At 49.5% G+C, this 70416-nt stretch overlaps 4 protein-coding genes across 5 annotated transcripts; all 4 read right to left on the minus strand.

Annotated features, from left to right (window-relative positions):
• Positions 1-428: 428 nt before the first annotated feature.
• On the minus strand, positions 429-18589 carry krt222 (keratin 222). Its single transcript, XM_055656703.1, has 6 exons — positions 18203-18589; positions 16031-16153; positions 5844-6064; positions 4514-4590; positions 3142-3250; positions 429-773 (listed from the first exon to the last, which is right to left on the minus strand). The coding sequence occupies exons 1-6, from the start codon at positions 18587-18589 to the stop codon at positions 560-562; spliced, it is 1131 nt and encodes a 376-aa protein (XP_055512678.1). The 3' UTR covers positions 429-559.
• Positions 11997-12566, minus strand: LOC129710075 (keratin, type I cytoskeletal 20-like). Its single transcript, XM_055656778.1, has one exon. It carries the CDS (start codon positions 12549-12551, stop codon positions 12012-12014), a length of 540 nt encoding a protein of 179 aa, XP_055512753.1. The 5' UTR covers positions 12552-12566; the 3' UTR covers positions 11997-12011.
• A 505-nt stretch (positions 18590-19094) lies between the features above and the next one.
• Positions 19095-32070, minus strand: LOC129710073 (keratin, type I cytoskeletal 19-like). The gene is made up of 8 exons (XM_055656777.1): positions 31544-32070; positions 27958-28040; positions 26444-26600; positions 25379-25540; positions 24826-24951; positions 24520-24740; positions 22183-22220; positions 19095-19318 (listed from the first exon to the last, which is right to left on the minus strand). The coding sequence occupies exons 1-8, from the start codon at positions 31994-31996 to the stop codon at positions 19215-19217; spliced, it is 1344 nt and encodes a 447-aa protein (XP_055512752.1). The 5' UTR covers positions 31997-32070; the 3' UTR covers positions 19095-19214.
• Positions 32071-59239: 27169 nt separating this feature from the next.
• LOC129710076 (keratin, type I cytoskeletal 47 kDa-like) lies at positions 59240-68788 on the minus strand. 2 transcript variants are annotated; one of them, XM_055656779.1, is made up of 8 exons: positions 68282-68788; positions 67959-68041; positions 66499-66655; positions 65230-65391; positions 63677-63802; positions 63375-63589; positions 61721-61800; positions 59240-59447 (listed from the first exon to the last, which is right to left on the minus strand). In XM_055656779.1, exons 1-8 carry the CDS (start codon positions 68741-68743, stop codon positions 59347-59349), a joined length of 1386 nt encoding a protein of 461 aa, XP_055512754.1. In that variant the 5' UTR covers positions 68744-68788; the 3' UTR covers positions 59240-59346. The 2 variants fall into 2 exon arrangements, with proteins under 2 accessions (XP_055512754.1, XP_055512755.1); XM_055656780.1 differs by lacking the exon at positions 59240-59447 and adding an exon at positions 60407-60616.
• Positions 68789-70416: the final 1628 nt, after the last annotated feature.

Below are 70416 nucleotides of genomic sequence, written 5' to 3' on the forward strand. Positions count from 1 at the left end.
TTCTCCACAGATGCTGCCTGACCCGCTGAGTTACTCCAGCACTCTGTGTCTATTCTTTCTTGGTTTAGTCTTGATTATATTCAGTGTTGGTCACGATGACAGGGATTGAATGGTCTGCAGCTAATTTACGCTTTGCATAATCACATTGAGTCTGGTTATAAGTTGCATTGTATCATTCCTGCTCCTTGCTCCTCGGCTGCAGACTGTCACCAGCTTACAGCGTGGGTGGCAGACCCGGGCAGCGACCTTCAGCGGGGGAGCCAGCTTGACCCACGGTCGCTAGAGAGCGGGGCCGCTGGGCGCGCGTGTGTGTGTGTGTGTGGCGCTGCGGACCAACAGCGGGGCCGTTAAAGGGCACCAAGCCCGCCCTCTGCCCTGGCACTGCCAAGACCAGCCCCCTTCCCCAATTAACCTGCCCACTGGCTGTGTTTTCATGCACCTTTGGTTATGGATAAATGCGATACATATAGAGAGAGCCTGCGGCCTGCATTTGGCAGCGGGACATCAACGCCAGGCGGGGCGGAGCGGAGCGGAGGGGAGCTCGGGTGGCCAGCTGGTGTTAGGACTTGAGAGACGGGATGCTGCTGGACTTCCTCATCACCAGCCGGAGCTCGATGTCGGGGAGGCCGGCCCGCTGGCCGTTGCAGCTGCCCTCGTCCGTCGCTGCCAGGTGCAGGTCGAAGCGCAGCGATGCCGACTTCTTGCGGAGGTGCGGGTTGTCTTTGAAGAAGGAACACTCCCACTCCTTGATCACCTCGTCCACTCTCTCCGTCCTGAAACCACCACACGCATCGTCAGCAGAGACGTACAGTACATTACACTCGCAGAGTCACACAGTGTAGAAACAGCCCAACTTGCCCGCACCAACCAACATAGAAACATAGAAATCAGGTGCAGGAGTAGGCCATTCGGCCCTTCGAGCCTGCACCGCCATTCAATATGATCATGGCTGATCATCCAACTCAGTATCCCATACCTGCCTTCTCTCCATACCCCTTGATCCCCTTAGCCACAAGGGCCACATCTAACTCCCTCTTAAATATAGCCAATGAACTGGCCTCAACTACCCTCTGTGGCAGAGAGTTCCAGAGATTCACCACTCTCTGTGTGAAAAAAGTTCTTCTCATCTCGGTTTTAAAGGATTTCCCCCTTATCCTTAAGCTGTGACCCCTTGTCCTGGACTTCCCCAACATCGGGAACATGTCCCAGCTACATGTCCCACCTGTCTGTATTTGGCCCATATCCCTCTAAATCTGTCCTATCCATGTATCTGTCTAATTGTTTCTTAAATGTTGTGATAGTCCCAGCCTCAACCACTTCCTCCATACACCCACCACCCTCTGTGTGGAAAAGGTTACCTCAGATAAAATCTTTGACCCTTCACCTTAAACCTATGCCATCTGGTCCACGATTCCCCTAATCTGGGAAAGAGACTCTACCTGATCTATTCCTCTCATGATTTTATACACCTCTACAAGATCACCCCTCATCCTCCAGCGCTGCAAGGAATTGAGTCCCAGTCGACTCAACCTCTCCCTACAGCTCAGACCCTCGAGTCCTGGCAACATCCTTCTTTGTACCCACTTTAACAAAACCATCTTTCCAATAACATAGAAAATAGGTGCAGGAGTAGGCCATTCAGCCCTTTGAGCCAGCACCGCCATTCAATATGATCATGGCCTATCTAGAATCAGTACCAGGTTCCTGTCTTTTCCCCATATCCCTCGATTCCTTTAGCCAAAAGAGCTATATCTAACTCTCTCTTGAAAACATCCAGTGAATTGGCCTCCACTGCCCCCTGTGGCAGAGAATTCCACAGATTCACAACTCTCTGGGTGAAAACATTTTTCCTCATCTCAGTCCTAAATGGCTTACCCCTTATTCTTAAAGTGTGGCCCCTGGTTCTGGACTCCCCCAACATGGGGAACATTTTTCCTGCATTTAGCCTGTCCAATCTCCTTAATAATTTTATATGTTTCTATAGGATCCCCTCTCATCCTTCCAAATTCCAAATAACATGGTGCCCAGAACTGAACACATTAGTTTGAATGCAGTCTCACCAACATCTTATACAACTGCAACATGACCTCCCAACTGGTGTATACTAAGTAGTCGGGCAGTGATGGAATGAATGAAAGTGAGTGGCACTGTCAAACTTTGCTCATTTAGTGTTAACCACATAACCATATAACAATTACAGCACGGAAACAGGCCATCTCGGCCCTACAAGTCCGTGCCGAACAACTTTTTTTCCCTTAGTCCCACCTGCCTGCACTCATACCATAACCCTCCATTCCCTTCTCATCCATATGCCTATCCAATTTATTTTTAAATGATACCAACGAACCTGCCTCCACCACTTCCACTGGAAGCTCATTCCACACCGCTACCACTCTCTGAGTAAAGAAGTTCCCCCTCATGTTACCCCTAAACTTCTGTCCCTTAATTCTGAAATCATGTCCTCTTGTTTGAATCTTCCCTACTCTCAAAAGGAAATGCTGATCCATCATGGGAGACCCCTTCCACCCCTGCAACGGACTGTTCCAGCTGCTACGGTCAGGCAAACGCCTCCGTTGCCATGCGGTGAGAACCGAGAGGTTGAGAAGGAGTTTCTTCCCAGAGGCCACTCGGACTGTAAACGCCTATCTCACCAGGGACTAACTCTACTGAACGTTTTTCCTTCCATTATTTATTATGTCAAAGAATATGTGTGTTATGATTGTGTTTATAATTTGTTTGGTTGTTTGTCTTTTGCACAAAAGTCCGCGAGCATTGCCACTTTCATTTCACTGCACATCTCGTATGTGTATGTGACAAATAAACTTGACTTGACTTGACATCAACTCTGTCTATCCCTCTCATCATTTTAAAGACCTCTATCAAGTCACCCCTTAACCTTCTGCGCTCCAGAGAATAAAGACCTAACTTATTCAACCTTTCTCTGTAACTTAGTTGTTGAAACCCAGGCAACATTCTAGTAAATCTCCTCTGTACTCTCTCTATTTTGTTGACATCCTTCCTATAATTGAGCGACCAAAATTGTACACCATACTCCAGATTTGGTCTCACCAATGCCTTGTACAATTTTAACATTACATCCCTGCGTTCTATGAGGAATGAAATAAATATTCTTGTACTTACTGAATTTTGCCGCGAGCCTTTGAAGTCTTGGCCACCGAGTTGTGACCATGAATCTCCTGTGTTGTCACCATCTCAACCCTCTGCTCATGATAATCTTCCACTGCAGGAACTGCTGAAGAAAATGTAATCATCTGTGACCACGTCTGTCAATGGTGATGTCCAACTGTGCCCAGACCCCCCTGCCACCAATGTTTATAGGTCATAGGAGCAGAATTAGGCCATTCGGCCCATCGAGTCCACTCCACCATTCGATCACGGTTGATCTATCTTTCCTTGTCAACCCCATCTCCTGCCTTCTCCCCAGACCCTATGACACCCGTACTAATCAAGAACATGTCTATCTCCGCTTTTAAACTATCTAAAGACGGCCTCCACAGCTGCCTTTGGCAATTAATTCCACAGATTCACCATCCTCCGACTAAAGAAATTGCTCCACATCTCCATTGTAAAGGTACGTCCTTTTATTCTGAGGCTGTGGCCTCTGGTCCTAGACTCTCCCACTAGTGGAAACATCCTTGCCACATCCACTCTATCTAGGCCTTTCATAATCAGGTGGGTATCAATGAGACCCCCCTCATCCTTCCAAACTCCATTTACTCCCGTTACTGCAAGTGTTGTGGGCTGGGGCTTGGCCCAAAGTACTGGTTAAGTGGTGGAAGCTTCATCACATCAGCCATCAGGATCCTGATCCACCCTGCACACCCTGAACTATTGTGGACCTTGCATAAGGTTGCACCATCTGCATCAGCTTACACTACAATGGTCTTATACAGACAGCCCCACTACAGCTGACTATTTATTGTATTGTTGTTATGTTTATTGCAAATCAATAGTGGCTGATCTGAGTAATTCTGTTGTGTTAGCCTCCACAGCATTAGATAGATACCAGAAACATGCCTGACATTGAAGAGAGTCCAGGGGCACTGATTCAGTGACTGCAGTGACGATTACTAAGGATAAGGTGTGGTTGGTTCACACCCACGCTGGTTTTGCAAACAGGCCGTCACTGCTGGAGACTCGCCAGTAGCCTCATGAGGAGGTCCAGCCACAACAAGAGCTCCAAGGTCCGGCACACTAATTGGACTTTCCTGCACACGGGTTGTGATTGGTGACGGGGTGTTTGCAAAACCAACGTGGGTGTGAAGGCACCACAAAGGTGCTTGAGAAGCTGGAAGATCTGAAGGTGGATGTCACCTGGACCAGGTGTACAGCACCCCAGGGTTCTGAAAGAGGTAGCTGTGGAGATCGTGGAGGTATTGGTCGTGATCTTTCAAGGATTACTAGAGTGGGGAGTGGCTCTAGAGGACTAGGAATGGTGAATGTAGCGCCACTGTTTAAGAAGGGAGCGAGGCAAAAGAAAGGTTTTACTCACCTGAAGGGAGACACACCTGCGTCTGACGGAAGGAGCTGAGCGATGATGCAGAGCCCACAGCGGCTGCACTGGAGAGTCTGAAATGGAAACCAGTGCAAATGTGGTCAAACTGCACCTACAGCTACGAGCGGATCCTATACAAACATTAAATTCTTAAACATATAAAAATGTTCCCAATGTTGGGGGAGTCCAGAACCAGGGGTCACAGTTTAAGAATAATGGGTCAGCCATTTAGGATTGAGATGAGGAAAAACTTTTTCACCCAGAGAGTTGTGAATCGGTGGAATTCTCTGCCACAGAAGGCAGTGGAGGCCAATTCACTGGATGTTTTCAAGAGAGAGTTAGATACAGATCTTTTGGCTAAAGGAATATGGGGAAAAAGCAGGAACGGGGTACTGATTCTGGATGATCAGCCATGATCATATTGAATGGCTGTGCTACCTTGAATGGCTGACTCCTGCACCTATTGTCCATATAACTATTCTTGTGCAGCAGAGATGGCCTGTAGTCGCTGTGGAACCTCGCAGCGGCAACGGTGAAGCCACGCGGTCGACCCGAGGTCAGCGGTCGATGAGGGCGCGGGGGAATCACCGTGCGGGGGGGGAGGGGGAAGAACAATGGAGGACCCGGCGTGGGGCTACCGTCATGTGGGGGGGGGGAGACGGGGGTGGTGGGGAGAGATCTATGGGGGACCCGGAGTAGGGGAGGTGATGGGGGGGAGGGAACAAAGAAAGAACCGGCAGGGGTACTTTGTAAACATTGGTGTCCACTATTTGTACATGTTGGCGTGCACGCAAAGAATTTCACCGTGCCTTGTTGCATGTGGCAATAAAGTGTTCTATTCCAGGGTCAGGTCTGAAGAAGGGTCTCGACCCAAAATCACCTATTCTTTCACTCCATAGATGCTGCCACATCTGTGGAGAACATGGATAGGTGACGTTTCACAGAGAGTGCTGGAGTAACTCAGCAGGTCAGGCAGCATCTGTGGAGAACATGGATAGGTGACGTTTCACAGAGTGCTGGAGTAACTCAGCGGGTGCAGCAGCATCTATGGAGCTAAGGAAATAGGCAACGTTTCGGGCCGAAACCCGTTCTCCACAGATGCTGCCTGACACACTGAGCTACTCCAGCACTCTGTGAAACGTCACCTATCCATGTTCTCCACAGATGCTACCTGACCCACTGAGTTACTCCAGCACTCTGTGAAACGTCACCTATCCCTGTTCTCCACAGATGCTGCCTGACACACTGAGCTACTCCAGCACTCTGTCCTTGTGTGTATTAACCAGCATCTGCAGTTCCTCGTTCATACAGCAGATCCATCACTTACCTTCCTTCCTCCTTGTCCATGAGGCTGCGGTACCTGCCGATTTCTCCCTCCAATCGCACTTTGGTGTTGACCAACAGTTGGTTTTGCCACACCTGGTGTTCAATGTCTCCCCTGACCTCCTTCAACTCGTGCTCCAGTTGTCCCACCATCTTGGCCAGGCTCCTGCGTTGCAGCTCGTGTCTCCGCACCGATGCCTGCAGGGACTGCTCCAATCCCTTCTGCTGTAAAACAACACCAGCTCCGCTAAAAATCACCACTCCACTCGGCAATGAAACTGGCCTTCCTTACACGCAGCAGCCAAACATTCAGTTCAGTAGGACACAAAATGCTGGAGTAACTCGGAAGGAGTGGGTGACGCTTCGGGTCATCTCGATCCGAAACGTTACCCATTCCATCTCTCCAGAGATGCTGCCTGTCCCGCTGAGTTACTCCAGCATTTGTGTCTATCTTACGTTTAAACCAGCATCTGCCGTTCCTTCCTACACATTCAGTTCAGTTAGTTCATTGTCACGTGTACCAAGGGACAGTGAAAAGGTCATCAGGCCATGTGATAGGAGCAGAATTAGGCCATTCGGCCCATCTTGTCGACTCCACAATTCCATCACGGCTGATCTATCTCTCCCTCCTAACCCCATTCTCCTGCCTTCTCCCCATAACCCCTGACACCCGCACTAATCAAGAATCTTTCTATCTCTGCATTAAAAATATCTATTGACTTTTGGCCTCCACAGCCGACTGTGGCCACGTGTCCCACAGATTCACCACCACAAAGCTTTTGTTGCGTGCCAACCAGCCAGTGGAAAGACAATACATGATTACAATCGAGCCATTCACAGTGTATAGATACATGATAAGGGAATAACGTTCAGTGCAAGGTAAAGCCAGCAAAGTCCGATCAAAGATAGTCCGAGGGTTACAAGGTTAATTCCCGGGATGGCGGGACTGTCATCTGCTGAGAGAATGGAGCAGCTGGCTGGTACACACTGGAGTTTAGAAGGATGAGAGGGGATCTCATTGAAACATACAAGATTGTTAAGGGTTTGGACACACGCTAGAGGCAGGAACATGTTCCCGATGATGGGGGAGTCCAGAACCAGGGGCCACAGTTTAAGAATAAAGGGTAAGCCATTTAGAACGGAGACGTGGAAACAGAGAGTGGTGAATCTCGTGAATGTACAGTCTTTTCCCCCGCAGTTGCGAAAGCAAGAACTAGAGAGCTTAACTGGAGTCTGAGGGGCAACTTTTCACACAGAGGATGGTGGATATATGAAATATATGAGATGCCAGAGGAAGTAGATATGACACGGTACAATAGAACTTTATTTATACCAGGTGGGAAATTGATTTGCTAACAGTCATCAAAATACACAACACAATAAAACCCCACAAAAGAGGAGCCGGGTGGAATAAGAACATTTAAAAGACACCTGGACAGGTACATAGATACATGGAGGGGGAGGTTGGAGAGGAATGTGAGTTAAAAGCAAGCAGATCAGATTTAGCTTTACAGGGGCATCTTGGTTTGCCTGGCCACATTGGGTCCGTGCAGTTTGTCTCCGTGGCTCTATAACCTTACCGGAGGCATCTATTGAGTGAAGGAATTGTGATCCCAGCTACAAAGACAGATGTGTACAGCAATTTGTTCTTTCCCCGCACACACAATTAAAGCATGGAATAATCTCCACCCAACTATAGTTACCCAACCAGATGCAACTACATTTAAAGTAGCTCTTTCTTCCCAATAAACCCTTTCTGGCTCAAGTCCTCCCTTCACCACCTCCAGTGTAAATTCCAATTGGAATATTTTGGAGGACCAAGAAACCAAGAATAGGTGACGTTTTGGGTCGAGACCCTTCTTCAGACTGATGTGGGCATGAGGGGGGGGGGGGGAAGAAAGGAAGAGGCGGAGACTGTAGGCTGTGGGAGAGCTGGGAAGGGGAGGGGAAAGAGGGAGAAAGCAGGGACTACCTGAAATTGGGGAATTTCACCCCTGTGGTATGAACATCGACCTCCAATTTCAGGCAGTCCCTACTTTCCCTCTTTCCCCTCCCCAGCTCCCACAGCCCACTATCTCCTTCTCTTCCTTTTTTCTTCCCCCTCCCCCCCCACCCCCCACCTCCACATCAGCCTGAAGAAGAGTCTCGACCCATTCCATCGCTACATAGATGCTGCCTCACCCGTTGAGTTTCTCCAGCACTTGTGTCCACCTACTGATTATTTGACATTGGTTCATAAATAGATTAGAGATGTGAGTGATTGTTTTAAAATGTTACACACATCTATAATTTCCTGCAGTTTACTGCGCTTTGTGTTACTGTCAGTCTGTGTAAATCCCTGTGTAAACATAGGAAACATTCTTTGAGACTCAACAAGACCGAGCGATGTACGTTGCCCTGAGGCCCCGTCTACAATCAGAGCCCCCAGGTGGTGTTGGGGCTTGAGGTGAGTATGTGTTACTGGGAAGAGGGCCCATCGATCAGGTCCCAGCTGGTGAAATCCAGGACAGGGAACCCATCAGTTCGGTCTCCTAGAGTAGACAGAAAATGCTGGAGTAACTCAGCGGGACAGGCAGCATCTCTGGATAGAAGGAATGGGTGACGTTTCGGGTCGAGACCCTTCTCCTGGTGAGTCGGGGGGGGAAAGGGAAACGAGAGATATGGATGATGATGTAGCAAGATAAATAACAATGAATGAAAGATGTGTAAAAAAGTACCAATGATAAAGAAATCAATCCATTGTTAGCTGTTTGTTGGGTGAAAACAAGACGTTGATGTGGTTGGGTGGTTGGGTGGGGGGGGGGGGGGGGTGGGGTGGGGGGGATAGAGAGAGAGGGAATGCAGAGGTTACTTGAAATTAGAGAAATCAATATTCATACCACAGATGCCCAAGCGAAATACGAGATGCTTTTGGCTCACTCTGACAATGGAGGAGACCTAGGACCCGAAACGTCACCCATTCTTTCTCTCCAGAGACGCTGCCTGTCCCGCTGAGTTACTCCAGCTTTTTGTGTCTATCTTCAGTTTAAATCAGCATCTGCCGTTCCTTCCGACACATTTGGTCCCCTCAGGCAATGCTTTCACCGAGCTCTCCCCTCAGTGCCCCACGCTGGGTGTTCACAAGCAACCCTCCTCCAATAACCAACTCACCTCAATGCAGCCTGGCAACTAGACAACTACTTAGAAGTTACTCTGGAAGTTGATAAACAGGAAAAAAACGTATTGTGATTTAGTCCAATGTCTAAAGATGCTGCCTGACCCACTGAGTTCCTCCAGACACTGTATGTTGCTCAAGGCTACAATATCTGCTGCTCCTGTGCCTCTGTTTAAGGATGTTCCTTGATCTGTGGACTCACACAGTCTCGTTCCCAGGGCTGAGGAATCACGAACCAGGGGACATAGGGTTAAGGTGAAGGGGGAAAGATTTAATAGGAACCCGAGGGGTAACAATTTCAGGTGGTGGGTGTACGGAACGAGCTGCCAGAGAAGGTCATTGAGGCAGGGACTATTGCAATGTTTAAGAAACAATTAGCCAGGTGGATAAGACAGGGCGTAGGAAGGAACTGCAGATGCTGGTATACAAAGAAGAGAGACACAAAGGCAGGCAGCATCTCTGGAGGGAATGAATGGGTGACGTTATGGGCAGGGCAGGACAGGACAGGCTTAGAGGGCTATGGGCCAAACGCGGGCAGGTGGGACTAGTGTGTGTTTTGTTTAAAACAAAAAAGATAATCATTTGTAAGATATAAGAAGATTCTTAGTCATCGATTAATGTCCAAGGGCTAGTGTAGTTGGCCGGTGTTGGCAAGTTCAGTTCAATTCAATTCAACTTTAATGTCATTGCACAAATACGAGTATGGGTACAAGGAAATGCAGTTTAGCGTCAGTCCATAGTATAGTGCAATATAGAAATAAAAATAAAAATACAGAATAATCAAACAATAATCGAACAATGTGGACGGAGAGACTGGAGAAATCTATCGGTGGGACTCCGAGTTCAGCAGTGTGATTGTATTGTTGTAGAAGCTGTTCCTCATCCTACTAGTACGAGACCTGAGGCTCCTGTACCGTCTCCCTGATGGGAGGAGGGCAAACAGTCCATGGTTGACGTGGGAGGGGTCTTTGATGATCTTCCCGGCCCGTCTCAGACACCATTTTCGGTGGAGGGCATCCATGGCAGGGAGCGGGGCACCGATGATGTGCTGAGCGGTTTTCACCACCCGTTGTAGTGCCTTCCTGTCTGCTATGGTGCAACTGCTGTACCATACTGTGAAGCAGGTGGTCAGGATGCTCTCTATGGTGCAGCAGTATGGTACAGCAGTTGCACCGTAGCGGACAGGAAGGCACTACAACGGGTGGTGAAAACCGCGCAGTACATCATCGGTGCCCCGCTCCCTGCCATGGATGCCCTCCACCGAAAACGGTGTCTGAGACAGGCCGGGAAGATCATTAAAGACCCCCTTGTTGGGGTGAAGTGCCCGATCCCCAACACCATCGGACTCGATGACTATGAATCTGTCTGTTTTTGATCAAGAGGAGAAGTTGAGCGTGTAGGTGTTGTACAGCTGGTCAGCTCGCTCACCGGTCAGGACAGCGCAGGCTGTGTGGGAGGTAGACAGAAGTGCTGGAGAAACTCAGCGGGTGCAGCAGCATCTATGGAGCGAAGGAAATAGGCAACGTTGCCTATTTCCTTCGCTCCATGCAAAGAGTTGAACAATCTCCACTATAGGAAATAGGCAACGTTTCGGGCCGAAACCCTTCCAGGTTTCGGCCCGAAACGTTGCCTATTTCCTTTGCTCCATAGATGCTGCTGCACCCGCTGAGTTTCTCCAGAACTTTTGTCTACCTTCGATTTTCCAGCATCTGCAGTTCCTTCTTAAACAGGCTGTGTGGGAAACCACCATCAGACAGCAGGTGTGACAGCTCATTTACTTCTGATCTATGACCAAATGCCTCCTTTTATCTTACAAATGATTTTCTTTTTGTTTTAAACAAAACATTCATTGGGGTGTGTAACTATAATTGAATTGGACCTCTATTGATGAATAACCAGTCTGTCAGCTGCTGATGGGAATTAGGAGACACAGTACAGGGAGTTGGCTGCATTACCTGCCAAGGTGTCAGTCACTGTTGCGTAAGCAATTGGATACATCCATCCATGGAGGTCTGTTTTCACACACCCCCCTGCTATCAGAGACTCCACAGAACGCTGGGCATTGAAACAGGACCAGAGGAGGAGCTTCTCCAACCTGTTCCACCGTCAGCTCCTTGTCACCATGTGTCTGGGATCCATCGGTAGCTGACTTGAAAAGAACATCTACTGCCCTCTGTGGAAACAATTCCAAATTCCCCCCGACGTCAGTTCCGTAAGCCATGTCCCGGCAAGCTGCACGGTGGAAGTGAAGTCAAACTGTAGACGCACACAGTCTCTAGCCCAGAGTAACATAGACAATAGGTGCAGGAGTAGGCCATTCGGCCCTTCGAGCCAGCACCGCCATTCAATGTGATCACAGCTGATCATAATAATAATATATTTTATTTTCATTGCACATGGGTACAACGGGATTTGGTATGCAGCTTCCATCCGATGTCATAACTTAAACAACTAAAATTTAGATACCCAGAGAAACATGATTTATAAAACAAACCAGTAAAAGTTTCTTCCCAGAGGCAATTCGGACTGTAAACGCCTATCTCACCAGGGACTAACTCTACTGAACGTTTTTCCTTCCATTATTTATTATGTAAAAGAATATGTGTGTTATGGCTGTGTTTATAATTTGTTTGGTTGTTTTGTTGTTTGTCTTTTGCACAAAAGTCCGCGAGCATTGCCACTTTCATTTCACTGCACATCTCGTATGTGTATGTGACAAATAAACTTGACTTGACTAAAGTGCAAATCGGTCGGTGCCGGGTTGCTGTGCGACGTGACCATCCGAGGGAGACGGTTCATGGGGGTGGGGGGGGTGGGGGCACTCAGCAGGGACGGTTCGGAGCAGCTATAGCTCTGGGGGTGAAGCTGTTCCTGAATCTGGAGGTGCTGGCGTAGAAGGCCTTGTAACGTCTGCTGGAAGAATCAGTACCCCGTTCCTGCTTTCTCCCCATATCCCTTGAATCTGTTAGCCCTAAGAGCTACAATAACTCTAACTCTCTCTTGAATACACACAGTGAATTAGCCTACACTGCCTTCTGTGGCAGAGAATTCCACAGATCCACAACTGTCTGGGTGAAGAAGTGGTTTGAGGTTTGGATGATCGTCCCACCTGACATGCTCTCCATCCAGGAGACGGCGATATTGGGCGATCTCCATCTCCAGCCTGGTTTTGATGTCCAGGAGCTGTGTGTAGTCTTGGCTCTGCCTCTGCATGTCCATCTGGATCTGGGACAACTCTGCATCCCGATCGCTGAGGATGTCCTCGAGGTTGAGCAGCTGGTCAGCGTACTGCTCCTCCGTATCCTGCAGGTTGGATTCCAGCGATGATTTCACACTCAAGAGCGTGTAGGCGAATCGAGGAGCAGAGGACTTCAGTTCAAGGTGAAGGGGAAAAGATCTAACAGGAGTGGTAACTTTCTCCACACAAAGGGTGGTGGGTGTATGGAACAAACTGCCAGAGGAAGTAGTTGAGGCTGGGACAATCACAACATTTAAGAAACAGTTAGACAGGTACATGGATCGGACGGGTTTGGAGGGATATGGACCAAGCGCAGACATGCGCTACTAGTGTAGCTGGGACATTGTTGGCCGGTGTGGGCAAGTTGGGCCGAAGGGCCTGTTTCCACACTGTATCTATCTATGACTCCAATTAATTGCTGCTAACAGCTGTTGTGGCCATATTTAAGGTGCAGATTATTAATGGCTTCCTGATTAATCCGGGTGTCAAGGGCTATGGGGAGAAGGCAGGCGAATGCGGTTGAGAGGGAAATATAGAACAGCCATGATTGAATGGTGAAATAGACTGGATGGGCCGAATGGCCTAATTCTGCTCCAATCACTTGTGAACCAGACCCACCACAGTGGACAGTGGACCCTTGGCTCGGTAACCCGCCCGGAATAAAGGGGAGGTCATTTAAGACTGAGGTGAGAAAAAACTTTTTCACTCGGAGAGTTGTGAATTTATGGAATTCCCTGCCACAGAGGGCAGTGGAGGCCAAGTCACTGGATGGATTTAAGAGAGAGTTAGATCAGTGGTTCCCAACCTTTAATAGCTCATGGCCCCATTGGGATCTTTTAATTTTTCTGTGCCCCCCCTGACATTATTAGCGGAAAAAAGTACTTCAATATTACAATATCTTCCATAAAAATATCAGTGTCAGTAATATCAGTGTCTATTAATTGCATAAATATTCTCTTTTATTCTATTCCACAAACATCAAAAATACTTCAACTACATAGATTTAAATTTATTAGAACTGAAATTTAGGAGGCAACATGGTGATAGATCTGTGGCCCCCTTCATTGAACCTGTGGCCCCCTAAATCCCCAAATGTTTCTGTGGCCCCCCCCCCGAAATCTTCCATATGGCCCCAGGTTGGGAATCACCGAGTTAGATAGAGCTGTAGGGGCTAGTGGAGTCAAGGGATATGGGGAGAAGGCAGGCACGGGTTATTGATAGGGGACGATCAGCCATGATCACAATGAATGGCGGTGCTGGCTCCTGGAGGCCTTGCAGCATCCTGGGGCTGGGCTGGACCGGGCACCGCTCCAAGTGGCCAAGCACCTGGACCACACGTGGTGGAGCAGAGGCGGACAACACCACGGCTACGCTTGACCAGGCCGATCCTGCAACATCGCCAATGACAACAGACATCCATGGATGTATCCAATTGCTTATGCATTGTGATGCTTGTATGGAACTGGATACACAAGTTAATTTCACTGTACCTTGGGCCTGTTTCTGTGCTGTATCTCTAAACTAGACTAGACTAGACTCGATTACTTTATAAATGCTCCTGTCTGCGCTACTTACCATGCCACCAAACCCCATGTGCTGGCCTCACAGGCCAATGGCCCCAAGGGTGGGATCAAAGCCATTCATAAATATACAGAAAGATCAGCTGTGACCTCAAGCTAGATTGTTCCTTCCACATCTACACCCATTATTCCCACTCTGTCATCAAAGACTGAACACGTCTCCCAGCAGCTTCATCCTTTGCTTCATTTCCATAGAATTTAAGCCGAGCTAACAATCTTTAATGTGGGTCATTATGAATGCTTCAATGACAGCAGACAAACCACACCCAGAGACTTCCTCTATCCTATTTAAGATTCACCTCAGTAAATATATTTGACACACCTGCTCTTCACACTGCCACGTGAACCCTTTCTATTCATCTCAAATTGCTGTAATAACAAATAATAAAAGCTGATATCTGTGCCCTTGTTACAAGAGTAGAATAATATTATTCTGGATAAGAGGCAGTAATGTTGGCATGTTTTGGTTGCAACAAAGAACATGGTGAAGTGAGTCATTTGGCAAGGGCGGTAGGGTCGACGAGAAGTCCCACAGAATCACTCCGCAGCCTGCAGCAATCAACAGCAGTCACCAGTGGGCAGTTCTGGGCACCATATGTCTGAGGAAGGATGTGCTGGCTCTGGAGAGGGTCCAGAGGAGGTTTACAAGAATGATCCCAGGAATTCAGTTAAAGATTTACGAGGATGTTGCCAGGACTAGTAGGTGTGAGCTATAGGGAGAGGTTGAGTAGGCTGGGTCTCTATTCCATGGAGCGCAGGAGGATGAGGGAAGACCTTATAGAGGTGTATAAAATCATGAGAGGAATAGATCGGGTAGATGCACAGAGTTTCTTGCTCAAGAGTGGGGGAATCGAGGACCAGAGGACATAGGCTCAAGGTGAAGGGGAAAAGATTTAATAGGAATCTGAGAGGTAACTTTTTCACACAAAGGGTGGTTGGTGTATGGAACAAGCTGCCAGAGGAGGTAGTTGAGGCTGGGACTATCCCAATGTTTAAGAAACAGTTGGATAGGTACACGGATAGGACAGGTTTTGAGGGATATGGACCAAGCGCAGGCAGGTGGGGGACATTGTTGGCCAGTGTGGGTGAGTTGGGCCGAAGGCTAACTCTTTGAGTGGCCACACCCGCATCTCACCACTGCCATCGGGAATAAGGTACACGAGCCTGAAAACTGTAATGGTCAGGTTCACAAACAGCTTCTTCCCAGCAATGGTCAGGCTCTTGAACACTGCACAACATTGACCTCAGCAACTGTGGATCTAAAATGGAATGTGTTTGGTTGCTCTACTGACTTGACATTTATACACACACACACGCACGCACACACACACACGTGCACACACACACGCAACACTCGCACGCACACTCGCACGCACGCACGCACGCACACACACGTGCACACACACGCACACGCACACACACTATATATAAATATTATGTACAAATATATAAGATAAATAAGACAATATGTAGATATAAATGAAATCCAAAATAAATAAATTATAACATAATATATATATATTACACACATACATAATCTGTGTGTAACAGCGTTGGTAAACATGACAATCAAACACTCTTGACTCAACCGGATGAAACCTCCGCATTCACAATGAGAGGGTGCAAACTCCACAGAGACAGCATCTCTGCTTGCGCAGCCACCGACTCCCCTTGTACCAGGGGGACGAGCGCGCCACTGGCCCTGCCGGGGTAGCGGTCAAGGACGGGGGGGGGGGGGGGTGGTGAGCAGGATGCCCCTGGCCCGCTGCAGCCATGAGGTGAGGCAACGTTAAACACAATCCCCCCCCAGTCTACCCCCCACCCCACAGACCCCCCCCACCCACAGTGTACCCTCCCCTCCCCACAGTGTCCCCCCCCCACCCCCACTGTACCCCAACTCCCACAGTGTATCCCCACCCCCAGTGTACCCCCCCCCACAACCCAGTGTACCCCCCCCCAGTCTACCCCCCACCCCACAGACCCCACCACCCCCACTGTGCCCCCACCCCCGCAGTGTCCCCCCCCACCCCCACAGTACCCCCCCACCCCCACAGACCCCCCCACCCCCACAGACCCCACCACCACAGTGTACCCTCCCACCCCATCTCCACACACCCCACCACAGTGTACCCCATCACAGACCCCACCCCCACCCCCACAGTGTCCCCCCCACCCCCACAATGTCCCCCCCACCCCCACAGACCCCCCCCTGTCCTCACCAGTGCCCGCACGGTGTGGGTCTCCCGCTGGACACTGAGCCACTGGCGCCGGACATCCTCTAGCTCGGCCCGGGCCTTGTGCAGACACCGCTCATCCTCCGCCTCGTCGCCGGCGCCGGACACCTGCACACGGGGCAAGGATGTAGAGTAGAGCGGGGTCGAGTGGTGGGCCCAGCGGCCCGGGGATGGGGGGGATGGAGGAGGAGGAGGGGAGGAGGGAGGGGGGGAAGGAGGAGGGGGGATGGGGGGGGGGAGGAGGAGGAGGGGGGGGGAGGGGGGAGGAGGGGGGGGGAGGGGGGAGGAGGGGGGGGGAGGGGGGGGGAGGAGGGGGGGAGGGGAGGGGAGGGGAGGGGGGGGAGGGGGAGAGGAGAGGGGGGAGGGAGAGGGGGGGGAGGAGGGGGGGGGATGGAGGGGGGGAGGGGGGGGGGGGGGAGGAGGGGGGAGGAGGGGGGGGGGGGGGGGGGAGGAGGGGGGGGGGGGGGGGGAATGGGGGGGGGGGAGGGGGGGGGGGATGGGGGGCGGGGGGGGGGAAGGGGGGGGGGTGTGGGGGAGGAGGGGGGGAGGGGAGGGGGGGGGGAGGGGGGGAGGAGGGGGGGGTGGAGGGGGGGGGGGGGGAGGGAGGGGGTGGAGGAGGGGGGGTGGAGGAGGGGGGAGGGAGGGGGGGATGGAGGGGGGAGGAGGAGGGGGGGAGGAGGAGGGGGGGAGGAGGGGGGGGAGGAGGGGGGGTGAAGGAGGAGGGGGGATGGAGGGGGGGGGAGGGGGGAGGAGGGGGGGGGGGGGGGGGGGGGGGGGGGGGGGGGGGGGGGGGGGGGGGGGGGGGAGAGGGGGGGGGGGGGGGGGAGGGGGGGGAAAAGGGGGGGGATGACCCATGAAGGGTGGTGAGCAGGGGGGGGTGGTGTTCACAGAGTTGGGGGGGGGGGGGAGGGGGGGAGGGAGGGGGTGGAGGAGGGGGGGTGGAGGAGGGGGGGAGGAAGGGGAGGAGGGGGTGGAGGAGGGGGGGGGACGGAGGGAGGAGGGGGGGGAGGAGGGGGGGAGGGGGGGGAGGAGGAGGGGGGGTGGAGGGTTAGGGGGGGAGGGGGGGAGGAGGAGGGGGGGGTGGAGGAGGGGGGGGAGGGAGGGGGGGGGGGGGGGGGGGGGAGGAGGGGGGGGGGGGGGGGGGGGGGAGGGGAGAGGGGAGGGGGAGGGGGGGCGAGGAGAGGAGGAGGAGGGGGGGGGTGGGGGAGGGGGGGGAGGAAGGAGGAGGGGGGGGAGGAGGAGGGGGGGAGGGGGGGGTGGAGGAGGGGGGGGGAGAGGGGGGGTGGGGGAGGGGGGGGAGGAGGGGGGGGGGGGGGGGGGGGGTGAGGGAGAAGGGGGGGGAGGGGGGGGGCGGGAGGGGGGAGGGGGGGGGGGTGGAGGAGGGGGGGAGGGGGGGGAGGAGGGGAGGGGGGGGGGGGGAGGAGGGGGAGGGGGGGGGAGGGGGGGAGGAGGGGGGGGGGGGGGGAGGGGGGGGGGAGGGGGGGGGGGGGGAGGGGGGGAGAGGGGGGGAGGGGGGGGGGGGGAGGAGGGGGGGGAGGAGGGGGGGGAGGGGGGGGGGGAGGAGGGGGAGGGGGGGGGAGGGAGGGGGGGAGGAGGGGGGGGGGGTGGGAGGGGGAGGGGGGGGGGGAGGGGGGGGGAGGGGGAGGGAGGGGGGGGGGGGGAGGGGGAGAAGGAGGGAAGAGGGGGAAGGGGGGGGAGTGGGGGGGGAGGAGAAGACAGGGGGGGGGGGAGGAGGGAGGGAGGGAGGGGTGGAGGGGGGGGAGGGAGGGGGGAGGAGGGGGGGGGGAGGAGGGGGGGGGAGGGGGGAGGGGGGAGGGGGGAGAGGGGGGAGGAGGAGGGGGGGGAGGAGGAGGGGAGGAGGGAGGAGGGGGGGGGGGAGGAGGGGGGGAGGAGGAGGGGAGGGGGGATGGAGGAGGGGGGAGGAGGAGGGGGGGGAGTGGAGGGGGGGGGTGGAGCAGGGGGGAGGAGGAGGAGGGGGGATGGAGCAGGGGGGAGGAGGAGAGGGGGGATGGAGGAGGGGGGGAGGGGGGGGGGGGGGGGGGGGGAGGGGGGGGGGGTGGTGGAGGGGGATGGAAGGGGGGTGTAGATGTGTAGATGGAGCAGGATGAATGGAGCAGGAGATGGAGCAGGTTGGGGCGGCCTCACATTGACACATACCTGGCGGCCTGGACTCTGCAAGATGTGGGCGTTGAGCGGCGGCGGCGGCGACATCTCCATCGCTCTCCTTGTCCCGCTGCCTCTGTCATTGTCCAGCGGCCGCCCCGGGCCGGTGCGGACAGCGGTCGAGGTGGAGATGGAGGTCTCGGCCAGCGGGGGGACGGGGACGGGCGGCCTGGATCTCGCCAACGGCACGGCGGCTCCGCACTGCCCGCGACCCGCCACCCTCAGCCCGCTGCGGGGTAACGATGCACCCGTTAAACCTCCCTCTGTCTCCCTCTGTCCGTCTCCGTCTCTCTGTCTCCCCACTGCCCGGTGTCGGGGGCGCGCCTCCTGTGCACACTCGCCGCAGTGTGAGCTCGCCCGCAAACTGCCCGCAAACCGCATCAACTCAACGCACTCCACACACGCGTAGGGTGACTGTATGGAAACAGCTGCCGGGTGAGATAGTTGAGGCAGGGACCATACGTTAATGTCCCAGCAGCAGAATTCGACCATTCGGCCCATCAAGTCTACACCATTCAATCCTGGCTGTTCTATCTCTGCCTCTTAACCCCATTATTCTGCCTTTCCCCGGGGCAGTTGATGCGGTTTACTTGGTACAGTGAAATTCTTTGTTTGGCTACATGGATAGGACAGGTGTGGAGGGATATGGGCCAAACGCAGGCAGGTGGGACCAGGGCAAGTTGGGTCGAAGGGCCTGTTTCCACGCTGTATCTCTCTATGACTCTAATACGTAAGACATGCAACAAATGTATAAAAGTATTCAATATAGTCCCGATGCTCCTTCTTCCTTCTAACCCCTCGGCCCCCCCCTTTATTCTCAGCGCCCCCCCCTCTGATAATCCTACTGATAGTTACAACGAGTTGACACCAATAAACCAGACACGTGTTTCAAGCATCATTAGAAACGACTTTATTTGAAGGTCACCAGGAATTTAAAGAGCAAAGCAATGTCTGGAGTTGATATCATCTTGGTCAGGTGAGAGAGAGAGAGAGAGAGAGGGGCTGTTTATTGTTTACTAATTTGGACCTCCTCACGCGAATCGACAACCTGCCCATCAACCAACGTCTCTGTAACGGTTATATACTTCTTGGTAGTCACCACTTCCGGTGCTTAAAGAAACAAACATGGGAGTAATTAGTAATAAAACAAGTAGAAAGGATCACAGTCCGCGAGCATTAATTGCCACATTCCATTTCACTGCACATGTCGTATGTGTATGTGACGAATACACTTGACTTCAACTCTTTCACAGTCAATGAAATATTTTGGAAGTGTAGTGATGGTAGAAATGTTGCAGACAACATGTACACGGGCCTGTTTCCACGCTGTATCTCTAAACTTAAGTAAACTCAACTAAACTGTGTGAGCTGTATAATATAGAAACATAGAAATTAGGTGCAGGAGTAGGCCATTCGGCCCTTCGAGCCTGCACCGCCATTCAATATGATCATGGCTGATCATCCAACTCAGTATCCCGTACCTGCCTTCTCTCCATACCCTCTGATCCCCTTGGCCACAAGGGCCACATCTAACTCCCTCTTAAATATAGCCAATGAACTGGCCTCAACTACCCTCTGTGGCAGAGAGTTCCAGAGATTCACCACTCTCTGTGTGAAAAAAAAGTTCTCCTCATCTCGGTTTTAAACGATTTCCCCCTTATCCTTAAGCTGTGACCCCTTGTCCTGGACTTCCCCAACATCGGGAACAATCTTCCTGCATCTAGCCTGTCCAACCCTTTAAGAATTTTGTAAGTTTCTATAAGATCCCCCCTCAATCTCCTAAATTCTAGAGAGTATAAACCAAATCTATCCAGTCTTTCTTCATAAGACAGTCCTGACATCCCAGGAATCAGTCTGGTGAACCTTCTCTGCACTCCCTCTATGGCAATAATGTCCTTCCTCAGATTTGGAGACCAAAACTGTACGCAATACTCCAGGTGTGGTCTCACCAAGACCCTGTACAACTGCAGTAGAACCTCCCTGCTCCTATACTCAAATCCTTTTGCTATGAAAGCTAACATACCATTCGCTTTCTTTACTGCCTGCTGCACCTGCATGCCTACCTTCAATGACTGGTGTACCATGACACCTAGGTCTCGCTGCATCTCCCCCTTTCCCAATCGGCCACCATATATATATAATATATTTATATAATGGTATATGGACACACTGATCTGTTCTGTAGTCAATGCCTACTATTTTCTGTTGTGCTGAAGCAAAGCAAGAATTTCATTGTCCTATCAGGGACACATGACAAATAAACTTTCTTGAACTTGGACTTGAAGTGTGAAAACGTACACTTCCAGATTCAGGGACTATTTCTTCCCAGTTGTTATCAGGCAACTGAACCATCCTACCAATAACTGGAGAGCAGTCCTGAGCCACTATCAACCTCATTGAAGACCCTTGGAATATCTTCAATCGGACTTTATCTTGTACTAAACGTTATTCCCTTTATCGTGTATCTGTGTGCAGTGGATGGCTCGATTGTAATTGTGTAATGTCTTTACACTGTCTGGTTAGCATGCAACAAAAGCTTTTCACAGTGCCTTGGTACATGTGACAATAAACTAAACTAAATACACTGAGGATCCTCCATGAAGAACAGTATGTAATCTGAAGATATAGTGTCACATATCTGAGAACTCTTGTCCGATAAATGGGTTTTCTTTGCTAAAGATACTTGGGCAGAATCTGAATTTGGTGCCAATGGCCACAGCCCAATACAATAGCGGTCATGATTAATATAGAAAGTGTCCTACTATTAGCAAGACCCGAGAATGCTTGGGTAGTTTACACCCCAGCGGTATGAACATTGACTTCTCCAATTTCAGGTAGTCCCTGCTTTCTCCTTCTTTCCCCTCCCCTTCCCAGCTCTCCCACAGCCCACTGTCTCCACCTCTTCCTTTTCTTCTCCCCCCCCCATCTCCCCCCACATCAGTCTGAAGAAGGGTCTCGACCCGAAACGTCACCTATTTCCTTCGCTCCATAGATGCTGCCTCACCCGCTGAGTTTCTCCAGGATCTTTGTCTACCTTCTATTAGCAAGATGTCTTTTGCTGACCAACCTATCAACCATCTGCGGCCAGAAAACTTGAAACCCCATTATCCATTCCTTGCCTCCAGAGATGCTGCCTGTCCCACTGAGTTACTCCAGGATTTTGTGGCTATCTTTGGTTTAAACCAGCACGAACAGTTCCTTCCTACAACATTTTGTGTCCACTGTTGTGCATCAGTTCCAGAGCCAATGTCCACAATGAGGTGGACATAAATCGGACAGGACGCTGGCTTATGGAAAGGGAATTCATAAGTTTAATAACAGTGGCAAAGAAACTGTTCCTGAGTCTAGTGGTGCACACTTTGAAGCCTCTGCATTGTCTGGCCGATGGGAGTGGGAAGCAAAGGGAATGAGTGGTTTGGACAAGTCCGTGATTATGTTGGTTCAGGAATAACTACTCCCCCACAGCCATCAGGCTATTAAACTCAGCTCGGACAAAACTTTGAACATTAATAGCCCATTATTTGTTATTTGCACTTTATCAGTTTATTTATTCATGTGTGTGTGTGTATATTTATATAATGGTATATGGACACACTGATCTGTTCTGTAGTCAATGCCTACTATGTTCTGGTGTGCTGAAGCAAAGCAAGAATTTCATTGTCCTATCAGGAACACATGACAATAAACTCTCTTGAATGTTGGTGCTTTCCTGAGTGAGCTGGAGGTGGAGCTGATGGTGGAGGACTGGTTAAGATTGTAGGATCTTCGCTCCATAGACGCTGCTGCACCCGCTGAGTTTCTCCAGCACTTTTGTCTACCACAAACACAGCAGTTGGGAGACGGAGCGAGTCCAGACTGGGGAGGGTTTTCTCTCCCCACCCATTCACCCATCCCACCAGTGACAGCGATCCCAGGGTTGGCCACCCTGCTGCTTATATCAAACGCATCAATTAGTGACAGTACTCAGTACTTACCCTTGACTACTTCGACAGTTTTGACTTCCGTTGTGTGGCTGTTGAAGACAAAAAGAGTAATAATTAGGCAACAAACAAAAAGCAATTGGTCAAATAAGATTCTGTAAAGAATGAAGTTCAGTGCTCAGTCCTTCAAAAGCTGTGGGTTTACAGCTGGAGTGGACAGAGATGGAGGTCAAAGTTCATAAGTGATAGGAGCAGAATTAGGCCATTCGGCCCATCATGTCTACTTTGCCATTCAATTGTGGCCGATATAACTCTCCTTCCTAACTCCATTCTCCTGCCTTCTCCCCATAATCCCTGATGCCCGTACCAATCAAGAATCTATCTATCTCTGCCTTATGCCCCTGTCCCACTTAGGAAACCTGAACGGAAACCTCTGGAGACTTTGCGCCCCACCCAAGGTTTACGTGCGGTTCCCGGAGGTTGCAGGTAGTTGCCGGAGGTTGCAGGTGGTGGAAGCAGGTAGGAAGACTGACAAAAAACCTCCGGGAACCGCACGGAAACCTTGGGTGGGGCACAAAGTCTCCAGAGGTTTCCGTTCAGGTTTCCTAAGTGGGACAGGGGCATTAAAAATACCCTTTTTCTTGGCATCCACAGTCGTTTGTGGCAATGAATTCCACAGATTCACCACCCTCTGGCTAAAGAAATTCCTCCTCATCTCCTTCCTAAAGGAACGTCCTTTAATTCTGAGGCTGTGACCTCTGGTCCTAGACTCTCCCACTAGTGGAAACATCCTCTCCACATCCACTCTATCCAGGCCTTTCATTATTCGGTACATTGCAATTATGTCCCCGCTCATCCTTTTAAACTCCAGCGCGTACAGGCCCAGTGTCGTGAAACGCTCACCATATGATAACCCACTGGGATCATTCTCATTAACCTCCTCTGACCCTCTCCAGAGATACCTCTGATGGAATGGAGCGAATGCCAGGCATATCAGTGTGATTAAATTGGCAGAACCAACTCCCCCTCCCATTCCGAATCCGACCTTTCCGTCCTGGGCCTCCTCCATGGCCAGAGTGAGTCCCACCGTAAATTGGAGGAGCAGCACCTGATATTTCGCTTGGGTAGTTTACACCCCAGCGGTATGAACATTGACTTCTCCAATTTCAGGTAGTCCCTGCTTTCTCCCTCTTTCCCCTCCCCTTCCCAGCTCTCCCCACAGCCCACTGTCTCCGCCTCTTCCTTTCTTCTTTCCCCCCCCGCCATCCCCTCATCGGTCTGAAGAAGGGTCTCGACCTGAAACGTCACCTATTCCTTCGTTCCATAGATGCTGCCTCACCCGCTGAGTTTCTCCAGTATTTTTGTCTACATGTTTGGCCTAGGCAGCTTGGGGAAAGGACCTGTCCCTCTGCTGTACTGGTGTACGTTCTATGTTCTAAGGGAGTGAGATGCAACAGCAGAGATCAGGTGTTGAGGTGCCAATCAGACTGTATTCAATCATTTGGGCATCACGGTGGCACAGCGGTAGAGCTGCCGCCCCAAACGCCAGGGTCCCAGGTTCGATCCTAACTACGGGCGCTGTCTGTATAGAGTTTGTACGTCCTCCCTGTGACTGCGTGGGTTTTCTCCGGGTGCTTTGGTTTCCTCCCACACTCTGAAGACATTAGGTTTGTAGGTTAGCTGAGTTCTGTAAATTATAAATTGTCCCTAGCATGTGGGATAGTGCTGGTGTACGGGCTGTACTGGTCGACGCAGGCATGGTGGGCCGAAGGGCCTGTTTCCATGCTGTATCTCCAAAGCCTAAAAGTCTAAACTCAGGCCATTATTGGAAGGTAGACACAAAATGCTGGAGTAACTCAGCGGGACAGGCAGCATCTCTGGAGCGAAGGAATGGGTGACTTTTTGGGTCGAGACCCTTCTTCAGACTGGAGTATAGGATTGAGGGGCAGAGTGGCCTACTGCATCAGTCTATTGGTCAAGCAATGCATCTGGGTAGCAAAGCTTCACTTTGTCTGTTTTTTTGCCTTTTACCAAAATTATTTGTAACATTTACAGGTTAATGAAGCACGAGGGAAGGAGAGGAGAGGAATTGTGCATCGGTCAATGGTCAATGATAGAAACATAGACAATGGGTGCAGGAGTAGGCCAATCGGCCCTTCGAGCCAGCACCGCCATTCAATATGATCATGGCTGATCATTGAGAATCAGTACCCCGTTCCTGCTTTCTCCCCATATCCCTTGAATCTGTTAGCCCTAAGAGCTACAATAACTCTAACTCTCTCTTGAATACACACAGTGAATTGGCCTCCACTGCCTTCTGTGGCAGAGAATTCCACAGATCCACAACTGTCTGGGTGAAGAAGTGGTTTGAGGTTTGGATGATCGTCCCACCTGACATGCTCTCCATCCAGGAGACGGCGATATTGGGCGATCTCCATCTCCAGCCTGGTTTTGATGTCCAGGAGCTGTGTGTAGTCTTGGCTCTGCCTCTGCATGTCCATCTGGATCTGGGACAACTCTGCATCCCGATCGCTGAGGATGTCCTCGAGGTTGAGCAGCTGGTCGGCGTACTGCTCCTCCGTATCCTGCAGGTTGGCTTCCAGCGATGATTTCTGCATTAAAACATTGACAATGAGTAACATTGACGGGTGTGGAGAGGATAAACCGCTGAGGGGCAAAACCTGACACAGCACTCACCACAGTCATGAGCGTGTGTACATCAATCTCCACCGACTGCAGTTTGCGCCTCTGCTCATTGTATTGTTCTTTCTCTTTGGACACCTGTTGGCTGCTGGTACTCATCGTTTGTTTGACAACACTCGACTGAAAAAAAAACATAAAGGATTTTATTCCTTGGAACGCAGGAGGATCTTATAGAGGTGTATAAGATCAAGAGGGGAATACCTTAGAAAGGGGAGATGCACAGAATCCTTTACCCAGGGAAGGGAAATGAATATCCAGAGGACATAGATTTAAGATGAGAGTGGAAAGATTTAATAAAAACTAACCCAATATAGAAAATAGAAAATAGGTGCAGGGGGAGGCCATTCGGTCCTTCGAGCTAGCACCACCATTCATTGTGATTATGGCTGGAATTTATTTGTTTGAAACCACAACCTCTCCAATTATCAATTGTAAATGTCAATAGACATTTTTATTCCAAACTTGACCACAAAGGATTTTTTTAACAGATTCCCACATTGCAATCAGCAGCCTGCCGGCACCCAGATATTGTTCCAATTATAGGTACCTGCTCCTTGAAACATTTCTCAGCCTCCAGTTGGTTATTCTCTGCCATTAATTCGTAATTGCTTCTCAGTTCGGCTAGGGTTTTGGTCAAGTCCTTGGCCGGAGGAGCGTCCACTTCCACGGTGACTGTGCCGCGCAGCTGGTGGCGGAGAGATTTCATTTCCTAACAAGGGAGAAAAAAGAGATTCAGACCTCGAATATTCATCCTACCGTCTCAAAGGATAGGGTATTAAAGCTGGTTGTTTATGAAGGAACTGCAGATGCTGGAAAATCGAAGGTAGACAAAAGTGCTGGAGAAACTCAGCGGGTGCAGCAGCATCTATGGAGCGAAGGAAATAGGCAACGTTTCGGGCCGAAACCCGAAGGGTTTCGGCCCGAAACGTTGCCTATTTCCTATAGTGGAGATTGTTCAACTCTTTGCATGGAGCGGAGGAAATAGGCAACATTTCGGGCCGAAACCCTTCCCAGTTTTACAGATTGGAAGGAGTGTTGATTGGGGAATGTCATCTCAAAGGACTTTGCTCAGTGGCCGAAAGTTCACCGCAACGTGAGGGCATTAGGAAGATATGGATTGTGGCAAATGGTGTTGAGGTGTGGAAGCAGGAGGGAGATTCTGGACTTGATGAAATTACAATGAAAGCCATTAGAATGTATGAATGAATGAATGATGAATGAATGAATGATGAATGAATGAATGAATGGATGAATGAATGAATGAATGGATGAATGAATGAATGAATGAATGAATGAATGAATGAATGAATGAATGGATGAATGAGTTCATGAGTTCATCGGCCAAGTATTCACATACAAGGAATTTGCCTCGATGCAGTGACCCCAGCACTTTCCATTGAGAAAACCATTGGTTGGTTTAAGGGAGGTACAGTGGTGCAGCAGGTGCAGCCACTGCCTCACGGCACCAGAGAGCCGCATTTAATCCTGACCTCGGGTGCTGTCTGGGTGGAGTCTGCACTTTCTCCCTGTCACACAATCAAAGTTGGCTCCTTGATGCCACAAGCCAACTACATGACGAATGGCATCAACGTTTCCATCGTGTACTACTCACATCATCATGACTCTTCCTGATGTAGATTAGTTCTTCCTTCATTGCTTCGATTTGTGACTCCAGATCACTTCGGGCCATGGTCAGTTCATCTAGGACTTTACGCAACCCAGCGATGTCCATCTCCACACCACGCCTGATGGCCAGCTCTGAATCATACCTGCAGGACACACAACGGGGCTCGTCAATGTTCATAAGTGATAGGATCAGAATCAGGACATTCGGCCCATCAAGTCTACTCTGCCATTCAATCATGGCTGATCTATCTCTCCCTCCTAACCCCATTCTCCTGCCTTCTCCCCATAACCCCTGACACCCGTACTAATCAACAATCTATACCTTAAAAATATCCACTGACTTGGCCTCCTCATCATTCCGTGGCAAGGAATCCCACAGATTCCCCACCCTTTGATTAAAGAAATTCCCACTCATCACCTTCCTAAAGGAACGTCCTTTTATTCTGAGGCGGTGCCCTCTGGTCTTGGAATCTCCCACTAGTGGAAACATCCTCTCCACATCCATTCTATCCAGGCCTTTCACTGTTCTGTACTCCCTCCAATGCTAGCACATTAGTGTGGTGACCAGCACTGTACACAACATTCCGTACAGCTGTAACATGAAGTCACACCAGATAGATGGAACAGTACGGCACAACTCTTATACTCAGTGGATTGGGCCATGGAGGCCAAGTGTTGCCTTCACTACCCCATCCATCTGTGCGGCATTTTTGGGACATTTTTGGGATTTTACGTTCAGCCAGTATTTGACATCCCCAAATGCATCACCTCACACTAGTTCGGATTACATTCCATCCATAGACACAAAGTGCTGGAGCAACTCTGGGATGACGGGGCTGTCATATGAGGAAAGATTGAAAAGACTAGGCTTGTATTCACTGGCATTTTATAGAAACATATAAAATTATAAAAGGACTGGACAAGCTAGATGCAGGAAAAATGTTCCCAATGTTGAGCGAGCCCAGAACCAGGGGCCACACAGTCTTAGAATAAAGGGGAGGTCATTTAAGACTGAGGTGAGAAAAAACCTTTTCACCCAGAGAGTTGTGAACTTATGGAATTCCCTGCCACAGAGGGCAGTGGAGGCCAAGTCACTGGATGGATTTAAGAGAGAGTTAGATAGAGCTCTAGGGGCTAGTGGAGTCAAGGGATATGGGGAGAAGGCAGGCACGGGTTATTGATAGGGGGCGATCAGCCATGATCACAATGAATGGCGGTGCTGGTTCGAAGGGCGGAATGGCCTCCTCCTGCACCTATTTTCTATGTTTCTATGTTTCTACACTGTAAATGGGTCAATTGTAATCACGTATTGTCTTTCCGCTGACTGGTTAGCACGCAACAAAAAAGCTTTTCACTGTACCTCGGTACACGTGACAATAAACTAAACAGAGACTGAGAAGACCAGCCCCTCCACTGCAGTTACTGTAGTTAGTCTTCCACAAGGGAGTCGGTGAGGCAGAGCACAGGGTGTTTGTGTGACATTACTGTGACATGACTCACTTGGTTTTAAAGTCATCTGCAGCCAGTTTTGCATTGTCAATCTGCAGCAGGACCTTGGCGTTAGCCAGAGAAGCAGCATTGATCTGAAAAATAAGACATGGCATTCGTTACTGAACCAATGTCCTTAATATAAAGCAGCAGAGAATTCAGGAGAACACAAAGTGCCGGAGTAACTCAGAGGGTTAGGCAGTTGGAAGAAGGGTCTCGACCTGAAACGTCACCCATTCCTTCTCTCCAGAGATGCTGCCTGTCCCGCTGAGTTACTCCAGCACTTTGTGTCTATCTTCAGTTTAAACCAGCATCTGCAGTTCCTTCCTACAACCTTCTTCAGCATTCGGGAGAACGTGCCCAGAGAGATGAGTGGGTGACGGGACGGGACAGGACACTGCAGGAAGGGCCCAAGTGGTGGCAGAGAGCAGGTGATAGGGAAGCTGAGTATAGGCAGGAGAGGAGACCCTGTGTGTCAGGAGTTACGGGGAGAAGGCAGGAGAATGGGGTTAAGAGGGAAAGATAGATCAGCCATGATTGAATGGGGGAGTAGACTTGATGGGCCGAATGGCCTAATTCTTCCCCTATCCCTTATGAACCTGTGAGGAGCAGAGGATGGGGGAGACGGAGGTGGGAGGAGGGGATAGAAACATAGAAATATAGGTGCAGGAGTAGAGGCCATTCGGCCCTGAGTATAGAAGTTCGAGCCTGCACCATTCGCCATTCAATATGATCATGGCTGATCATCCAACTCAGTATCCCGTACCTGCCTTCTCTCCATACCCCCTGATCCCTTTAGCCACAAGGGCCACATCTAACTCCCTCTTAAATATAGACAATGAACTGGCCTCAACTACCTTCTGTGGCAGAGAGTTCCAGAGATTCACCACTCTCTGTGTGAAAAATGGGGGGGGGGGGGGGGGAATGGGGGGGGGGGGGGGGGGGGGACCACTACTGCTCTTACAGGACTGTGGTGTGGAGTATTGATTCATGCAGCTTCTGCAGCATTTGATTATTGATTGGGAGCGCAGGTGATCGAGAGGTAAAGGTGTTTCATTGTCATATCTTCTGGCAAGGGAACAATGACATTCTCGTTGGAGTTTTACAGACACATTTATCACAACAACACACAGATAAATCATCAATGATACAATGTAAATTAGTTTTTAATGTTTCAGAAGGAACTGCAGATGGTGGAAAAATTGAAGGTAGACAAAAATGCTGGAGAAACTCAGCGGGTGCAGCAGCATCTATGGAGCAAAGGAAATAGGCAACGTTTCGGGCTGAAACCTGTAGGGTTTCGGCCTGAAACGTTGCCTATTCCTATAGTGGAGATTGAACTGCAGATGCTGGAAAATGGAAGGTAGACAAAAATGCTGGAGAAACTCAGCGGGTGCAGCAGCATCTATGGAGCGAAGGAAAAAGGCAACATCTGAAGAAGGGTCTCGAACTGAAACGTCGCCTATTTCCTTCGCTCCATAGATGCTGCCTCACCCACTGAGTTTCTCCAGCATTTCTGTCTACCAATGTAAATTAGTAAATCATCCACACTCGAAGCACTGCGAAGGGCCGAATGGCCTCCACCTGCACCTATTGTCTATCACTCTGTCCAGGTGCATCACAACTTGGTTTAGCAACAGCTCTGTCCAAGACCACAAGAAATTGTAGAGTGTTGTGGATCCCAGGTTCCATCAGAGTGACCACTGACCAGCCCCCCCCCCCCCACCCCCCCCCCCCCCCCCCCCCCCCCCCCCACTCAACCCCACCCTGCTCTGCACTATATTCGACACAGTTATTTTCTCTCCTGATGTATTTGTCTACGGTACGATTTGTCTGGTGGCGCAGCGGTAGAGTTGCTGCCTCACAGCGCCGGAGACCCGGGTTCGATCCCGACTACGGGCGCTGTCTGTACGGAATTTGTACGTTCTCCCCATGACCTGCGTGGGTTTTCTCCGGGATCTCCGCTTTCCTCCCACACTCTAAAGACGTGCAGGTTGGTAGGTTAACTGGCTTCGGAAAAATTGTGAATTGTTCCTAGTGTGTGTGTGTGGGAGAGTGTTATTGTGCAACGATCGCTGGTTGGCACGGACTCGGTGGGCTGAAGGGCCTGTTTCCGTGCTGTATCTCTAAACTGTCCATGCAGAACAAAATCTCTCACTACATCTTGGAACACGTCAAGGTCATGTGGTAGGGGTAGAATTAGGCCATTCGGCCCATCAAGTCTACTCAGCCATCCAATCATGGCTGATCTATCTCTCCCTCCTAACCCCATTCTCCTGCCTTCTCCCCACAACCTCTGACCTCTGCACTAATCAAGAAATGTTTGATAATAATAAATCGATGCCAAGAATTCTGTGGAAACCAAGACGACCAGGGCTGGCCTGGTCAACCTAACTGTCTCAGCCACACAGGCCTGATGTCCAATGCTGTCTTCCTGCACCATGGTGGCACGGCTTGGGAGAGCTGGGGCCTCACAGACAGCGTCAGGGACTCTGGTTCAATCCTGACATGGGATGCTGCCTGTGTGGAGTTTGCATGTTCTCCATGTGACTGCATGGGTGCTGCGGTTTCCTCCCACATCCCTAAGACGTGGGGGCTTGTGAGATAATTGCCCCCTGGTGTGTAGGAGGTGGATGTGAAGATGAGATAGCATAGAACTAGTGTGAATGGGAGGTCGATGATCGGTGTGTGGACCCGGTGGGCCGAATGGCCTGTTTTCATACTATATTTTTCAATTTTACTCAATCAAAGCATGGGCAGTCTGATCCTATGAAGATCTGACCTAGAGGTGAAAGTGATGTAAGATGGCCCAAGAACCTGGCTGCAGAGCTGGAGCATAGAACAGTACAGCACAGGGAAAGGCCCTTCGGCCCATCATGAATGCACCAAACATGATGCCAGGACCAATTATATCTGCCGACACGCAATCCATCCGTTCACCACATATCCATGTACCTAGCTAAAACATCACTATCATGTCTGCCTCCACCACCACTCATGGTTGCACATTCCAGGCTCCACAACCTTCCCCACACATGTCCTTTAAACTTTGCCCGTCTCACCTTCACGCTCCACCCTCTAGCTCGGACATTCCCACCCCGGGGAAAGGTGTTGACTGTCTACCCTATCTGCCCCTTGGTTGATGATACCATGGTTGTAAAGGTGGTGAGTTGGTCTAAATCCTCAGAGGTTCACTCACCTGGACACAGAGATCCACTCACCTGGACACAGAGATCTACTCACCTGGACACAGAGATCCACTCACCTGGACACAGAGACCCACCACTCACTCACCTGGACACAGAGATCCACTCACCTGGACACAAAGATCCACTCACCTGGACACAGAGATCCACTCACCTGGACACAGAGATCCACTCACCTGGACACAGAGATCCACTCACCTGGACTGAGAGATCCACTCACCTGGACACAGAGATCCACTCACCTGGACACAGAGATCCACTCACCTGGACACAGAGATCCACTCACCTGGACTGAGAGATCCACTCACCTGGACACAGAGATCCACTCACCTGGACACAGAGATCCACTCACCTGGACAGAGCACTCATCTGACCTAAGAGGTTTCACTCACCTGGGCACGGAGGCTGCTGATGGTCTTCCAGTGGTCTCCCATCTCTCGGACGTCGGCGGGAGACCTCTTGTCGTAGAACTCTCGGATCTGCAGCTCGTACTGGTGGTTGGACTTCTCCAGAGAGTGGACCTTGTTCAGGTAGGTGGCGAGGCGCTCGTTGAGATTCTGCATAGTCTGCTTCTCGTTGATGGAGAAAGCCGCCAGCCCCCCCGAGTTGTGCTGCCCCGAGTAGAAGCTGCCGATGTTGCTGCCTTTGTTGGGGGCATAGCTGGAGGAGATACGGGTGCCCCGCCTCGGGGTATTGTAGACACTGGCGGCTCGGCGTACCGTTCCCACCCCGCCACTGCCGGCGCCCCCCACACTCATCCGCTGTGAACGGTTAGAGCTGAGCACCACTGACCCGGACCGGCGGGACTGCCTCGAGTGATCCTGCTGCAAGCCGTAGGACTGCATGGTTAGTCTGGAGATGTGGAGCCTCGTAAACTCAGCCTGAGAGAGCAGGGTTGTGTCTGGACCCAAAACGCCCGGGACTTTAAATACAACATCGCTGAGGGTGCGGCAGTCCGGTCTGACCCGCAGAATGTAGACGGTCAGGTTTAGAACCAGGAACCAGGGTGTCTTGGCTCAGGTACCTGCATTGCTGCAGCCGGTGGAACCACATGTCTCCTGCCTCCCTGCCAGCGGCACAGTCCGGCCCAACAAGTGTGGGTGGTCGGTTACACAAAAAAGCTGGAGAAACTCAGCGGGTGCAGCAGCATCTATGGAGCAAAGGAAATAGGCAACGTTTCGGGCCGAAACCCTTCTTCAAGAGCGCCTCTCTAAGTCTTAGTCCTTACGCCTTAGTCCTCTCTAAGTGTGCGTGGTCCCCGGACTCCAAACATCCCCACAGCCCTGGATCACCAGACTGATTCCTGGGATGGCAGGACTTCCATATGAAGAAAGACTGGATAGACTCGGCTTGTACTCGCTAGAATTTAGAAGATTGAGGGGGGGATCTTATAGAAACTTACAACATTCTTAAGGGGTTGAACAGGCTAGATGCAGGAAGATTGTTCCCGATGTTGGGGAAGTCCAGAACAAGGGGTCACAGTTTAAGGATAAAGGGGAAATCTTTTAGGACCGAGATGAGAAAAACATTTTTCACACAGAGAGTGGCGAATCTGTGGAATTCTCTGCCACAGAAGGTAGTTGAGGCCACACAGTTCATTGGCTATATTTAAGAGGGAGTTAGATGTGGCCCTTGTGGCTAAAGGGATCAGGGGGTATGGAGAGAGGCAGGCAGGGATGGGATACTGAGTTGGATGATCAGCCATGATCATATTGAATTTTTGCTTTACATTAATGACATCCATGGAAAAAGTCGCAAGTACGACCAGACTATTCGCTGATGATTGTTTGCTGTACCGTCCAATCAAGTCAGCTGATGATGAAGATGATCTCCAAAAGGATCTCGATACTATGGTTGAGTGGTCACAACAATGGGGCAGCAGTTCAACCCTTCCAAATGTGAAACCATGCGTGTCACCAGAAAGAGGAATCCAAGCGAAACATCTTACAATATACTTGGTGCCACACTTGAAGAATCCAAACAAACCAAGTATCTTGGCATCAAATTGCAGAACGGTCTGTGTTGGAATGGTCAGACTCATCACGCAACGGTGAAAGCAACGGGTGTCCTAAACTTTCTGAGGAGCAACTTTCATCATCGTTCAACTTCTGTCAAGGAGAAGCTATACTTCACCCTCGTTAGACCTCATTTGGACTACGCAGTTGCAGCATGGGACCCTACCCATACACAAATAAAAACATTCCTTCCATCGAACGAGTCCAAAGACAGGCAGCTCGATTTGTTACTAACACCTATGAGGGAGAAGCAAGTGTCACCAAACTTCTGAATTCTCTGGTCGGGGAGGAACCCTCTCCAAGACAGACAGACGTGAAGCTCACCGTTTGACCTGTTTTTACAAAATGTTAAATGGTCATAGATCACAAGACCTACACCAAACCCAAACCAATTAGGAGCAGACGAGGGCATTGGATCCAATTTGTGATCCCAGCTACAAAGACAGATGTGTTGGTACAGCAATTCGTTCTTCCCCCGCACACACAATTAAAGCATGGAATAATCTCCACCCAACTATAGTTACCCAACCAGATGCAACTACATTTAACGTAGCTCTTTCTTCCCAATAACCCATTCCGGCTAAAGTCCTCCCTTCACCATCTCCAGTTTAAATTCCATTTGGAATATTTTGGAGGACCAAGAAACCAAGAATGGTGGTGCAGGCTCGAAGGGCCAAATGGCCTACTCCTGCACCTATTTTCTATGTTTCTATGTTTATAACGTGTCCGCAGGAACAGCGAGCTCTGCGGTCAGTGCAGAGTCTGGCCGGCCGGCCACCGCTCACCACCCACCACCCACTACCCTGCTCTGCTCCTTCAGCTTCAGTCAATGTCCTGGGCACTCACAGCTAACACTTGAAAATGGCACCAAACCAGCGACTCGGCATACTCGACGATGGACACAAAATGCTGGAGTAACTCAGCGGGACAGGCAGCATCTCTGGAGAGGAGGAATGGGTAACGTTTCGGGTCGAGACCCTTCTTCAGACTCGACCCATTCCTTCTCTACGGAGATGCTGCCTGTCCCACTGAGTTACTCCAGCATTTTATGTCTATCTTCGATTTAAAACAGCATCTGCAGTTCTTTCCCACTGCTGTACACTTGTACTGCATCTGAGGTGCTTTTCTAATATGTGCTAATGTATCGTGATATGTGCACTGAACTATATATAAACATTGATTTAACTGTAGGAATGTCTTAGTTCATAAGGAATAGGAATAGAATTAGGCCATTCGGCCCATCAAGTCTACTCCGCCATTCAATCATGGCTGATCTATCTCTCCCTCCTAACCCCATTCTCCTGCCATCTCCCCACAACCTCTGACACCCGCACTGCTCAAGGAACTGCAGATGCTGGTTTAAACCAAAGATAGACACAAAATGCTGGAAATAATTTCACTGTACCTATGTATAGTGCCTCCACCTCCAACCGCACCCCTGCCTCAGAGGGCAGTGGAGGCCGGTTCTCTGGATGCTTTCAAGAGAGAGCTAGATAGGGCTTTTAAAAACAGCGGAGTCAGGGGATATGGGGAGTAGGCAGGAACGGGGTACTGATTGGGGATGATCAGCCATGACCACATTGAATGGCGGTGCTGGCTCGAAGGGCCGAATGGCCTCCTCCTGCACCCATTGTCTATTGTCTATTGTCTATGTGACAACTAAAGTAACATGCCCTACCACAACCCAGCTGACCCTGGCTAAAGAAATTTCAGCTCTGTGGAGCCATGGTGATGTACAACACAAAAACAGGCCCTTCGGCCCACTTTGTCTGTTACTATCCCAGGCTCAAACCATTGGCCTGTACCATAAGTGGTGGAACAATGGGCCCCATATCTGAGGAAGGATGTACCGGCTCTGGAGAGGGTCCAGAGGGGGTTTACAAGAATGATCCCAGGAATGAGTGGGTTCACATATGATGAGCGTTTGTCGGCACTGGGCCTGTACTCGCTGGAGTTTCGAAGGATGAGCGGAGACCTCATTGAAACTTACAGAATGGTGAAAGGCTTGGATAGAGTGGATGTGGAGAGGATGTTCCCACTAGTGGGAGAGTCTCGGACCAGAGGCCATATCTTCAGAATTAAAGGATGTTCCTTTAGGAAGGAGATGAGGAGGAATGTCTTTAGTCAGAGGGCGGTGAATCTGTGGAATTCATTGCCACAGAATGATGAGGAGGCCAAGTCAGTGGATATTTTTAAGGCTTCTCAGACTGAAGTCCTGTGGCTAGTGGTGTGCCTCAGGATTCGATGCTGGGACCGTTAATATTTGTCATCTATATCAATGATTTGGATGAGGACACACACGGCAAGATTAGCAAGTTTGCAGATGATACAAAAGTGCAGATAGTGAAGATGGTTGTGAAAAATTGCAGCAGGATCTGGATCGATTGGCCAGGTGGCCTGAGGAATGGGTGATGGAATTTAATACAGGGATATGAGGGAGGATATTAAGGGAAGTCTAACATGGGCAGGACCTACACAGTGAATGGTAGGGCTCTGGGCAGTGTTGTAGAGCAGAGGGATCTTGGCGTGCAGGTGCATGGTTCCTTGAAGGTGGAGTCGCAGGTAGATAAGGTGGTCAAAAAGGCTTTTGGTATATTGGCCTTCATCAGTCAGAGTATTGAGTATAGAAGTTGGGTGGTCATGTTGCAGTTGTATGAAACGTTGGTGAGACCGCATTTAGAGTATTGTGTTCAGTTCTGGGCACCATGTTATACGAAAGATGTTGTCAAACTGGAAAGGGTACGGAGAAGATTTATGAAGATGTTGTCAGGACTAGAGGGTGTATTAGAAATTTTCCAACCAAGACCATTACAAAAACGGAGGTAGAACTGAACGAAGTTTATGGTGAGAGAGAGAGTCACACAGAGCCCAAGTGTCTGTGGGAGTCTTCTCTGAGCTAATGCTGAAAACCATCTCTTTTATACATTGATTTAGACAAAACAGCATCCAGACAAATGGTAATGAACAAGGACACTCAGAATTCAAAGGAAATAACATTTAGCTGTGGAAAGTTACACAGGAGCAAGATTAGCCGTTCTGCAAGTTCTGTGATAGACTCTTAATCTCTTGACCGAGACCTGTCAATTAGTTGTGTCCTAGGCAGTTTTGGTAAACCATCTTGTGCAGACACAGATAGAATACACAAGGAAATAGTTACATAAATTTTCCATCATTTTCCTCCTCTTTATACAAATTTACTGAATTATAATCTAAAACAAATTTATGTCCTTCGAGTTGAAGTCCCCAAGTTTCTTCACAGAACCACATGTTCTCTCGACTTTCTGTAGTTCGACCATTCGTGAGGGTTCAATCAGTCGGGAATGTTTCTCTCGTCAATTTCATAGCATTGTCTCTCTTCTGCTTTGGTTGGTATTAGTTCGTATAACATAGTCATTTTCTTAGTGAGGGCTGTTTCAATCAGTCGCTGGGGGAGTCCTCTCACACAGGGGATGATGCAGCAGCCCAGGCAGACCAGCAACCCTGCAATGACTATGAAAGCAGTTAGTGCAGAAATAACAACATTTTTCCATTTCCCGAACCATGAGTCCAGGAACTCTGTCCAGGAGGTGACGACTCCTGAATTCTCAGCCAATTCCTCTGCCAGTGAAGTGAGTCCAGCAGGGACCCATCAGGAGCGGTATTATTGGGAATAAAGGTACAACAAGATGATCCGAACATTACACATACTCCTCCCTTGTCTGATGGTAGCATGTCCAAGGCCATTCTATTCTGCCAGGCCATCAGACTGGTCCGATCTAGTTGTCCGGCTAACCCTTTCACAGCATCTCTTGTATAATTGATAAATCGCTGCTGATTATAATATGTAATTTATCCAATCTACATTTGTATTAATGGTTGACCACCAGAAGATGACAGGCTCAAATCCTGCAGCTATCTGATTGCGTGCCTTAAATTCATCTGGAACCCCTCTGGGCACTCCAATTTCATCTATGTAAATGTGTGCATCAAAAGAACCTTTAGCAAGTTCCCTTTTCACTCCATTCCCAGTCTCGGATTTCATTTCTGCTTCACATCTTTCAGTGTTACGAGAGTAAACGGCATCATCAGCTGTAACTTCAGTGTCTGCTGGTTCGACTACTCTCACTTCCAACTGGCTACAGGGATCCTTCCAACTAACTCCGACACACACGTAATACCACCCTTCATCTTTCTTCTGGATGTTTCTCACGGTTATATACATTTTCCAAGTAGGCTGTGTATTTCCCCATCTTCCCCGGTTACTCCAGCCAGGGTTGGTATGGGTGTAGGACTTTCTTTTTACCGACCATCGCTGGTATTGCTCCATTCTGGTCTCTTTGTAGCCTGAGGCCTCATAGTGTTGGAAAACATAATGCCATTTTGAGCAGGGTGCTAGACAGACATACACCCCATCCGTTACATATGCGTTGTCCTCGCAACTGTCAGTTTTATACTGTCCAAGGTCGATTACAAAAGTGCTAGTGCTTCCTCGGGTCAGGTATATGGTACACTCTGCATATGCTGTGGTGATTAATGCAATTCCACTCAGAATAATCAGCCCCCACTTCATGGTATCGGAGGTGTAGGTTTCCGATCGTTACTGGACCTATACAGGCCGTCAGCCGTCATCGGTCCCCCTTTCTCCGACTCTGAAGTTGGGATTTTTACTCTTTTGCAGTGTGTGATATGTACCCACGTTGGCCTTTCGGCAATTCTTACCGCAGTGGGAGTAGTAAGTAATACTTGATACGGACCTTCCCACCGAGGGCTTGACCACCTTTTTCTTTTGATAATTTTCACGAACACCCAGTCTCCTGGCTTTAATTCCTCCACGAGATTCCCTTCCGCTTGGTCAAGACCTGTTAAACCTTTCAACACACGAGATTTGTTTATTACTATTGTCTTCATGTATTGTGTTAGGGTACTATCTTCACTTACTGTTTCAGAAAGCTTTTGTAGAACAGGGTATTGGAATGGTTTACCATACAATATTTTGTACGGGGACTTTCCCCTCGTACTTGGCAACATTCTCATATTTAATAAGACTAATGGGAGACAATCTATCCAGGAGAATCCCGTTTCCGCCATTGCCTTCCTTAATTTGCTTTTAATAGTTCCATTAGTCCTCTCTACTAACCCTGCAGACTGTGGGTGGTAAGAGCAGTGATGTTTTAATTGTATCTTTAGGGTCACCGTGAACTTCTCTATTACCTCATTGACAAAATGGCTCCCATTGTCACTATATATTTTCTCTGGTATCCCGAACCTTGGGATGATATCCCTGAGGAGAGCTTTTGCCACTGTCAATGCATCCGCGTTGGCAGAGGGAAAAACTTCAACCCATCGGGAAAATACATCAATAATCACTAAACAATATTTCTTCCCTTGCGAGGGGGTTAATTCAATAAAGTCCATATTTAAATTTTGAAATGGGTACCTTGGTTGTGGGTACTTCCCTTGTTGTTTCTTCATGTTTCCTTGTGGATTGTACCTGGCACATATCTCGTACGTTTTGCAGTACTTCTTTGCATAACTCGTGAACCCATAGGTTTTGAACACCTTCTTGACTAGTTGCACCATTCCTCCTGTTGAGACATGGGTTACCCCATGGCCCATAACACAGGCAAATCTCCACAGTCCATCCTCCTGTTTTTCCGCTTCATCCATTTTCCATTAGGGTTTTGACTCAAAGTTCTTGCTAACAGTACTCTGACGTTTGGCACAGGATCAGATGCTAGCTGTAGCAAATGTGGCATCAAATGCTCAGCAAATTGTTCTATTGGGATATAATCATCTTCTATCACTGCCTGGCAGACAAAGACAAAGGCTTGATGACCTGACCACTTCACACTGTGGCAAAACTTATCAACAAGTTCACTGATCAAGTCCACCGCTAAAGCAGGAGTTGAAGCTGCATAACATTTTCTGATCATCTCACTCACCAGTCTGTAGGCAATCCATCGGACTGAAGATGCCTTATCCGCACAGAGGCTGAGAGATAAGGGGCACAGATAGTTTGGGGTTGTACAGTTCCAGCAGCAAAATAAGTTGTTCGGAAAGATCAGCTCTGAAGCGCCAATTCCTGCTGTTATCTGCTACCATTGTAGAAAAGGGTGGTGCAATGTGTGATTGGTCGATATGCACTGTATCACTAACACAGTCTTCCTCAACGATGGCTGAAATGTCAGCAGTTAAAGACACATTGCCATGCTCAACCCTTCTTGGATCAACTGCAGCAGATTCCGTTTGCAACTGTGTTTGATTAAACAGTGACTATACAGATTTTTTCTTCCTCAAAGTCAAGATCCAAAGCTTGCAGCGCAGCAGTTAAAATATCCACTTGTGCTTTGACACTGGGTCATCTATGTGTGCTGGATATTATACCAATCTGCAATCCCATCATAATATCTCGGCCCAGCAAATTTACTGAACAAGTCGCTGAGGCCAGTACCTGTTCCTCACAACACACATTAGATATTTGTCTTGGAACTTTAAGTGGTTTTGTCAAGAACTCCACATTAGTATGCTTGGTGGCGGACTTTACTGTTAATGAATTCTTGGAATATAGTGTTCCCGGGGGCTCTTTGTCTTTTATTATGACAGTTTTACATGCTGCGCTATCGCATAAGAATGTCACCCTTTCCCCATTCACTATTAAACTTATCGTAGGCTTTAGGTAATGCGTAGAAGATTTCTTCTAGATCCAATATTTGCAGAGGCTCTTTGTCGGCTGGGGGAGTGGGAGTATCTCTGGTTGACTTGTCCCTCCCTTCAGCCTTTGGTCAGTCAGGATCGGTCATAGCTTCGGGGCCTTGAACCCTCCTCGCCTTCTCTTAGTGTAATCTGCTTAGCCTGGGGACAATCTCGAACCCAATGGTCGAGTTTTCCGCAGACAATCCCCCCCTTGGGGACCTACTCCCTCTACCTTTACCTCTACCTCTCTGGCCCTCCCCGCCCCTGGTCTCCTTGTTTTACCCAGTAGAATACAGGGACGGTATTTTCGCTTATTTCCTCAACATCGGCCAGATAAACGTTCTTTACAATCTTTTTCCATTTGGTGTTTTCCTCCGCATGTACTGCCCAATCTTTTACATCATTTGAGTATAGAAGCTGGGATGTAATGTTAAAATTGTACAAGGCATTGGTGAGACCAAATCTGGAGTATGGTGTACAATTTTGGTCGCCCAATTATAGGAAGGATGTCAACAAAATAGAGAGAGAGTACAGAGGAGATTTACTAGAATGTTGCCTGGGTTTCAACAACTAAGTTACAGAGATAGGTTGAATAAGTTAGGTCTTTATTCTCTGGAGCGCAGAAGGTTAAGGGGGGGCTTGACAGAGGTCTTTAAAATGATGAGAGGGATAGACAGAGTTGATGTGGATAAGCTTTTCCCTTTGAGAATAGGAAAGATTCAAACAAGAGGACATGACTTCAGAATTAGGGGACAGAAGTTTAGGGGTAATATGAGGGGGAACTTCTTTACGCAGAGAGTGGTAGCGGTGTGGAATGAGCTTCCAGTGGAAGTGGTGGAGGCAGGTTCATTGGTATCATTTAAAAATAAATTGGATAGGCATATGGATAAGAAGGGAATGGAGGGTTATGGTATGAGTGCAGGCAGGTGGGACAAAGGGGAAAAAAATTTGTTCGGCATGGACTTGTAGGGCCGAGATGGCCTGTTTCCGTGCTGTAATTGTTATATGGTTATCATTGAGTGCCTTTGTTTTCCATCCCACCGTGTGTTTTTTTATATATAAACTAATCTCGGGCTTTAATCCGTTTAACTGTTCGATTTTAACTGTTGGGCAAACGGTCCATCATCCACCCACGGGATCGGTACTTCTTGTCCACTATTTGCCTCAAAGCACAACCCTAAGTCTGGAGAAATAGTGTAGCACAGGCTGGTCTTTATTCTGTGTACATTCCCTAATTTTATTGTAATCGACTCCTCTCTGGAAGTGTGCTCTTATTCGATTTCCAATAGCTATTCGTCTGTTCTGATAATCATTCTGACCTGGTGCCCACTGAAGGGGTGCTCCATTTACAATAGCATTCCAGTCTCCTTCAATTAAACACCAATCACACCCGATAAGACTTCGCAACGCTTGTTCATATTCTACAGTATTTAAACGATAACTTACAACCAGGTTTCCAAAGTCCCTCTGCCACTTTGCGAAATTATCTCTAGGATGTGGATTGCCCTCCAGTGCCTTTTTAATATCCTCCATATTCCATGGCCTGTACACGTACATTGGCCCCACTGCGCCGGCATCTGGATTAGGCATTGCAATCATAGGATACATTTCGGCCCCGCTTGGTCTTATTGACCGTGGAGATTTAGGCTCAAATATAGGACCTGCATGAAGATTATAAACGGTACATGAGCAAGTAGTTTTCGGACTTTGCAAACCTGGATGCAGCTGGCCGCTTCCCTTAATGGTTGGTTTTTGTTCCAGAATGATACAAGATACATTTAATTGTCATTTGGACCCCTTGAGGTCCAAACGAAATGCCGTTTCTGCAGCCATACATTACAAACACATAGATCCAAGACACAACATAATTTACATAAACATCCATCACATTGTTGTGATGGAAGGCCAAAAAAACTTATCTCTCCACTGCACTCTCCCCTGGGGGGTTAGAGCCCTTGTTGAGTCCGATCCCACGGTTTCTTCCACCAGTGGCAAGGGCACCCCCTTTTTCTCCGGTGTGTACGGAGGGGGGGCACTCACCATACCCGGTGATCTGTGGGAGACCTCGTTGTCCCCCTTCTGGAGGAAAGCGTTTGGAGGATGGTTCGTTTTTGGCAAGTTGTTCCTTCTCTTTTTCCTTTCCGTCTCTGCGCGATCTGGCTTCCTGAAGCCACAGGCGTGCTTCATGGTAGCCCAACTTGTCTTTATCCTTCCTTCTTTGTGTTGCATCTTTGGCAATAGCAGACATTAATTTACAACAATCGTCAACAAGTAACTTAGCACTAAAATCATACCTTTCTTTCCACTTGTTTAAGTACCTACAATTACGCTTACTTTGTATAAACATACATTTCTCATCACTTTCATAACCTTTTGAGTTTGTCGAGCCCATTCTGATTTCCTCCTCCAGAATTACGACAAAACTTTTTCCCCCGTCAAGTCCAACTTGACCGAAGTCCCAAATTTCTTACCTTCGACGACCCCGTTTGTTGCCCGAGTGGTCCAACCACTCTTCTCAATTGTCCCCGACAATTCTTTGGTAACCCCGTTACCCGAGTCAAAAGTCAAAATTACTTCGCTGGGGCCCCACTATCTACGAAACGTTCAGTCCTACCTCCGGCGTGTCGGTTGAGCCCCGTCACTCTGCCCCGGTGTCCGTAAGGAACCTTACAATGAGCGCTCTTGGTTCCCCTGAAAACCGGCAACAGAGGTATTGGGGCCACACGTTTGGGCGCCAATTATGTTAGAAAATTTCCAACCAAAGACTATTATAAAAAAGGAGGTAGAAACTGAAGGAAGTTTATTGTGAGAGAGAGAGTCACACAGAGCCCCAAGTGTCTGTGGGAGTCCTCTCTGAGCTAATGCTGAAAACCATCTCTTTTATACATTGATTTAGACAAAACAGCATCCAGACAAATGGTAAACAACAAGGACACTCAGAATTCAAAGGAAATAACATTTAGCTGTGGAAAGTTACACAGGAGCAAAGGTACACAAAAAAGCTGGAGAAACTCAGCGGGTGCAGCAGCATCTATGGAGCGAAGGAAATAGGCAACGTTTCGGGCCGAAACCCTTCTTCAGACGGGTTTCGGCCCGAAACGTTGCCTATTTCCTTCGCTCCATAGATGCTGATGCACCCACTGAGTTTCTCCAGCTTTTTTGTGTACCTTCGATTCTCCAGCATCTGCAGTTCCTTCTTATACACAGGAGCAAGATTAGCTGTTCTGCAAGTTCTGTGATAGACTCTTAATCTCTTGACCGAGACCTATCAATTACTTGTGCCCTAGGCAGTTTTGGTAAACCATCTTGTGCAGACACAGATAGAATACACAAGGAAATAGTTACATACATTTTTCCATCAGGGTGTGAGCTATAGGGACAGGTTGAGTAGTCTGGGTCTCTATTTCCTAGAGTGCAGGAGCATGAGGGGTGATCTTATAGAGGTGTGCAAAATCATGAGAGGAATAGATCGGGTAGATGCACAGAATCTCTTGCCCAGAGACTGGGGAATCGAGGACCAGAGGACACGGGTTTAAGGTGAAGGGGAAAAGATTTAATAGGAATCTGAGCAGTAACTTTTTCACACAAAGGGTGGTGGGTGTATGGAACAAGCTGCCAGAGGAGGTAGTTGAGGCTGGGACTATCCCAATGCTTAAGAAACATTTAGGCAGGTACATGGGTCAGACAGGTTTGGAGGGATGTGGACCTAGTGCGGGCAGGTGGGACGAGTGTAGCTGGGACATGTTGGCCGGTGTGGGCAAGTTGGGCCGAAGGGCCTGTATCCACATTGTATCACTCTATAACTCTACGATAGATAGATTATTGATTAGGATGGATGTCAGGGGATATGGAGATAAGGCATGACAATAGGGTTAAGAGGGGAGGATAGATCAGCCATGATTGAATGGCGGAGTAGACTTGATGGGCTGAATGGCCTTATTTTGCTATAGAACTTATGAACTTAGAAGATGATGCAAGAAGATGATGGGCTGAAGGGCCTGTTCATGTGCTGTACCGTTCTATGTTCTATGCAGCAAGATGTAGCATCTCAGTTGTGCAACCAGTAAAAATCACTACATTTACAGAACATTTGGACACAATTAATAAGCAAGCCACACAACGATACGGCCCTAATGTTTACAAATGGGATTAGAAAAGATGGGGAAAGGGGCAGATTGGACATGATGGGCCAAAGGGCTTGTTTCTGTGCTGTACAATTCTATGACCTTGACCAGTCGACTCGGGATGGCGGGACTGTCATACGCTGAGAGAATGGAGCGGCTGGGCTTGTACATTCTGGAATTTAGAAGGATGAGAGGGTATCTGATTGAAACATATAAAATTGTTAAGGGCTTGGACATGTTAGAGGCAGGAAACATGTTCCGGATGTTGGGGGAGTCCAGAACCAGGGGCCACAGTTTAAGAATAAGGGATAAGCCATTTAGAACAGAGACGAGGAAACACTTTTTCACACACAGAGTTGTGAGTCTGTGGAAATCTCTGCCTCAGAGGGCGGTGGAGGCAGGTTCTCTGGATACTTTCAAGAGAGAGCTAGATAGGGCTCTTAAAGATAGCAGAGTCAGGGGATATGTAGAGAAGGCAGGAACGGGATACTGATTGGGGATCCCTCCATTCCATGCATAGCCATGTGCCTATTTAAAAGCCTATTAAATATCACTATCATATCTGCCTCCACCACCACCCCTGGCAGTGCGATCTGTTTTAAAAACCTGCCCTGTACACATCTTGTAAATGTGGCCTCTCTCACCTTGAAGCTGCGACCTCTAGTCTTTGATATTTCCACCCTGGTTAAATGTAAACCTTCTCCATAAGTGAGCTGTTTTTATAGTATTTAATCATTCACTGGTTCTTAGCAGAAAGTCAAAGATTACCTGATCCACATGTCAGACTGCTGAAAGAGTGATGCAGTGTGGAAACAGGCCCTTCAGCCCAACTTGCCCACACCAACCAACATGTCCCATCTACAGGTTACACAAAAAAGCTGGAGAAACTCAGCGGGTGCAGCAGCATCTATGGAGCGAAGGAAATAGGCAACGTTTCGGGCCGAAACCCTTCTTCAGACTGATCAGTTAGAGAGGAGGTTGTGAAACTGTCTCCGGAGAGAAGAGGAGAACTTCTTCAAGGTAGTTCAAGGAACTTCTTCAACTTCCCATCTACACTAGTCCCACCTGCATGCGTTTGGCCCAAATCCCTCCCAATCAGTCCTATCCTTGTACTTGCCTAAATGTTTCTTAAATGTTGTGATAGTCCCTGCTTCAACTACCCCCTCCGGCAGCTTGTTCCATACACTCACCACCTTTTATGTAAAAATGTTACCCCTCAGGTTCCTATTAAATCTTTCGCCCCTCACACAAAACTTGTGTACAGTTTTGGTCCCCTAATTTGAGGAAGGACATTCTTGCTATTGAGGGAGTGCAGCGTAGGTTTACAAGGTTAATTCCTGGGATGGCGGGAATGTCATATGCTGAAAGAATGGAGGGGCTGGGCTTGTATATTCTGGAGTTTAGAAGGATGAGAGGCGATCTTATTGCAACATATAAGATTATTAAGGGTTTGGACACGCTGGAGGCTGGAAACATGTTCCCGATGTTGGGGGAGTCCAGAACCAGGGGCCACTGTTTAAGAATAAGGGGTAAGCCATTTAGAACGGAGACGAGGAAACACTTTTTCACCCAGAGAGTTGTGAGTCTGTGGAATTCTCTGCCTCAGAGGGCAGTGGAGGCCAGTTCTCCGGACTTTCAAGAGAGAGCTGGATAGGGCTCGTAAAGATAGCGGAGTCAGGGGATATGGGGAGAAGGCAGGAACGGGGTACTGATTGGGGATGATCAGCCATGATCACATTGAATGGTGGTGCTGGCTCGAAGGGCCGAATGGCCTACTCCTGTATCTATTGTCTATTGTCACCTTTAACCTATGCTTGCTAGTTCATGATTCCTGTATTCTGGACAAAAGACTCTGCATTTACCCGATCTATATCACTCATGGTTTTGTACGCCTCTATAAGGATCCCCCTCATCCTCCAAGATATAAAGTCCTAGCCTGCTCAGGTCCTCAAGTCATATGGGGTGGCATGGTGGCACAGTGGTAGAGTTGCTGCCTTACATCACCAGAGACCTGGGTTAGATCCTGACTACAGGCGCTGTCTGTACAGAGTGTGTACTTTCTCCTAGTGACTTGCGTGGGTTTTCTCCAGAAGCTCCGTTTTAGTCACACACTCCAAAGAGGTTCAGGTTTGCAGGTTCATCGGCTTGGTATGCATGTAAACTGTCCCTAGTGCGTGTAGGATAGTGTTAGTGTGCTGGAATCACTGGTCGCCATGGATTCGGAGTTTCCACACTGTATCTCTAAGCTAAACATCCTCGTAAATCTTCTCTGCGGCATTTGCTGCTTGACAACATCTTTCCTCCAACATGTTGCCCAAAACTGGTGTCCTACAAAGCACCTTGGTTGCTGAGCTGTGGTACGTTAGTGTGTTCTCACTGTTGCTCGATGAAGTTCGCATCTGACATACCGATTGCTGCACCCATTGAGCTGAATGTCGGCCGCTGCCCTCTACAAAAATGTCGCCTTTCCTGCTCCTCAACGAGGCCCACCCGCATTCTTGAAATTTGATTTGCACTGAAAACCACCAAGCCACAGAACAATGTGGTGACGCCCAAAGTCCCAGGTGTGCGGGTGGAGAGAACACCTGAAGTGGTTGTACCTGTTCTGTATTCTGCATTGAAACATTACCGACATCAACAAATCTACAAGACAGGTTAACAGGACAGGGTGGGAGCAGGTTTCAGTCCAGGGTAGTTTCAGCTTCCCTGCTCTAACATCTCATGTCCTGAGCCTCAACACCATGGGTGTAGGTTTACGTTTTATTAATGTCACATGTACCGAGCTTTTTGATTTACATGCTATCATATTAGATTGGATAATAGTTGTACTGGGTCTTGGTGAGACCACACCTGGAGTATTGCGTACAGTTTTGGTCTCCTAATCTGAGGAAAGACATTATTGCCATAGAGGGAGTACAGAGAAGGTTCACCAGACTGATTCCTGGGATGGCAGGACTTTCATACGAAGAAAGACCGGATAGACTCGGCTTGTACTCGCTAGAATTCAGAGGATTGAGGGGGGATCTTATAGAAACTTATAAAATTCTTAATGGGTTGGACAGGCTAGATGCAGGAAGATTGTTCCTAATGTTGGGGAAGTCCAGAACAAGGGGTCACAGCTTAAGGATAAGGGGGAAATCCTTTAGGACCGAGATGAGAAAAACATTTTTTACACAGAGAGTGGTGAATCTGTGGAATTCTCTGCCACAGAAGGTGGTTGAGGCCACAGTTCATTGGCTATATTTAAGAGGGAATTAGATGTGGCCCTTGTGGCTAAAGGGATCAGGGAGTATGGAGAGAAGGCTGGGATGGGATACTGAGTTGGATGATCAGCCATGATCATATTGAATGGCGGTGCAGGCTCGAAGGGCCGAATGGCCTCTACTCCGGCACCTATTTTCTATGTTTCTATGTCTATGTTAATACTACACATAAGTTCAACTGAGCCAAACTCCAGTACAATAGGTAGAGCAACGGGGAAGGCACAGAGTGCAGAATATAGTTGTCTGCATTGTAGCGCATCAGTTCCACAGACAAGTCCAATGTCCACAATGGGGTAGAGGTGAATCGGCCAGTAGCCTAGCTTACGGTACCATGGCCTTGATTCTGAAATTCCACAAGTTGTTTCAGAAGCCTGATAACCGAGGGGAAGCAGTTCATAGAAACATAGAAACATAGAAACATAGAAATTAGGTGCAGGAGTAGGCCATTCGTCCCTTCGAGCCTGCACCGCCATTCAATATGATCATGGCTGATCATCCAACTCAGTATCCCGTACCTGCCTTCTCTCCATACCCCCTGATCCCCTTAGCCACAAGGGCCACATCTAATTCCCTATTAAATATAGCCAATGAACTGTGGCCTCAACTACCCTCTGCGGCAGAGTATTCCAGAGATTCACCACTCTCTGTGTGAAAAAAGTTCTTCTCATCTCGGTTTTAAAGGATTTCCCCCTTATCCTTAAGCTGTGACCCCTTGTCCTGGACTTCCCCAACATCGGGAACAATCTTCCTGCATCTAGCCTGTCCAACCCCTTAAGAATTTTGTAAGTTTCTATAAGATCCCCTCTCAATCTCCTAAATTCTAGAGAGTATAAACCAAGTCTATCCAGTCTTTCTTCATAAAACAGTCCTGACATCCCAGGAATCAGTCTGGTGAACCTTCTCTGCACTCCCTCTATGGCAATAATGTCCTTCCTAGTTCCTGAGTCTGGTGGCATGCGCTTTCAAGCTTTTGTACCTTTCACCTGATGGTAGAAGCATAAGTGACTAGGCTAGGTAGACACACAAAGCTGGAGCAACTCAGCGGGTCAGGCAGCATCTCGAGAAAAGGAATAGGTGACGTTTCGGGTCAAGACCCTTCTTCAGACTGAGAGCCAAGGGAGAGGGAAACAAGAGATGTATAAGGTGATGTCGAGAGGATGTCTTTGATTATATTGGCTGCTTTTCCAAGGCAGCATGCAATGATCAGCATAGCAGGTGGCAATAATATTTAAATATGTTACCCCAGTACAACCAATTCTAGAGAGGGGTCACAGTTTAAGGATAAGGGGGAAGTCTTTTAGCACCGAGATGAGAAAAACATTTTTCACACAGAGAGTGGTGAATCTGTGGAATTCTCTGCCACAGAAGGTAGTTGAGGCGACAGTTCATTGGCTACACACTGAAATCTCAAGCAAAATGATTTGAGTATAGGAGCAGGGAGGTTCTACTGCAGTTGTACAGGGTCTTGGTGAGACCACACCTGGAGGATTGCATACAGTTTTGGTCTCCTAATCTGAGGAAAGACATTCTTGCCATAGAAGGAGTGCAGAGAAGGTTCACCAGACTGATTCCTGGGATGTCAGGACTTTCATATGAAGAAAGACTGGATAGACTTGGTTTGTACTCGCTAGAATTTAGAAGATTGAGGGGGGATCTTATAGAAACTTACAAAATTCTTAAGCGGTTGGACAGGCTAGATGCAGGAAGATTGTTCCCGATGTTAGGGAAGTCCAGGACAAGGGGTCACAGTTTAAGGATAAGGGGAAAGTCTTTTCGGACCGAGATGAGAAAAACATTTTTCACACAGAGAGTGGTGAATCTCTGGAATTCTCTGCCACAGAAGGTAGTTGAGGCCAGTTCATTTGGCTATATTTAAGAGGGAGTTAGATGTTGCCCTTGTGGCTAAAGGGATCAGAGGGTATGGAGAGAAGGCAGGTACGGGATACTGAGTTGGATGATCAGCCATGATCATATTGAATGGCGGTGCAGGCTCGAAGGGCCGAATGGCCTACTCCTGCACCTAATTTCTATGTTTCTATGTTTCTATAATAAGAGGAAATGCTGGAAATACTCAGTGGGTCGGGCTGCTTCTGTGAAGAGAGAAACAGAGCTAATACCTCTGCACAGTGACATGTAAGAGACAAGTGCACGGATAGGATGGGTTTAGCGAGCAGGTGGGATTAGTGTTGATGGGGCATGTTGGTGGGCTGGGCAAGTTGGGCCGAAGGGCCTGTTTCCATGCTGTACAACTCTATGACTATGACTCTGAAACAATAACCTTTCATCGAATCTTGTCAAAGAGAATTCTTTCAGGTGCAAAGAAGGATGGAAGGGGATGGGAGAAGAAAATTGGTTGGCAGACCGGAAGCAAAGAGTGAACGGGACCTTTTCAGAATGGCAGGCAGTGGCGAGTGGAGTGCCGCAAGGCTCGGTGTTGGGGCCGCAACTGTTTACCGTATATATTAATGATTTGGAAGAGGGAATTAGGAGCAACACTAGCAAGTTTGCAGATGACACAAAGCTGGGTGGCAGTGTGAATTGTGAAGAGGATGTTAGGTTGCAGGGTGAACTGGACAGGTTGAGTGAGTGGGCAGATGTGTGGCAGATGCAGTATAATATAGATAAATATGATGTTATCCACTTTGGCAGCAAAAACAAGGGGGCAGATTATTATCTCAATGGGGTTAGGTTTGGTAAGGGGGAGGTGCAGCGAGACCTGGGCCTTGTACATCAGCACTGAAAGTGTTGGCAGGTAGAGCAGGCAATGAAGAAAGCAATGGAATGTTGGCTTTTCATAACAAGAGATTTCAAATGTGCAGTTGTATATCCACTCTGGAGTATTGTGTACAGTTTTGGTCAAAATACAAGGGGGCAGATTATTATCTCAACCCCTGGGGTCCAGGTTTGCAGCCATACAGGTGGAGGTTTACAGCGAGACCTGGGTGTCCTTGTACACCGGTCACTGAATGTTGCCGTGCAGGTACAGCAGGCAGTGAAGAAAGCTAATGGAATGTTGGCCTTCATAACAAGAGGATTTCAGTATAGGAGTAAAGAGGTTCTTCTGCAGTTGTATAGGGCTCTGGTGAGACCCACATCTGGAGTATTATGTACAGTTTTGGTCTCCTAATTTGAGGAAGGACATCCTTGTGATTGAGGCAGTGCAGCGTAGGTTCACAAAATTGATCCCTGGGATGGCGGGACTGTCCGTTTCCACACCCCCCCCCCCCGGTCTTGATGTTAGAGACTGTCCCGCGGCCATTCCCGCCACCGCGGTCGCACCCCCCCCCCGCACCACGAGAGTCCGCGGCACCCGGAGCGGTGGAGGTTAGGGCCCCGCAAGCAAATATGAAAGATTGAAAAGACTAGGCTTGTATTCACTGGAGTTTAGAAGGCTGAGGGGGATTCTTATAGAAACATATAAAATTATAAAAGGACTGGACAAGCTAGATGCAGGAAAATGTTCCCAATGTTGGGCGAGTCCAGAACCAGGGGCCACAGTCTTAGAATAAAGGGGAGGTCATTTAAGACTGAGGTGAGAAAAAACTTTTTCACCCAGACAGTTGTGAATTTGTGGAATTCCCCGCTACAGAGGGCAGTGGAGGCCAAATCACTGGATGGATTTAAGAGAGAGTTGGATAGAGCTCTAGAGGCTAGTGGAGTCAAGGGATATGGGGAGAAGGCAGGCATGGGTTATTGATTGGGGACGATCAGCCATGATCGCAATGAATGGCAGTGCTGGCTCGAAAGGGCCGAATGGCCTCCTCCTGCACCTATTTTCTATGTTTCTATGATTCTAAAGGGAATGGCTGTGTGGGAATAGATGAGAAAATAATAGTGTGAGATGAACTAAGGGGAAATGACGGAGCAGCGTACAGTGTTACACATGGGAACAAACGTGTGTAGGGAGAACATGATTGTGATGTTGGATGATCAGCTTGTCAGCTTGACAATGACATGAGGTGCGTTTTTGAGGCAGTACCTCCTGTAGATCCCTTTGATGGTGGGTTCAGTACTTGTAATGGGCTGGGCAGTGTCCTCAATTCTTGGGCATTTGACCTACTGTACCAGGCCGTGATGCAAACTGTACTTTCTGATTTTTTTCCTATCCTGTATATCTTTGTCAAGGATGTTACTGAACCTGCCCTGTCCCAATCTCACATTGCAATCTCACGGCATTGCGTGCAGCAAATTGCTCCCCACATAGTTGTCTACTGACTCCGTGCAGGTTGGGGATGGAATCTTGTTTTTCCAGTCCAGTATTGTGGGGACTAACCTGTAGCAACTGCTCACTGTCTCCTCCAGTTGCAGCAGGGTGCCTGAGGGTGAACAGCGCAGAAACAGGTCCTTCCGCCCACTGGCAACCACCCTGCACACTAACACTATCCACGACACCCTTTGGACAATGTTTACCCAAGCCCCCATTGGCTTGCAATCCTGCAGGTCTATGGAGTGTGGGAGGAAACCAGTGCACCCGTAGCAAAGCCCACGTGGTCACGGGTAGAAGGTACAAACTCGGTACCAACAGCGCCCACAAACTGGAAAATTAGGTCCCCGCAATGGGACAGAGCCTTAAGGATCAGTGTTAACTGTCGAGGACATGCAACATCTCTGCTGGACCAGTGATGAAGTAATGTCTTACTGACTGTGGGCGGTGAGGGAGGGGGAACACTATGGGGAGGGGCAGTGTGGGGGGGGGGGGTGGGGGTGAGGGAGGGGTGGGGGTGAGGGGGGGGGGGGATGGGGGTGCGGTTTTGCCACACTGTGGGGGGGGAGGAAGACAAAGGCTGGAGTCCCACTGCAGCTTGCGACTGGTTTGGATCGGAGATGGGACCTGGAGTGTGGACGGGACTCTAACCTGATCTTGGTGCATGTGGAGGCTGAGTGGATTATTTGTGTACACTTTGCTGATTGGGGACTGTGTTTAGGCAACACTGTCTTGTATGTAAGACTGTGTTAGTGTTAGCCCTGCTGCACGGGCCCCACTAAAGCATCATGAAACCATACCATTCCAACAGAGGGTGTTACTGAGGGAATGCTGCCTAGTGGGAATAAAACAATGAATTCCTCACCCTGTTGTCAATGGGAGTGTTTCATACAATGGGGTCGAGTCTCTGCCCACAACAGGAATGCAGAAACTGCTTCAAACTCCCGCAAGAGATGGCTTACCGGGCGAGTTGTACTCGGCTGTGTGGGACTGGGTGGGCCCGGACCTGCTGGATGTGTACAACCACATGTCAGACTCTATGAGGAAGGGCAGCATTACCCTAATCTACAAACAGAAGGGGAAGAGGAATGATATAAGGAATTGGAGACCCATAACATTGTTGAATGTAGATTACAAGATCCTGTCTAAGGCCATCGCCAACCGGGTCAAGTCTGCTCTGGGACGGGTAATCCACCCGGACCAAACCTGTGCTGTACCTGGCAGGAAAATCTCAGACAGCCTAGCGCTGCTGAGAGATACCATTGCCTACGTGCAGGACAGACGGGTGGATGCCTGCCTAGTCAGCTTGGACCAGGAGAAGGCCTTCGACAGGATATCGCACACGTACATGAGGGACGTGCTCTCCAAAATGGGTTTTGGGGAGGGAATCCGAAATTGGATCAAACTGCTCTACACCAATATCAGTAGTGCAGTCCAAATCAATGGGTGGGAATCAGACAGTTTCCCTGTAAGGTCTGGAGTCAGGCAGGGTTGCCCTCTCTCTCCTGTCTTGTTTGTCTGCTGTATTGAACCTTTTGCCGAGTCCATCAGGAAGGATGCGAGCATAAGAGGAGTGACATTGCCAGGCAGTGGAGGCATTCAAGTAAAGACCTCCCTGTACATGGACGATGTCGCCGTCTTCTGCTCGGATCCAAGGTCGGTCCGCAGATTGATCAGCATCTGCGACCAGTTTGAGTCGGCCACGGGAGCCAGGGTGAACCGCAGGAAGAGCGAGGCCATGCTCTTTGGCAACTGGCCCGACCGATCTTCCATCCCCTTCACCATCAAGCCTGACTTCTTGAAGGTGCTGGGGATCTGGTTCGGGGGGGCTGAGGCGAGTAACAAGAATTGGCTGGAGCGGATAGCCAAGGTGGGGAGGAAGCTGGAGCTGTGGAGGCAACGCTCCCTCTCCATAACCGGGAAAAATTTGGTCATCAGGTGTGAGGTGCTCTCGGGGTTGCTGTACTTGGCACAAGTGTGGCCTGTCCCTCCCTCCTACGCCACGGGGATCACCCGGGCCGTCTTCCAGTTCATCTGGGGGTCGAGGGTGGACCGGGTGCGACGGGTCACAATGTACAAGTCACCAGACAACGGGGGTAAAAGCGTGCCCAACGTCGCCCTCACCCTGATGGCCACCTTTGTGTGTGGCTGCATCAGGCGGAGTGTAGAGCCAAGGCACGTGGGCACTAAGTGTCACTACCTGCTGAGGTTCTACCTGTCCCCGGTGTTGCGAAGGATGGGCCTGGCGCAGATGCCACGCAATGTGCCAGTCAGCTGGACATTGCCGCCCCATCTGTCGTCTGTGGAAAGCTTCTTCCGGACCAACACCTTTGACCACAAGTCCATCGGGCAGTGGTCAGCACGGAATGTCCTGCAGGCACTGCAGGGAAAGGACTCGATGGATCCGGTGGCGTGGTTCCCAGAGCAGACTGCCCAGCTTGTCTGGCAAAATGCCTCATCGCCAGAACTCACCAACAAGCACCAAGACCTGGCTTGGCTGGCGGTGAGCGGAGCCCTCTCAGTTAGATCCTTCCTGCACCGTCGGAACCTCACTACCAGCTCACGCTGCCCCCTACGGGACGGTTGCGGTGGAGAGGAGACGGTTGCCCACCTCTTTGCAGAGTGTGGATTCGCAAAGAGAGTCTGGAGAGGTATGCAAGGGTCCCTGGAACGATTTATCCCGAACAGCTCCGTCACAGAGGACTCTGTGATCTACGGACTGTTCCCAGGGACACATTCAGAGTGACATCGAGTGCTGCTGGAGGGCCATCAACTCAGTGAAAGACTCTCATTGGTCTGCCCGAGCGTTGTTGACCACCCAGCAGAGCGAGTTGTCCGTCGGGGAATGTTGGCCACTGGCCCGCTGCAGACTGCAGGAGTACGTGTGGAGGGACACACTGAAGCTCGGTGCAGCCAACGCCAAGGCTCGGTGGGGGAGGACCACAGTCTAGGGACCTTCCGCTGCTGGACATTATACGGTCATGAGGTCATAAGTGATAGGAGCAGAATTAGGCCATTCGGCCCTTCAAGTCCACTCTGCCATTCAATCAAGGCTGATCTATCTCTCCCTCCTAACCCCATTCTCCTGCCTTCTCTACATATATAACCTCTGACACCTGCAATAATCCAAAATACATCTATTACTACCTTAAAAATATCCACTGACTTGGCCTCCACAGCCTTCTGTGACTGGGAATTCCACAGATTCACCAGCCTCTGACTCTAGAAATCTCTCCTCATCTCCTTCTTAAAAGAATGTTGGGGGAGACCCCTCAAAGACCGCTCTAACAAGTGAAGGGATTCCACCCCAGCGAGGGAGCCGGCCCGATCGATGAGTGGCAAGGATGAGGGGTAAAATTGTGTAAACATCACGTTACCTCAAGTCAAGTCAAGTTTATTTGTCACATACACATACGAGATGTGCAGTGAAATGAAAGTGGCAATGCTCGCGGACTTTTGTGCAAAAGACAAACAACAAAACAACCAAACAAACTATAAACACAATCATAACACACATATTCTTTTACATAATAAATAATGGAAGGAAAAATGTTCAGTAGAGTTAGTCCCTGGTGAGATAGGCGTTTACAGTCCGAATGGCCTCTGGGAAGAAACTCCTTCTCAACCTCTCCATTCTCACCACATGGCAACGGAGGCGTTTGCCTGACCGTAGCAGCTGGAACAGTCCGTTGCAGGGGTGGAAGAGGTCTCCCATGATTTTATTTGCTCTGGAGTTGCACCTCCTGTTGTATAGTTCCTGCAGGGGGGGGGGGCGAGTGAAGTTCCCATAGTGCGTTTGTTCGGCCGAACGCACTACTCTCTGCAGAGCCTTCTTGTCCTTGGCAGAGCAATTCCCAAACCAGATGGTAATGTTCCCGGACAAGATGCTTTCCTTGTATCCTTGTATCCAATGAATGATTCGCCTCTGAGAATCTTTACACAGTGCCTGATTTTTCACTCTCTGAATGAAGCTTCTGGTGGTTAAATAAAAACAACATTGCAATCGAGGAACGGCTTCCACTGAGATCCTTCCACCTGTCACACAATGTTTTCCAAGTCTTGATGCTTTTTTTTTGTATCAAAAACTAATTTATTTGGTTACGAACTCGATCCAAAAGCCAAAAAAAACAAAACAGCGGTGACACACCCATCGTCATTATTCATTCACCAAATTCCAGACACTGTTGTTACAAAGTCTGAAGAAGGGTTTCGGCCCGAAACGTTGCCTATTTCCTTCGCTCCATGCAAAGAGTTGAACAATCTCCACTATAGGAAATAGGCAACGTTTCGGGCCGAAACCCTTCCGGGTTTCGGCCCGAAACGTTGCCTATTTCCTTCGCTCCATAGATGCTGCTGCACCCGCTGAGTTTCTCCAGCTTTTTTGTGTACCTTTGATGTTACAAAGATACTAAATAACTACTGTACAACTAAGTTCCTCTCTAACCACCCGGGGAGTGGACGTAACCCTGGTAAAGGGGCAAGCATCCTGCTCAGACAGAGCCCTCTTCCCCCTGGCGCTGTGACCCGCAGATGGCCAGCTTGGCCAGGCCTAGGAGCAACTCAACCACGACATCTTTGGCCCTGCCCACTCCCTAGATCCAATCACCAGCAAAGATCCACGATAGTCCACTCGACGTAAAAGGCGTAGGACGGTTGTGGGCAGATTTTCGGCCCCATTCCCGTAACCGGCATCCGTCCCCGCACCAAAGATCCCGTAGCGGAGCAAAGATACCAGCGCGGAGACGGAAGCCGGTTACGGAAACATCCTCGTAAAAATAAAAGTAATTTGGTAAAAAAATCTTCTCCTCATTTTCAGAATTTTAATTTATTAACTCTGTCGCAGTCTGCCCTCTCCTCATTCTCATCCACGTCACCTCCCGGTACTTTTCCACCGGTCCCTCCTTCTCCTCACCTGCCTGCCTGCCACTCCCCTCTCATCAGCCCAACTCTCCTCACCTGTTGCACTCAGTTGCCTCTGATCACCAATTAACCCGGTACATAGACTCTCCTCACCATTCACACAGTGCCAGATTGTTCTCAGCGTTCATGCAAGACTCTCCAGCGATTTCCCGACTGCCTACACGGATTGGAACCTGCCTGCCCCTGACCATTCCGTCCTGTCGTCTTCCCGGATATCACCTCAGCCTTCTGTCCCCGACCACAGCCTTCGTCCCGTACCTCCTGGTTTCTGTCTGCCTCTCTCCTGGGCTGTTTGGTGTATCCCTGCAACGGCTCCTCGACTTCCTGCCCGGCTTCGACTCTCCCTTTGTCTGTCCCTCGCTGGTTTGTTTGCATCGTGTGTTGGATCTCCTGGTTACCGGACCTTCTGCTACCCCGACTACGTCTCCTGCCTGCCCCTCTTCGGAACCCTCGCTCAATCCTGAGCCTCTGTGTGAGTACGGTGTACCCATTCCTGTGTTACTACTCTGTGTTACAGTATCGTAATAAAGTTCATGACCAATTATACCTGCCTGATTCTGTGCTGCTATTGGGTCCAAGCTATACCCGTTACAAACACAAAGTGTTCCCCCGCAACGTTGATTACACTGCGAGTCGGGTTACTGAAATGGATGGCAAAAAAGGCCCATGTTCCACTCCGTTGCGTACTACACGTCAGCCCGTTGCATTTGTGTTTAAGAAGGAACTGCAGATGCTGGAAAATCGAAGGTAGACAAAAATGCTGGAGGAACTCAGCGGGTGCAGCAGCATCTATGGAGCGAAGGAAATGGGCAACGTTGCCTATTTCCTTCGCTCCATGCAAAGAGTTGAACAATCTCCACTATAGGAAATAGGCAACGTTTTAACGAAACGTTGCCTATTTCCTTCGCTCCATAGATGCTGCTGCACCCGCTGAGTTTCTCCAGCTTTTTTGTGTACCAGCCCGTTGCATTTAGAAGGAGTGGTCTATCTATAGGATCTTTGGTTACCAATCCTTCGGTCGCTGGCAGCAGAGCCACTCCTCCCCTTGCGGCCTCGAGGCGGAGTGAAGTCTGATGCTTCTTAGAAGTGACGATGGTATCCCCAGGTACACGGCACAGACAGATGAACGGCGAGTTCTGCCATTTCTTTGTTTCCCAATATAGCTGTGTAGGTAGCATCAGCTACAAAACCGGCAGGATGCCCCACAGCTTCTACCCACAGGCAATAAGACTGGTCCCCCTCCCCATATACCATGCACCAACACATCTAACCTCGCCCATACTTTGACAGCTTGGCCCCTGTCAAAGCAAAGCCACTGTTCTGTTTTTAGTTCAATGTTTAGGCCTATTTTAGATATTAACTGCACTGACGGGAACTGATTGAGAAACATTTTTTTAGTTTCTTCTGTGTATTTAAGTACTTGGTTAAAATGACATAGAAACATAGAAATTAGGTGCAGGAGTAGGCCATTCGGCCCTTCGAGCCTGCAACACCATTCAATATGATCATGGCTGATCATCCAACTCAGTATCCTGTACCTGCCTGATCTCCATACCCCCTGATCCCCTTGCCACAAGGGCCACATCTAACTCCCTCTTAAATATAGCCAATGAACTGACCTCAACTACCCTCTGTGGCAGAGAGTTCCAGAGATTCACCCCTTATCCTTAAGCTGTGACCCCTTCCTGGACTTCCCCATGTTCGGGAACAATCTTCCTGCATCTAGCCTGTTTTAAAGCTATAAGAATTTTCTAAGTTTCTATAAGACTGCAATCTGACTAAATTCTGAGAGAGAAACCATTTCTTTAGTCTTCTTCATAAGTACGTAAGTACATCTGAAAAATGACATCACTGAATAATAAATCCATCTGTCTCTGACTGTAAGAGACTAACGTGCATCTTTAGTTGGTCCCCTTTCAACCATCGAAAGAAACCTTTACAGTCAGTTTTTATATTCCCCTCAAGCTTTCCTTCAAGCTCTTTGTCCTTTGTCGAGTTCAGGTTTGCTGCTTCTTCTGACCAGTCTACATTCCTCTTCCTTGGCTTTAAGACAATATTTGTCTTCCCTCGCCTGTCCCGGTTATGCCGCTGTCCCAGTTTTATTTTCTCGCCAGACAAGGAAGAATATTTTGGCACTGACAGCGCTCCTTGCTTCAGTCAGCCCTCCACCACCTCCAGTTTCAATTCCATTGTTGGAATATTTTGGAGGACCAAGAATAAGGACAAATTTCTGGAGTTCGTGCGGTGTTTAAATCTTCGCCATTGCATCTCCACTGTCAACCCTTTAAGTATAATATGTTAGTCTATCTGAGCCCATTAAATTTAGCTCTTAGGGCTAATGGGATCAAGGGATATGGGGAGAAAGCAGGAACGGGGTACTGATTGTGGATGATCAGCCAGGATCATTTTGAATGGCCTACTCCTACACCTATTTTCCATGTTTCTATGTTACAGACTGGAGCTGCCCACCTGGAGCTGGATTGAATGAGTTCTTGGAGATCAACTCTAATTACACAAACTCCACTATCATTCCACCCAGGTGTAAGGAACCAGCAGCCACATGAGGTAGTTGAGGCAGTGGCTATGGCAGCATTTAAAAGACACTTGAACAGGTATATAGATAGGAAAGGTTTAAAGGGATATGGACCAAATGTGGACAATAGGGGCTAGCTTAGATGGCAGCATGGATGAGTTGGGCCGAAGGGCCTGTTTCTATGCTGTGACTATTTTCAAAAGAGGGAAGCCTTGCTTTTGAAAGGCCAGGTGAGAGCCTTCACCTCTAGAACGTCGCAGCTCAGGAGTGGACAGGGAGCTGGCAACGTGCTGTTGTGGTCAGTTTGAAAGGGTGCGGAGGTGGGGACTGGAGTATTGAACAGACTACTCAACTGTCTGTTTTTCCCCAAAACTTTATTCATATCCCAGATACAGAGTGTAAAATCATTGACATTGGTGTCCGTCGCTTCTGAAGATCTTTCTTCTTGTTCTCTAAACTTGTGTTTAACCATTGACCTCCTGAGTTTCAGAAGACACCACCTGGCCATCGACAACAACCTCAACCACCTCGACATACTTCTTTCTCTTTGTAATAACAGGATCTCCTACAAGCAAAAATATCAATCATTTCATTCAATAGTTTGCCAGATGCAGGAGTGAAACAATCCACAGTTATACACCACAGATTTATGATCATTATAATTCTGCCCACAATTATGTAGCAGTGACTTACGATCAGGTCAATGGCTAGTATCAGTGCCCTGGGCCTCCCTGTATAGATCACTGCAGCTCCGGGGGGGGGGGGGGGGGGGGGGGGGGGGGGGGGGAGGAGAGAGAGGGGGTGAGGGGGAGGGAGAGAGAGAGAAGGGGAGGGGGGGGGAGGAGAGAGAGAGAGGGAGGGGAGAGAGAGGGGGGGAGAGGGAGAGAGGGAGAGGGAGGGAGGGAGGGGGGACAGGGGAGGGGGGAGGGGGAGGTGGGGGGGGGGGGGGGAGGGAGAGAGGGAGGGAGGAGAGGGGGGGGAGGGAGGGGAGGGGGGAGGGGGGGGAGGGAGGAGAGAGAGGGGGAGGGGGAAAGGGAGAGAGAGGGGAGAGGGAGGGTGGGGGGAAGAGAGGGGGGGGAGGGAGGAGAGGGGGGAGGGGGGGAGGAGGGGGAAGAGGGGGGAGAAGGAGGGGGGGAGAGAGGGGGGGGGAGGAGGAGGGGGGGGAGGTGGGGGGGAGGGAGAGGGGAGGGGGGGGAGAGGGGGGGAGGGAGGGGGGGGGGTGAGGGGGGGGGAGAGGGAGGGGGAGAGGGGAGGAGGGGGAGGGGGGGGAGAGGGGGGGGGGGAGGGAGGGGGGGAGGAGGAGAGAGAGAAAGGAGAGAGGAGGGGACAAAAGGAGTGAAGGCGGATGGCGAGGAGGGAGAGGGGGAGAGAGAGGGGAGAGAGAGAGAGAGAGAAGAGAGAGAGAAGAGAGAGAGAGAGAGAGAGAGGAGAGAGAGAGAGAAGAAGAGAGAGAGAGAGCAACATGCTGTTGTGGTCAGTTTGAAAGGGTGTGTACTGGAGTATTGAACAGACTACTCAGCTGGCTGTTTTTCCCCAAAACTTTATTCATATCCCAGAGATACAGAGTGTAAAATCATTGACATCGGTGTCTGTCGCTTCTGAAGATCTTTCTTCTTGTTCTCTAAGCTTGTGCTTAATTCGAGAACTCCTGACTTTGAGAAGATACCACCTGGCCATCGACAACAACCTCAACCACCTCGACATACTTCTTTCTCTTTGTAATAACAGGGTCTTCTACAAGGAAAAACATCAATCATTTCATTCAATAATCTGCCGGATGCAAGGGTGAATCCACAGTTATACACCACAGATTTATGATATTATAATTCTGCCCACAATTATGTAGCAATTGTGTTGTCACGCCCCCTTGTGAGGCAGACGTGATCACTGCCTCCCCTGGTGCTTTTTCAATGCAGTTTTATGATGAGACCAGTGAGCACAAATGTATTATATTTATATGTGAAATAAGCTACCTGGACTATGGCAGGTGAGGACATGTAACAAAGGGGTTTACACACATTACATTGGAGATAGTAACAGGCACCCGCTTATTGCCCGCGCTCCATGCAGTTTCTAAGGGGTTGCGCAATGAGAGGGGAGGCTCAGCTCGCTGCTGCCTCACCTCTCATCTCTCCCTGTATTTGCAGCGGAGCTGCGCATGTTTTGTGATTTTTACGATAAAAAATGATTTAGATTCAAATAGAAATGACATCTATAACACAGATCAGTGGAAAAATCTTTATATCTATTTGATGCTATTATTATTTTTCTTCACTTTTCTTAACAGCTATTTTCATTGGGAGTACGACAGGTGAGGCTCTGCTTCCCCCTGCCTCCCCTGACCGCACGTCTCTGTTATGTACGACCCGAATCGTCACCCATTCCTTCTCTCCAGAGATGCTGCCTGTCCCGCTGAGTTACTCCAGCGTTTTGGGACTTACCTTCCAGCGTCTTGCAGAGAACCAGCATCATCAGTTCTTTCCTACACAGCTCGAGTCATGGTTACCTCTGCAGTAATGACCTCCCTCAGTTGCACCAATTGTCCTGGCCTCACCACATTCAGGAGATGTAGGTGCAGCACGGTGGTGCAGCGGTAGAGTTGCTGCCTTAAGGGCCTGTCCCACTTACATGACCGTTACAGGCGACTGCCAGCACCCGTCATAGGTCGCCACAATTTTCAACATGTTGGAAATTCAGCGGCGACCAGAAAGATGCTATGACCTCTCACGACCATACTATCCTACGCACACCGGTAGCAGGGAGTACGGTGCGCACTCGCTGGGCCGAAGGGCCTGTTTCTGCGCTGTAAACTAAAGTGGAAAATAATCTCCAACTCACTGGGAGCTTCTACTTGGACTTCTTTTTTCACCATTGATGTGGATGTTGTGGATGTTGTTGTTGACATTGCCGATGATTGCCTACAGGAAACAAAGAGCAAAGCATGATCTTGTACTTCAGGCAATTCACAGGGGTCTCGTGTGTGTGTGCGTGTGTGTGTGTGTGCATGTGTGTGTGTGTGTGCATGTATGTATGTGTGTGTGTGTATGTAGGTGTGTGTGTGTGTGTGTGTTGTGTGTGTGTGTGTGTGTGTGTGCATGTAGGTGTGTGTGTGTGCATGTAGGTGTGTGTGTGCATGTAGGTAGGTGTGTGTGCATGTATGTAGGTGTGTGTGCATGTATGTAGGTGTGTGCGTGCATGTAGGTGTGTGCGTGCATGTAGGTGTGTGCGTGCGTGTATGTAGGTGTGTGTGTGCATGCGTGTGTGAGCGCGTGTGAGTGTGTGCATGCGTGTGTGTGCGTGTATGTGTAGGTGTGTGAGTGTGTACGTGTATGTGTGAGTGTGTGCATGCGTGTATGTGTGAGTGTGTATGTGTGCGTGCTTATGTGTGTGTACGCATGTGCGCGCCTGTGTGTGGCCAGTACATGCAATGATATATCATTCTACCACAAGTGCAGGATACACAAAGCAAATTACTGTCAGTCTGAGGAAGGATCCCGACCCAAAACATCACCCAAACCTTTTTTGTCTATAAATGCTGCCGAGCCCACTGACCAACCCACACACTTATCTCTGTCTATCTTTGATATCTGCAGTTCCTCATTTCACAAATCCACAAATTATAGGTGTAGATTTACGCCATTCGGCCCATCGAGCCATCAATTCCATTTTCCTGCTAATCCTCGACAGCTTTCTGTGGCAAAGAATTCCACAGATTCACCGCCCTCTGACTAAAGACATGTCTCCTCATCTCCTTCCTAAAAGAACATCCTTTAATCCCGAGGCTGTGATCTCTAGTCCTAGACTCTCCCACTAGTGGAAACATCCTCTCCACATCCACTCTATCCGGGCCTTTCACTATTCTGTACGTTTCAATGAGGTCCCCCCCTCATTCTTCTAAACTCCAGCGAGTACAGGCCCAGTGCCGACAAACGCTCATCGTAGGTTAACCCACTCATTCCTGGGATCATTCTTGTAAATTACTGAATGAACAAACACTCAGATCCCCGGGCATCCTTGGGGAAGTTTAATATCACTGGTGGCAGGGTGGAGCAGCGGGTAGAGCTGCTGCCTCACAGTGCCAGAGACCCGGGTTCGAGCCCGACTATGGATGTTGCCTGTACAGAGTGTGTACGTTCTCGCCGTGACCACGTGGGTTCCCCCCCCCCACACTCCAAACACGTGCAGATTTGTAGGTTAATTATTGTCCCTAGTGTGTAGGATTGTACTGGGTGACCGCTGGTCAGCACGGACTCGATGGGCCGAAGGGCCTGTGTCTGCGCTATACAGTTCTTATCCTTATTTTGCACTTTCTGTCTGTGTCTATGGTCTTTTCCCAACTTTCCCCCTTTCAAAGCCCCCCTCAACTGTATCCACCCATCGCTACCATCAAGGGTCTCGCCCCGAAACGTTACCCATTTATTTCCTCAGGAGACGCTCCCCTGCCCGCTGAGTTACTCCAGCTTTTTGTGTCGATCTTATCCATTTTCCTTACCCGTATCCACCAAGCAGCCTGCGGTACGTGGCGATTTCCGCCTCCAGAATGCTTTTGATATTCAGCAGCGAGGCGTATTCTTCGGTCTGCGCCATGATTCTACCGCGGAGTTCGGTCAGTTCCATTTCCAGGCTGTTGACCCTCATCTCAATCTTGCTTCTCTCGGTAGAGTAGCGTAACTCTGTGTCATTGAGGTTCTGCTCCAGAGATGAAATCTGCAAAGACAAGTGAGAACAGTGAGCGAGGGAAGGGTGGGGCTCCAGTGACTGGGCGGTGGCTGAGCAAATGTCCACTCGACTCACCATACTTATGTAGGTCTGGTACTCAGTCTCGAGTCCCTGGAAGGTGCGTCTCAGTTCACTCAGCTGCGACTTCTCTGCTTCAATAGCTCCAGCATTGACAGTGTTTTGCTGCTCCACAGTCACGCACTGAAACAGATAAACAACACACTCTTGTGAACAACAGGAGCAGGAGCCTGTTGGCCTTTTTTTTTTTTTTTTTTTTTTAAACAACAAAATTTATTCAATTATTAAAAATAATATTTACACTACAATAAAACAAGCCAGAACCCACCATCATAATACAATACAAACGTGTATCCATAATAAACTACTATACAACTATGATACAATCCTTATTGAGGATACATTCAACACCCTGCGGAGCCCAGCGGTCCCGGAACTCCCTCAGGGTGCCCACCTGATAGCGTTTACGTGAGACTACACTTGGAGCTCAGCGTGCAGCCCAGCTTGCCCGAATACTGCGAGGCAGTGGACACTTTGGAGAGGTTTGCCCGAATGTTGAAGAAAGGCACAAAATGCTGGACTAACTCAGTGGGACAGGCAGCATCTCTGGAGAGAAAGAATGGGGGACATTTCGGGTTGAGACCCTTCGTCAGACTGACACAAGATGCTGAAGTAACTCAGCGGGACGGGCAGACAGATTTCTGCCTTGATTAGAGGGCATTAGGTACATGGCAAGATTGGGCAAACGCAATTTGATTGATTCTGGTCTCTCGGTTTATTATATATTATCTGTGTGTCTTGTGCTTACTAGGATGTCATGTTGCCGACAGTAAGAATGTTGTTGCATCGGTAATCCTTATGACAATTTAACATTCTTGTGAAGTTACGAGAGGCGAAGTTATAAGCAGGTGGACAGGACCCTTTTCATCCCCCATAGCGGATATATCTAGAGTAAAGCTTTAAAGATGAAAGGGGGAAAGTTTCTGACACACAGTGACAAGTGAATGGCTGGAATGCGCGGACATGCGTATTGGTGGGGGGCAGGCAGGGTCATGCCATTGAAGCAACTCTTGTTTAAGTGTCAAAGAATGTTGGGGAGAAGAGGGCAATGTTTCAGGTGGAGGTGTTTGAGCAACCCGCACCAACGCACATGACCAGACTTGTCCAGTTTGTTTATTCCATCGTTGCAGTTGTGTTGAGGGAAGTGTCACAGACACTGGAGTGTGGAATGTTGGCCATGAATGGGGGCGAGTGGATGGTCAGAGAGGATGGTCAGAATCAAACAGGCTTGTTGGCCAACTAACTCAATGCCAACATTGAGAAATAATTACCAGGAACCTAAACTCTTTTCCACCTTGGCAATTGTTAAAATGTCAAGTGTTAATCCCCCGAGTCCATATAAAAGGAAGTGAGGATTTGAGCACGGGTTAGCTATGTTCTATTCATTGATAGAAGAGGTGCCCGTGGGTAGAGCCGTGAGTTTGAGGCTCATGTAGGAGTCATCATGGGAAGATGCTGAGATGAGACTAGATAGGGTGAGAGAGTGTGGAAACAGGCCCTTCGGCCCAACTTGCCCACACCGGCCAACATGCCCCAGATGAGACAATTACCTGTTCCTTGTACCAGTTTTCCAGATCACCCTTGTTCTTCTTGGCGTCTGCTTCATATTTTGCACGAATCTCTTCCATAGCCCCGAGAATGTTGACGTCGTGATCAGACTTCACTTCCACTGAGACATTGCCAGCCACCTGAGAACGCATACCTTTCATCTCCTGTGGGAAGAGTATTCAGCGGTTTTAGTTATTTGATTCTGGAAATGATACATTTATGGATAAAGGCACTTACACAGAAACATAGACAATGGGTGCAGGAGTAGAGGCCATTCTGCCCTTTGAGCCAGCACCGCCATTCAATGTGATCATGGTTGATCATCCACAATCAGAATCCCGTTCCTGCCTTCTCTCCGTTAGCCCCAAGAGCTAAATCTTAACTCTTTTGAATGCACTTGTTACTAACTTCCCCATTAAATTCATGTTCATAAGTGATAAGAGAAGAATTAGGCCATTCGGCCCATCAAGTCTACTCCACCATTCAATCATGGCTGATCTATTTCTCCCTCCTAACCCCATTCTCCTGCCTTCTCCCCATACCTTGACACTCGTACTAATCAAGAATCTATGATCTCTGATAACCCATTGCCTTGGCCTCCACAGCCTTCTGCAGCAATGAATTCCACAGATTCACCATCCTCCGACTAAAAAAAATCTGTTCCTAAAGGAACGTCCTTTAATTCTGAGGCTGTGCCCTCCGTTCCTAGCCTCTCCCACTAGTGGAAACATGCTCTCCGCATGCACTCAGTCCAAGCCACGCTCTCCTCCTGACCACGTGGGTTTTCTCCGAGATCCTCGGTTTCCTCCCACACCCCAAAGGCGTACGGGCATGTAGGTTCACAAAAATGCTGGAGAAACTCAGCGGGTGCAGCAGCATCTATGGAGCGAAGGAAATAGGTAACGTTGCCCATTTCCTTCGCTCCATGCAAAGAGTTGAACAATCTCCACTATAGGAAATAGGCAACGTTTCGGGCCGAAACCCTTCCGGGTTTCGGCCCGAAACGTTGCCTATTTCCTTCGCTCCATAGATGCTGCTGCACCCGCTGAGTTTCTCCAGCACTTTTGTCTACCTTCGATTTTCCAGCATCTGCAGTTCCTTCTTAAACAGGTATGTAGGTTAATTGGCTTGGCCTATGAGTAAAAAGAAATTGTCCCAAGTATGTGTAGGATAGTGTGGATGTGCTGGGGATAGCAAAGCGGCGCGGACATGATGGGCCAAAGGGCCTGTTTCCGCGTTGCTTCTCCAAACTAGACTAAACCATTACTTACTTCCTCATGGTTTTTCCTGATGTAAATGAGCTCCTCCTTCAGGTTCTCGATGTCCATCTCCAGCTGGCTCCTGTCCATGGTCATGTTGTCTAACATTGAGCGGAGGCCATTGATGTCATTCTCCACTGACATGCGAATGGACAGCTCGTTCTCGTACCTGTCGAGTTGGGAAGAGAGTGGCCATCAACACAAGATATTTTGGAAGATGTTGCATTAACTATCTGACTGATCTCCTGAAGGGAGATATGTGTTGGGCAACTTCATATCTCCCTGGGCATATTTATGTGTATATATATATTTATGTGTATGTGTATATATATATATACAGAACAGTTCAGTGTGTCTACAGAACAGTTCAGTGTGTCTATATAGCATAGACTATATATATATATACACATACATATATATATATATATATATAGTCTATGCTATATAGACACACTGAACTGTTCTGTATTAATGCTTTCAATACTCTGTTGTGCTGAAGCAAAGCAAGAATTTCATTGTCCTATCTGGGACACATGACAATAAATTCTCTTGACTTGACTTTATTGAAACATATAAGATTATTAAGGGCTTGGACACGCTAGAGGCAGGAAACATGTTCCCGATGTTGGGGGAGTCCAGAAGCAGGGGCCACAGTTTAAGAATGAGGGGTAAACCATTTAGAGATGAAGAAACACTTTTTCACACGGAGAGTTGTGAGTCTGTGGAATTCTCTGCCTCAGAGGGCGGTGGAGGCCAGTTTCCAAGAGAGAGCTAGATAGGGCTCCTAAAGAAAGCGGAGTCGGGGGATATGGGGAGAAGGCAGAAACGGGGTACTGATTGTGGATGATCACCCATGATCACATTGAATGGCGGTGCTGACTAGAAGAGCCGAATGGCCTCTACTCCTGCAGCTATTGCCTATTGACATTGAAGCATGCTATTCAGCCCATCAAATCTATGCCAGCCCACAGAGCGATTCCATTCCATCACTGATTTTTAGTTTTATTACAATTTAATGCATTATTGTCACATGTACCAAGGTCCAGTGCAAAGCCTTTTCACTGGCAAGTTCTCCAGTCTAAGACAAGACTGTGGGTGATCCAAGTCAAGCTGTCTACAGTGTACGTCAGGACATCCCATTTTCTCATTCACTCCCTGTACAGAGGGACAATTAACCTACAAACCCGCACGTCTTTGGGATGTGGAGGAAACCGGAGCACCCGGAGGAATCTCACACGGTCATGGGGAGAACGTGCAAACTCCGTACAGACAGCGCCCGAGGTCGGGATCGAACCCGAGTGTCTGGCGCTCTGGAGGCAGCAACTCTACCGGTGCCGTGGATGCGGGAGAAGGCAAGGTGGTGGGCTGGCTCCACTGGCGGCACGGTGGCACAGAGCCAGGGGGGGACGGGGACGGGGCGGGGAGCGGGCTGGGACAGGGGGAGGGTGGTTGGACGGGGTGGGGTCACTCACTTGGTCCTGAAGTCCTCGGCTGCGAGTTTGGAGTTGTCCACCTGAAGCATGTAGCCCGAGTTGCCGAGGATCATGTCGGTGATCTGTGTGGAGCAGGTTGGTGGGTTAGTCCGTGTCCCGGCCCGACCCGGCCCGACCCGGCGCCTCAACACCATCTCCCCACCTCCCCACACCCGCCCGTCCCCGCCCTCTCGCAGTCCCCCCTCCCTTCGCTCCTTGTTCAGTCCCCCTGTCCCCCCGCTCTCTCTCTTGAGTAACCCACCCCCCCACCCCCTCTCTCCCTCTCCCACCCACCCACCCCGGTGGGTCCGGCGCCCCATTACCTGGTTGCGGAGTTGCTCGATAGTAGCCCAGTAACTGGTGTAGTCGCACTGGACGGCGGCGTTCTGATCGGAGATTGAGCGAATCTGGACCTCCAGCTCGGCGTTGGACGTCTCCAGGGCCCGCACCATGTTCAGGTAGTGGGCGAGGCGGTCGTTCAAATCCTGCATCGTCTGCTTCTCGTTGATGAAGAATCCGGAGCCGGAACCGGAGCCCATCCCGGAGCTACTCATCCCAAAGCTCATACTGGAGGAGCCGGAGGAGCCGAAGATGCCGGAGCCGGAGCCGGCGCCGAAGCCCAAGCTCCTGCCGCCGCCGGAGCTGGAGCCGTAGCCGAAGCTCCTGCCGCCGCTGCGGGAGCCGGAGAAGCTGCTGCTGCCGCTGCTGCTGCGGCCACCGCTACTGCCATAGCCCCCCATACTCTGCGAGGTAAAGGTTCTGGAGGATTTTTGCTGGAAAGCCATGATGTTGCAGTTCGTGTCAAGTCGCCGCTGCTCGCTCGCCTCTCCCTGCAGCCCGCTTTATAGCCCGTCCCGTCCCGGCCGGCCCCGCTACCTCCGCCCAACTTGTGGGCGTGAATCGCTCCCGGCGCCGTGGGGACCCGGACAGGCTGCTCTCCGCGGGCGGGGTGGGTCCACCTGCTTCCCATGGGACACGCCCAGAATAAGAGGCAGTCTTGTCCCACTGACTTAACCCGGAGTAGCCGCGCCAACCCCCCCCCCCCCCCCCCCCTCGGGTCTCCAGTTGAAGCGGGGAGTGGGGAACTGCAGGTGCAGGTTTACACCGAAGATAGACACAAAATGCTGGAGTAACTCAGCGGGACAGACGACAGCTCTGGAGATAAGGAATATGTGAATTTTGAGTCGAGATGAAAGAATGGATCAACTGGGCTTCTATTCACCGGAATTCAGCGGGATGAGAGGGGATCTTATTGAAACATATAACATTATTAAAGGATTGGACAGGCTAGATGCAGGAAAAATGTTCCCCATGTTGGGGGAGTCCAGAACCAGGGGTCACGGTTTAAGAATAAGGGGTCGGCCATTTAGGACTGGGATGGGGGAAAAACGTTTCCAACCAGAGAGCTGAGAATCTGTGGAATTCTCTGCAACAGAAGGCGGTGGAGGCCAATTCACTGGATGTTTTCAAGAGAGAGTTAGATTTAGCTCTTCGGGCTAACGGAATCAAGGGAAATGGGGAGAAAGCAGGAACGGGGTACTGATTTAGGATGATCAGCTGTGATCATATTGAATGGCGGTGCTGGCTGGAAGGGCCGATTGGCCTAGTCCTGTACCTATTGTCTATGTTTCTATGAGACCATTCCTCAGACTCGTTGTCTCCTCACGTTACCTCATGTACAAGCTTCGGCTCCGGTTCCGACACCAATTTCTGATGGAGTCAACACGAGGGGCCGAGTGGCCTTCTGATATTAGATTCCAGACTGATTCCTGGGATGGCAGGACTCTCATATGAAGAAAGACTGGATAGACTCGGCTTGTACTCGCTGGAATTCAGAAGATTGAGGGGGGGATCTTATAGAAACTTACAAAATTCTTAAGGGGTTGGACAGTCTAGATGCAGGAAGATTGTTCCCGATGTTGGGGAAGTCCAGAACTAGGGGTCACAGTTTAAGGATAAGCAGGAAATCTTTTAGGACCGAGATGATAAAATCATTTTTCACACAGATAGTGGTGAATCTGTGGAATTCTCTGCCACAGAAGGTAGTTGAGGCCACAGTTCATTGGCTATATTTAAGAGGGAGTTAGATGTGGCCCTTGTGGCTAAAGGGATCAGGGGGTGTGGAGAGGAGGCAGGGATGGAATACTGAGTTGGATGATCAGCCATGATCATATTGAATGGCGAATGGTGCAGGCTCGAAGGGCCGAATGGCCTGCTCCTGTACCTAATTTCTATGTTTCTATTCAATAGGAATGGGTGAAAAGACTGTTGGGGTCCTTGGACAGGTGTTGCAGTGGAAGTCCTATACCTCCCCCCACCCTCAACTCTGACCAAGTACCCCGACAGACCTTTCAGGTGAGGCAGAGGTTCACTTGCACCTCCTCCAACCTCATCTACTGTATCCGCTGTTCCAGGTGTTGACTCCTGTACATCGGCGAGACCAAGTGCGGGCTCGGCG

This window comes from Leucoraja erinacea, chromosome 27 (genome assembly GCF_028641065.1).
Source record: "Leucoraja erinacea ecotype New England chromosome 27, Leri_hhj_1, whole genome shotgun sequence".
NCBI classification, from domain to species: Eukaryota; Metazoa; Chordata; class Chondrichthyes; order Rajiformes; family Rajidae; genus Leucoraja; species Leucoraja erinaceus.

Excerpts from the sequence above, each read along its gene's own strand:
- LOC129710073 (XM_055656777.1), bottom strand. The coding sequence starts at position 31,996 with ATGCAGTCCTACGGCTTGCAGCAGGATCACTCGAGGCAGTCCCGCCGG. Across the intron at positions 24,952-25,378 it reads AGAAATGTTTCAAGGAGCAG|TCGAGTGTTGTCAAACAAAC; the intron begins GTACCTATAATT and ends TTTTTTTTTCAG. Across the intron at positions 24,741-24,825 it reads TACACACGCTCATGACTGTG|AAATCATCGCTGGAAGCCAA; the intron begins GTGAGTGCTGTG and ends GTTTTAATGCAG.
- LOC129710076 (XM_055656779.1), bottom strand. The coding sequence starts at position 68,743 with ATGGCTTTCCAGCAAAAATCCTCCAGAACCTTTACCTCGCAGAGTATG. Across the intron at positions 68,042-68,281 it reads TCGAGCAACTCCGCAACCAG|ATCACCGACATGATCCTCGG; the intron begins GTAATGGGGCGC and ends TGCTCCACACAG. Across the intron at positions 66,656-67,958 it reads GCCGAGGACTTCAGGACCAA|GTACGAGAACGAGCTGTCCA; the intron begins GTGAGTGACCCC and ends CCAACTCGACAG.
- krt222 (XM_055656703.1), bottom strand. The coding sequence starts at position 18,589 with ATGCGGTTTGCGGGCAGTTTGCGGGCGAGCTCACACTGCGGCGAGTGT. Across the intron at positions 6,065-16,030 it reads CCCACACCGTGCGGGCACTG|CAGAAGGGATTGGAGCAGTC; the intron begins GTGAGGACAGGG and ends GTTGTTTTACAG. Across the intron at positions 774-3,141 it reads AAGGCTCGCGGCAAAATTCA|GACGGAGAGAGTGGACGAGG; the intron begins GTAAGTACAAGA and ends TGGTGGTTTCAG.
- LOC129710075 (XM_055656778.1), bottom strand. The coding sequence starts at position 12,551 with ATGTCTGCGCTTGGTCCATATCCCTCCAAACCCGTCCGATCCATGTAC.